This window comes from Nannobrachium achirus, assembly GCF_963921795.1.
Source record: "Nannobrachium achirus genome assembly, chromosome: 19".
NCBI lineage: Eukaryota > Metazoa > Chordata > Actinopteri > Myctophiformes > Myctophidae > Nannobrachium > Nannobrachium achirus.
Window position 1 is genome coordinate 24,385,241 of NC_137826.1, and position 72,089 is coordinate 24,457,329.

The 72,089-nt window shown below is 40.9% G+C and overlaps 2 protein-coding genes across 2 annotated transcripts; both read right to left on the reverse strand.

Moving 5' to 3' along the window:
* Positions 1-2,024: 2,024 nt before the first annotated feature.
* Positions 2,025-10,569, reverse strand: LOC308305122 (vacuolar protein sorting-associated protein 26B-like). The gene is made up of 6 exons (XM_080749809.1): positions 10,180-10,569; positions 8,517-8,673; positions 7,963-8,127; positions 7,580-7,755; positions 5,417-5,559; positions 2,025-5,184 (listed from the first exon to the last, which is right to left on the reverse strand). The coding sequence occupies exons 1-6, from the start codon at positions 10,400-10,402 to the stop codon at positions 5,050-5,052; spliced, it is 999 nt and encodes a 332-aa protein (XP_080605935.1). The 5' UTR covers positions 10,403-10,569; the 3' UTR covers positions 2,025-5,049.
* Positions 10,570-16,058: 5,489 nt separating this feature from the next.
* Positions 16,059-52,313, reverse strand: jam3b (junctional adhesion molecule 3b). Its single transcript, XM_080748419.1, has 9 exons — positions 52,234-52,313; positions 19,647-19,715; positions 19,377-19,490; positions 19,090-19,242; positions 18,144-18,346; positions 17,395-17,494; positions 16,746-16,875; positions 16,580-16,634; positions 16,059-16,414 (listed from the first exon to the last, which is right to left on the reverse strand). Exons 1-9 carry the CDS (start codon positions 52,280-52,282, stop codon positions 16,379-16,381), a joined length of 909 nt encoding a protein of 302 aa, XP_080604545.1. The 5' UTR covers positions 52,283-52,313; the 3' UTR covers positions 16,059-16,378.
* Between the last annotated feature and the right edge of the window lie 19,776 nt (positions 52,314-72,089).

Consider the following 72,089-nt stretch of genomic DNA (forward strand, 5'->3'; position numbering starts at 1 on the left):
CCTCCCATTACTAAGGCAACCTCACTCACTCAGTTGAGCATTGAACCAATGCTAGTTGCCATGGTTATAATTGTGAGAGAAGGGAATTAATTCACAGGAAAATCTTCAGTGTTAATTTATCCCTGTAACTCGAGGGTACAAATGGAACCAACTGGACCTGTATTAACCTGTAAGGGTTAAATCGGTTGCATTTGTACACTCTCAGAGTTAATAAGAACACTCAGAATTTTACTGTGCAGGGTAGAAGATGTTAATAATATTGAAGGTGCCTAGCTGGATTCACCTGGCTCAACCAGGGACGTGCTGGCCATTGGGAAAAGCGGGACAACTCCTGAACGGCCGGTTCATTCCCGGCCGGTCCAGGCCGGCCATTAGGAAGAAATTAAAAATAAAATGTCGGCCTTCGTTCCATTTTGGGGGCTGGGTGGCCAACAAAGTAAATCGTCACTGTCGGGCAGAAACCTCGTATCTCCAAGTTTCAAATGTGTAGATTTCTTCGCAAAGCAAAGCCCTGCTTCATCATACAAGGCCGTCGCACAAAAGTAGTGAAAACAGCCGATCTGGTGCGAGGCGTTGTGTGCTTGTAGATCGGCTGTTTTCACTACTTTAAATCATTTTTAAAATGATAAATACAAAACAAACGGTTTTGGACATACAAGTTTTCCACCCGACAACGCCGAAATATAACTCATGTAATTGGCCCACTGGCTTGTCACTTGTCATGATCTGAAATGGCAAATTTTTGAGTAGCAGCAGCGCTATGGAGAGAGATCTCTCTCTATGAGGGCCTCTCCAACTCTTTTTCCCGGGCTGAATCAGGGGCCCAGCACGTCCCTGGGTTCAACTCAAGGGAAAATAGATATTAACCAGTAGCCTCGGAAACCCAGACTTTTATTTTGGGATAGGAAGAAAAGTACCCCAGTAACCTGCACCAGATAGACTTTTTCCCTGCTGCAACTCTAGAAAACAGCCAGAAGATGGTGCTGCCAGGCAGCACTATTGTCTGTTGACACTGTTTTGTTTTGTATGAAGCAATGTACTGTTTGTGCACTTATTCATTTAATTACCCTTGCCATGAGAGACATAATTTAGCACAGTTGTTTTCAACCTGTTCTGAACCTTCTGTTGTTAAGTGGTCAAATGGGTGGGCATTCTCAGAGCTTAATATTCATTTTAATGATCAATTGAATCGATTGTGTTCTGATTCGGATCAATAGAACTAGCATAGTATACTTTAAAGCAGTGGTTCTCAACCTGTGGGTCCCCCAGAATTATTTTGGGGGGTCCCTAGATTATTAACTTAATGTACAACATTGTTTTCTCACTCAACAGTAAACAAACCAACATAACATTTAAGCGTATAGAGGGTAAATGTACATTTCTAAAGTCACAATTTAAGGACTTTTTAATACCTCTAAAATGGCAAATCAAACATTGGCCAAATTGTCAAATATTAGAGGCAACATTTATCAGGGTGGGGGGTCCCCAGTTAAAAAAATATTTGGGGGGTTGCGGCCTGAAAAGGTTGAGAACCACTGCTTTAAAGGACCACTTCACTCATCAACAACATGTTGACATGGCTATAGGCATATGCCGCATATGTTGACAGATGTATGATACATTTAACCATAGTTCATAGGTGAACTATTTCATTGAACAATCATACACATTTAAAATCCAACTGTTCATTATACTCCTTATAATCTGTAATTCCTTAATAATGATGATAATAATAATTATAATCCCTTTTTATTACATGAGCAGGTCGATTTTTTATCCAAACCTGCCCTCTACTGGCCATAGCTGCTTGACATATTTGGTATTAAAAAACATCAAGTCTCCTGGCAGTGAAACAATTGTTTGACATATTTGGTATTAAAAAAACATCAAGTCTCCTGGCAGTGAAACAATTGTTGCGTGTAAGGAAAATAAGTTGTACTTCAATCTATTTTATTTTATTGAATACAAAAGATGACAATATTATATGGAATACAAAAGATGACAATTTTCTCTCTTTAATTCAAAGTAAAATATGAATATAAAATATGATTACATTAAATGTTTGTGGACAGAAAGACAATACAATAAATGAAGCTCACAGCATTTACATTTTGCATTTGGGTTTTAGAATCATGAATTTAAAGCACATTTACTCTGAGAGGGTACAACATGTATCTGCAAGGGTCCTCTCAGAGTCTCAGACTATGGTTAATTGTACCCTCAAAAAGCTACAAATGGATAAATTACTGTGCATCTCATGTCATTAGATCATGGTTGTCTTTGTACCAAGATGTCAACCAAAAACAGGTTTTCTAAGAGTTTCTTGAGTGACCCACACGAGACATGGTGTACTACAGTATGTAAGCATTTATTCCTCTAACAGAGGTCTAGTTATTTGTAGAATCTATGCCTAGGTGCAAGGGATGTGGCTAGCGATTAGTCTCATGATAATAGTCTCATGATAATAGAAGTTTCCAATTAGTACAATGACGGCATATCAACAATCTAAACCTCATACCAAGCATGTATAGCAAGTATGAAACAAAAAAAATGTTAGGTTAAACCATATGAATGATACACAGTGATAGCCTACTACATCTTGCAAATCAGCACAAAACAATCTTGTCACACAAAAGGCAATGTAGGAATGATGGGGTGAGAGCTAGGATTAGGATTCAGTGTGTCATTACATTGTACTTAATATTGTGCCGTCCTTGAATTTGAAAAACAAAAACATATTTCACACATCAGACACATTAAACGGAACCAGTAGCATTGTCTGCAATTTTTTTTATCCGTTTTTGCTCCAATCTTTTTGACCAGAAGAGAAACAAAACAATTGTGATGGTTAGGAAAATATGCTGAGCTTAGAATTTCTAGTTTAGTAGGTTCACATTTTTCCACTTAACCAAAGAATGGAGTCACTTTGTTTCCATACATTCATTAATTTGCCATAAAAATCGTAAGCTACCATATTGGACCCATGTTAAGTTAGGCTACACTTCATAAAAACGAATTCAACAACAAATTAATTTGCACTAAGTGATTACAAATACGGTAATAAGATGCGACAGAATTTCTCTAGCATTGCACTGAAGCAGTTTGGCAGTAAACCCTTAGGCACAAAGCTAACAAACCAGAATTAAAACATAATTACACTTTGGTAGACGATATCGTAAATACTGTTCCATTGATTAGAAATTGATATTCCAAAATAGTCTCCCCATGGACTTAAATTGCAGGTAACTGGTCCGATATACATCACTGGCCAGATGGCCAAGACATGGCGCGACCTCACCGCTTGTCGCCCTGAGGCATCTTACCAGTACAGTATGCCAGTGTGCAATGTAAGTCAATAAGGAGACTATTTTCGATATACATTTCTAATCAGTGGAGCCATACTGATATCGCACCAATATTTTAAATTACATCATGGCAAGGTAAATTACCTTGAAGGTAACTACCCAAACCTCCAACATAGTGTAATTGTGCTTTAAGTAGTGGGAGACCTACAGTACAAGTAAGACCAACAACAGCTTCATCAAAACCTACAGCAAAGACATGAGTTTTACACTCCCTTTCTTAAAAAAACACAACAACAATGGCCTATAATACTGACCAGACTGCATTTAAGGCAATTCTCTGGGATAGTGCGATAGGCTCTGATTTGACGCTACCTCCGGCCTACGCTTATCATCTGTCCGAGTCAAAAGTGGAGCTGGTAGTAAAAAGAACAAAATTAGATCATAGTGCAAGTAGGAATACTGGGGTGAGGGTGGCACTTACTGGTGGCAATTCATCCTTAACATCAACCCCAATTACCACATTCGTCATACTGTAGCAGCAGTGGCCCCACTGACAAACAAAAAACTAACTATGATGCTCATGGTTTTATTATTCAACTGATGGACACGTCTAACATGTAAAAATGCTGGTAAAACATTTGAAATATATAAAAATGGAATTTGACAAAAAATAAATACTCTATAATCATAGCTACCACTAATGGGGGGAGGGGGGGAGCCATGGAATGTATGAAAATGTTTTAAGCATTGGTCTCAGACAAACATCTCGTCTTTCCGTCAAATTTTACAACTCAAGAGGGATTTTTAACAATTGCATTTTGCACTTGATCTTATACTTCTTGTGTAAGAAGTATCAGGTAATGGAAGAAAAAAGCAACAACAAAAGGAATAGTTTTTCAGCAAAAGGAAACCAAAAAAAGGCAACCTAACAATACATCCTAAATGTATGCCATATTCCTTCGTACTGAGATTTGGACATTTGAGATGCTTTTGTTTTTAAAGGTTCTGACTAGTTGCTGGACAGCGCTCTCTGCAAGCCAGGAGATTCGTTTGAAGGAAAGGGCGGTGTTAGAGCCAGGTACGCCCTAAATGAATGTGTCACATACATTCATGCATAAATAAGAATTCCACACCTGTGTCAGAGTATTTGTAAAACGTTCTTGGCATTCTGGGAGAACCAGACAGGTGAGGTATGCCACATAGGAGCATACTGTACAATGCCAGGAGCTTTTGTCAACTATATGCAAATTGTGAAAGACAATATATTATGCTTTCCCCTGACTTTGCTGACATTATCTGAGCTGTAAAGAGGCCGCAAACCCAGCCATTCTATCTAATAATTATCTGTGCAGGCCAAAGCATTTACCAATAATTATTTGCAACTATTTGACATAAGTATGATTCTTTGTTTCTCTGACAAACACATACTCTCAGTGCAAGTATATGCCTATCCTCTCGCGCGCGCGCGCTCTCTCACACACACACACACACACACACACACACACACACACACACACACACACACACACACACACACACTCTGTCAAAACTACAGTACATTCTATCTCAAAACAAACAGCGACATCATATCACAGACATTCAGACAGTGTTGGCAATGTATGCACTGAATTCCCTCTGCAGTGAGCAGATATGCTTGCACACATGCACGGACACATGCACGCACGCGCACACACACAATAAAAAACACTCTTGTAAATACATGTGCATGGATGTGTGCCAGACTTTAGCTGCTGTCCTCTGTGCTCGGGGCCTGGGGTTTCTCAGCATTGGAGGAGGGCTCGAACCGCTGAGCAGCCATGACTGCTTGGTGAGACATACTCTTCCTCACTATGTCCCCTTTCCTCCATAGCGTGATCTCCTGGAACAGAACAAGTTAGTTAGTTATAGCCTACATTAAGTGGCGTATTGGTGTGTGTAGTTACATGCTCTGATACAACACAATTAAAGTCAAATGCACAGTAACATTGCCAACAATTCTTTCCCCTTTGGACAAATTTAAACTTAACACAACACGTCTATCTCTTATGTGTACATACAGAACCTGACCCTGTGTGTGTGTGTGTGTGTGTGTGTGTGTGTATGTACAGTACCTGCTGTTTGAAATATCGTCTCTCTTCCTCATCTATGAGCACCAGGTTGAGGTAGTAGCGCACTGAGAACTTCTTATTGACGTCCCTCATGGTGGGTGTCATTTCATAGCCAGCCAGAAACAGCCTGATGGGGATGGACTCTCCTGGAGGACAACATTATGGTCCATCATCATAACATTATGTGAACTGGGCACTGCAGGAAAACACTGACAGAACCTCCCAATTAGGACTGTCACAATTATTACACAATCGTCTAATCGCAATTATTTGACATAATCGCGATTATTTTTCATAATCGTCATAATCGTTTCCATGTTGAAAATGTTTCATTATTCATATCAGAGGTCGCGCTAGGATTTTTAACAGCCGGTCACCGTGACCGGCATGATAAAAATTTACCGGACATCTGAAGAAAATACCGGACATAATCATTTTAATGCATAAATTACAAGCAGGTGTACAAACAGCCAATAGCAACAGTTAAAGTAGTCTATAAGGCCTACTCACTGCATAGTTGGGACTGAAAACGAATTGAATGAAAAAGTAGGCTAAAAAGAAAGAAAGAAAAAAAAACGCTTCAATCTCGCATAAGGGAATTAATTATTGGACTAATCGCGCAGGCTGTCTGCATGTGGCACACTGCTTTCACAACAAGGTCTTTCTGTCATCATCTTTCATGCCAACAGTAGGCCTACAATGCCATGTCTTGACTTAAGAATATTGAAAAATAGCATTTGCTTCATAAGGAAAGGTTGATAGATTCATCTGATCTGACCAGCAATGAATCCAATACTCACTGTCGAGTGGTGACACAGACAGACAGTGCGTCCGTGCGCATGTTATGCAACTTTAGGAGAGTTGAAAAGGCTCTTCCTACTGTCTCCACTCCATCTCCTCATAAAGAACTTCAAACAAGTGTATAATGTTTGTTCATATGGGTTGATTGCTGACCGTGCGTGCATTCCTTAATTCCCATGGCTTTACATGCAGTGCGTGTCGCAAACTGACACTGAAATGAGCGAGCGAGTGAGCGAGAGAGAGAGAGAGGGAGAGCGGACGGGCGAGCGAGCGAGAGAGAGAGAGAGAGAGAGGGAGGGCGGGCGAGCGAGAGGGGGGGAGAGAGAGAGAGAGAGATAGAGGCAGCCTGCGCATGAGGAGCAGACGGCGATAATGATAAATGACCATTGGTTTTTCAATCGGTCAGAATGTCCGGGAGGAATTTTATTTTCCGGTCTTGGCCATAAAAAAACGGTCAAAACCAGCAATTACCGGTCTAACGCGATCTGTGATTCATATATATTTTTTTTAATAAAAAGAATCGTGGAAATAGCAGATCTACAAACTCACAACGTGTCGCATCGCGACGCGTTGTGAGCTTGTAGATTGGCTATTTCCACTATCAATGTTCTTTTTTGTCAAATATGTCAGTAATTTCTTTGTATATTTAGGTTAAGTGTCATATCTACCATGTGCAACTTCAAATCCTAAAAGCCAAACAGAAATGTAATTGTCAACGACAAAAACACAATTAAATCGTTAATCGCAATTATTTGAGAGAAGATTAATTGTCATGTAAAACGTCATAATTGTGACAGCCCTACTCCCAATGGAAAAGAAAGGGCTGTTTCCATTTCCTACATAACCAATTCTAACTGGTCATATCTAGTGAGCTATGAACAAGTAACGTCTGTGAAATTTTTTGGACCACCTAGGTAAGCTGGGAACCAAAGACCTATGACTTTATTTAAGTATTTGCGCACGGTTGTCAATCACCGATAATAGCGACTTTAAGCAGATGACAACGGTAACCAGAAATGATCAGCGCTCGATATATTAACCTGCTGCCGTTGCAGCCGTCCCTACAACACCAGAAGCTCCCTTTCCACGTTGCGTCTACAACGTCTGCTGCGTAGACACGTCGCCATGGGAACCAAAGAGTTCAGTGAAAGGGGTGGGCCCCCGTCGCCGACGGCTGTTTGCTTAACGATCTTGACTGCTACGGCGATTACGTCATAGCAGCCGTAGTCCCGCCTCGCGTTGCGGTTGTAGAAACGGATTGCTTAAACTGCCTAATAGCTGATCTACAACTTGATCTACAACATGCCATGAGCTTGTAGACCTGTGTGCAACAACATATGAATCAGGCATAAGACTCTATTGTACCTCTGACTGGTGCACCGTCCATGATCTCGTACTTGGCTATGGTGTCATTCTCATGGTAGACGTTGGGCCCTGTACCCGTCGTCTCACGCTTTATAATGTCGATCTCCATGTGCTTGATCTTGATCCTCACCAACAGGAAGTAAATCTTTCCAACAATCACGTCTTTCAGGTGATACCTACAGAACATCGGCAGAGATAAATTAAGCTTGTCTGCAGCTGAAAATCGAGTCATTGTGTTATGTCGGCACGTCAAAAGCTGCATTTTTGATAGTCGTTTTTCATTTGCTTTTGCAATGTTGTTTCAGGATCAAATAAAGCATTCATAACATTAACTTTTGCTCAGTAGAATAGGTTAAGCCACATAACATGTGGAGATTTCATACTTTGACTTGTTGTACTCAAACTCTATATGTAGGCAGTCCTCGATCCCCACTTCCATCTTGATGGATGAGTTGAGTTCAGGGTAAGTGCTGAGTGTGTGCACCACAATGTCCAGCTCTTTGCTGACATCATTCAGCCTCCGGCTTATAGTCGCCCTCAGGAAGTAGCTGGGATCACAAGGAGATTCATCTCATGAACATACACAGCCAAAAATAAAGGCAATGAGGAAACTCTTGATGAACTTTGATGAGTTACATTCTCCTAATAGAACAACTGAGTAGACTTCAGGGGACCTACCTCCCTTCTGGCTTAATATATGTGTACCCACTACTCTATCTAGAGACGATTAACAAGTTGGAGATGACAATGTCATGTGCCTTCATCATCAGATTTAGCTATAAACGGAGCCAGTGATTCAATTGTCAGGGAAGTTAAAATCCATTAAATTATAACATATGGGTGTATTTATTCTTTGCGATTATAAAGTGCATATACAAGTAATATAATTAATGCGCAATTTTGCACACTGTGCACAAAATATGTTTTTATTACTCACCGTAACTTGACATTCTGACCAGTGTAAGACTCATACGGTTTCTCCACATGTGTGAACTCAAAATCAAAGGTCTGGGACTGTGTGAGCTCTCCTGGTCGAGCCAAGTCTTTCACTAGAGACACAAACTCGTGGTGGTTCCCTCTGTCGTAGTACAGCTCTGAGGGAAAGAAAGGGCGTCAATGAGGTCAGTAAAATACAGTAGTTTCTGTGTTCTGTACAAGGAGGGCTAACAATATCCATTAACATTACAGTTGGCTAGCTCTCTACATATTTTGCATCAATTACAGGATCTGAAATGTTTATGTGAAATGTTTGTGCTGTTCTTTTATAATTATTATTATTTTAAATAATTCCCTATACTGTGGTTAGTGAACAGCTACAGTCCTCGTTTTTTCTCTAAGAATAGGGGGTTTTGAGGGGGTAAACATTAAGAGAAGAACTTCATGTTGACAATGAGAGCATAATGATGATAAAAATACATTTGGATGGGATGGGGATGTTCATCCATACACACAGTACAGAGGACACTAATTGGCGTTAGCTCTTCATCAAATAGCTACAGTGGCACAACTCTATGGTCCTGCCTCCTGCACCCCCTCCCCCACGAAATGATACTTCCTGGTAAGAAATAAGGAAGTGTTTTTTCAGAAATATTTTTATGATACAGGCAGCTGCCACTCGAAACTGGTAACAATAAACCTAGCCTAACCTTACCCTCAACCTGGCCCTTCTATGTAAATACCCTTTATTTTGCATTGTTGTTTTTGTTTATAACTGTTTGTTCAGATGATATCTACTGGATAGTACTGTGTTCCATCTGTCTGTCATTCAATGTTATGATTTAAAGAGAAGAATATCCTTGGAAATAAGCTACAAGAATTAACTGAGTTTCCTTTTAGTTGACCAGTGTACTGTAGTACCGTCGTGAAACTGTACCTTTCCCTATGATATCTACATACATAGCCTACTTCAATCAATCAATCAATCAATCAGAACAACAATGAACTTTGTGGTTAAGGGGTCTGATGAGGACAGAGGTAAAAGAAAAACTCTTCACACCCCACTGCAAAGTAGTGTTTGGCCATAGTGCATAAGCACATAGCATGACTGTGTGTGTGCATTTCTAAAACACAACATGAAAATATTGCATCACAGCTGTTTCCAAATGTTACCTCTTATTTAATAACGTATAATAAGAGTTGAAATCAATCCTGGATTAAGAGCTTTACTTGTTAGCTGAACAGCTATAGCTATCCCACAACCAAGATTTGACTCAATCCTCCACACACTGTAAAAATGTCAATGTGTGTGTGGGCCATAGATGTCCATATGGTGGGAGCCAGTCAGATAACCCAACGACTGGTGGCTGTCTGCCAAACAGCCAGGCCAGCCACAGTTTAGTAGTAGGCTACTTGTCTTGATGAGTGATGACACCTCCAAGTCAACATGAATGATCCTGTGGTGACAGTCGTTGTTACATGTAACTACATTGTAGCTTCATTCAGTGATACATTATTTATTAACGATATAACAGACATACTGCACGTGTCAGCTCATAACAACCCCACACAGGTCAGGTCGGTGTTACTTTAGAGATAGTGTACTTTGGTGATTAACCAAGGCCTCCTGCGCACTTTTTTGTGACCCATTCACACTGACTCACCAATCTGGCCAATAAACTCGATCTTGATGCCGTTGTGCTCCAGCCTCTTGCCGGGGTTCTTCAGGGTAACGTTCACTTTCCCTGCCACCGTCTCCCCGTCGTAGAACAGAAAGTATTTGTCCTTCTTGCCATCCTCGCTCTTGTGCTCCGCTTTCCTTCTGGTCTCGGCATCGTTCAGAACTATGTCAATGTCTGCACTTTGACCGAAACCGAAGAAGCTCATGATCCCTGCAGCTTTGTTCAGCTACGTTAGCGCTTTATTATTATGATCGAATATCGATGGATCCTATGGAGAAAAGAGACGGTTATATGAATCTAACAAGCGATCTCTTTTGTAGTTGACGCGATAAGTGTGCTATCTGTCCAGTGCAAAACGAGTGTCAGGTTATTGAATATTTCGATGTGCACCAGTCGTCGGACTGCGCGTGCGTTGATAGTCATGTGCAACGCAAGTGATGTTTTTTTTTTTTTTTTTTCACGAGTTTTAAAAATATTTTTAATTATAATTTAATTATTGGATACCTTATATTCTAACGTAGTGTAAGTGCCTAAAAAATATATAGTAGTTTTAATAATGAGTCAAAATGTTTTACTTAGTAAATAGTTCTGCGCTTTTATTCGCGCAGCATCAACTAGCGCGAACAACCATCTTTTTTGGCAGGGACTAGAGATCCCATGGACCAGAGGGACACGCTGTGATTGGCTAAGTGTTGTCATGCCACCGCTGAGAAGCTATACCCCAATCTCTTGACGAAAAAAAATCACGCTTCCCAGAGGTCTTTTTGGAGCGTGTTGTTTAGAAGAGTATCAATTTAACTAAAAAAATAATCCACGTAATTAGTGTTTGATAATTAAGGTGCTAATGCCATCACAATGTTTGCCAGAAAACAAAACTATTCATATCAATAATTTTCTCAACCACTAGAGGGCATACTTTAATCATGTGATTTCTCAACCTGTGTCACATCTCTGTTTGAAAACTTGCTGGCTTACAGTCTGTGAGTGTGCTGTGGTGATGCACTGGTTATCAAAGTGGGGTCCGGGGACCCCAGGGTTCCTTGAGGGGGTTCCAGGCAGGGTCGCCAGGAAAGAGAGGAACAGTTAAAGGAATATTTCACTTTCAAAAAACTGTTGGTCGTTTTATTGTCTATGTATTGTTTATTGTGAACATCCTGGACAGTTTTTAATTTTCTTGATTCAATATTTAGATAATATTCATTTGTGTTTTTTGATAACTTTATCTATTTTTTATAATATTTTATTGTTTTTTTTTTTTTCATTTTCTCCAAAAGATATTTAAAATAAATGAAAAAAGTTATCCGAAAAACAGGACCAGTTCACGTATTAGGAGGGTAGTTGTCACCAGAAAAAAAGACAGGTGTTTTTGATTAATCTATCATGGTTAAAATGGAGTTTGAATTTACAATGGGTTTGTTTAGAAATGGGCCCTGGATGGAGAGTGTCTGATAAAATGAATATTAAATATCTAAATATTGAATCAAGCAAATTAAAATCTGTCCAGGGTGTTCACAAAAGCCTGAGCAGACGATAAAATGACCAAAAGTTATTTTTTTAAGTGGAATATCACTTTAAAACACTTAGACCTGGATAGCGTCTGCTAAAAGCCTAAATTGTAATTATAAATTGTAAGCCTATATTGAATTTTTTGGCTATTCGAATGTTGGCAAATCTGTTCTTATGGGGGGTCCCTGGCACAAAATATTTTCAAATGGGTGGCCAAATATAATTCAGGGGTCATATGAATATATTAATTGAGAACCATTGATAGGTAGTGGTTAAGACCTTTCTCTGTAGACCCTTGACTTGTGTGCTCCTGCTGACATAGCATTGAACCCTGCCAAAGGCTGCTCGTCTCTTCTCTTCCTCTCAGCTTCTTCTTCTTTTTTTTTTTTTTTAAAAGAAGAAAGTGAAGTGACCATACCAGTGAGATGATTGATGATTCGTCTCTCAGCACAATTCAGCCACATGAATTTTAAATGCGTACTTCCTGGCCCATGTCAACCAGATAACCAAAACCGCCTTCTCACACCGGCTCAGTAGCATTGGCTGCCTCCGACCCATATACTGTCACAGTCACTTACTCATCATGCATTAATAACATTCAGGCTTGAATACTGCAACAGCATCCTCTATTTGCAATGGTTCTAAAACAGTTGCCATGGCCCGGGAGTCAGAGAATGTTTGTCAACATCTTTTAAAATGGCAGATCTACAAGCTCACAACACAACAAACAAAAAGTATGCAGATTGACTATCTTCACCCCTGGAAGGGGGATAACCAGTGCACTATGACACCACTGACTGTTCTCAGTCAACTTCAATATGTACACAATTCCGTCACGCAACTGCTCCAGTATCTACTCCCGGGGGAGAAACCATGCTACTGACATGACCATGACACTGACATGATACTGACCATTATATTGACAATGATACTGTCATGATGCTGATGTCAGTATCCTGATCAGTATCATGTCACAGAACTGTGACATGGCCTGACATCCATGTGACAGGGCCTGTATTTAAGCAACACAATACACAATGAAAGTACAGCTTACATTTTAATTGGGGGTGGGGGGGTGGAGGGCAGTAAGGGGATAGGAGGCACTGGCCCAGAACAAGTTGTGAAACACTGGTCCAATGTTTAGACAGTATCATAATGAAGATGAATGATTCAGTCTCGTCTTGCAATATTTGAGCAAGCGGAGGCCTCATGCAACATTGTCCTTAAGTGGCCGACTGAAATTATTTATTGCAGGACAGCTGTGTTATTGTTTAAGTGGTCTACAGCATTGTGTCAAGTACTCCAACTCAATTTGACCAGGCCTCTGTTTGCTTTTCTCCTACCTGAGTTGTAGCTAACATACTCCTCATACTCCAGCTGCTGCAACCTAGCCACCATTGACTATTATTCATACATCAGTCATCAATTATTCTTCTGATGATCTCTCCCAAACTTAAAAACAGCACACACAAACTTATGCTGAAATATTAGAAGTGAGATTTATTAATCACAAAAAAAGAAAGAAAGAAAAAAAGAATGGTTCAAGATTTAACAAAAAACACCAGGCCCTAGAAGGACATTCTACTATACAGTACACAAGTTTGGTTCATAAAATCATGATCTCAAGATTCTGAACTTCTTACAGTACATGGTTACATGCCAATCCCGCTATCACAGAAAGCAGTTTATCAATTAGATCAATGAAACTGTACCCTCTCAGGTTTGGAGGACGTTGGTGAGTTTGGCAGTTATTATTTGGCTTAGCTTGCCCTTTAGCACAGGAAAATGTATCTCTCACTGCTTGAGATGTGAATCTAATCCTAGTCCCTTCTGCCTTGCTGCATCCAACAAGAGTAGACACCTTTTAGGCCTTTCATTGGGGTAAATCTAGGCCCTTGTACTGTACATACTGCTATTTCACTTTACTTTACTGTTGACAAACCTTGTGCGTAACACTTTACACAATATCTGCTTCATAAACAAGAACAAAGAACTTCATAATACAGCACATTCTGAATATTCATTTAATTCTGATGCCAGAGTCACATTTATGTAAACTTGATTGCCTTGTGAGCCAAGTAACACTGTTTTCGTATGTGTGAAAATGTCACTCTCCACTTCATAAGCCATTAGACAGACAAACCATTTACAAACCGGAAATCATGTAAAGTTTTAACACTTGGGGTATATTTCTCTTCTCTTCTAGTGCTATGTGTCTTTACCAAAAATAATTCCCGCTATGCTTAGGCACTAATATAGTTCTATCTCTACCTCAATGAAAAAAGAAATAAAGTTTAAGATTTCAAATAACTGAAATAAGCTATTTACATAATATTGGATATGTAGTGAGGGTAAATGTTATATGAATTTACAATTTGTGGTGTCATTCCTCTCAAACGCCATGCTTGTGTCATACATGTAAAATAAACTGTTGATACTTTGGTGTATTCTTCTCCAAAATATACATAGCAATGTACAAATGTGATATATCATTGTTTGTTGTGGTCAGGGGGCTCTATTGTAATGGCAGAAGGCACTTAAGAGGAATGAATTGTACAAATGACAGCCATCACCTGGTAGGCGGGAAAATGCATTTGCGTGTTTGTACCGTATACCTCTTCGTAATATATTAACTTGTGGAATAAACTGTGATAACAATTACACCTTGCATTATGGAGTGCCTCTCAGTGTTCCTAATTTCATGTCAGAAATGAAATATTTTGCTGGGAAAACAGTTTAACTTCCTATGTGTAAACACTGGGCATATCGTCTCCACCATGACCGCTCTTTGATAACTCTCGACATGGATTTTGGCTTGTAGCACATTCATAACATCTGTATAAGAGCTTTACAGCAGCAACATGGCACGTTCCTCCTCAACACGGCACTGATGTGATATACGGCTGGCTGAAATGGACAAAATAAAATATCACAATATTTTGGACCAAATAGCTTGATATCAATATTCTGATGATAATATTGTATTGTGAATTTGTATCTATCACTCTTTTGTTTTTATCAAACATTTTAAAAAATAGCAGAAAAGCTGCCTGTGGATCTGCAATATTTGTCTATTTTCAGTATTTTTGAAATGTGTCTATAAGGATAAAATAGGGCTTAAGTGATTAAAACCAGAAAAAGGATATTATATTACAACATCCAAAATCCCAGACAGTATCTAGTCTCATATCAATACGGTATATCAATATGGATGTACTGCCCAGCCCTATGCTGATTATGTCAGCCGTGACATACCGGTAGCTTTGGAATAGTGTGTTGTTTCATGAAAAAAGGTATGCTACTTAATTACCCTCTGAAAACTGATGAAACGATTTAGTTAGTATTCATGAATTTACAATTTAACGATTTGCACTTACTCAGGTGTTATGAATGTTTTATAAAAGGAAATCCACGTAGAATATTACAGTGATCTTTTGAGTGTTCGAAATGGAGTTTCATATTGCCGCAAATAGGAAGTTTTGCATTTCACCACTTTACACGTAAAAAAACTATATACAAATCAATACAATTGTTAACATCAAACCCTGTATTGTTATAGTGTAATATTGAACGTACTTTTGACAGCAAAACCCCCAACCTGGACAGTATATTCAATATATACAAGATAAACAGCAAGCACAGAAGGACACTTAAAATCAAGAAAACGCAGCACTGATCGTGTAGTGTTTCACAGCATTTGACTGGCACTCTTCAAAGCTTCTTCCGCCTGATTTATACTCAGTTGCGCGTCTGTGTCGCTCACCAAAAATAGCTGATCTACAAGGTCACGCCGTGTTGTGCTGTGACTCGTTGTGAGCTTATAGATAGGCTATTTTCGGTGCTAGACACCGGGGCACAACTCAGTATAAATCATCCGTTACTGTCTAAGACTATCTACAAACATTAACAAGGAACCCTCTTTCAATAATGACTGGGATATCCCATCAGAGAAATAAAATATGTAAGACCGCTGATCAAGAACCAGATCTTGATATGCTCATACTGTATATGTAATAATCTGTCAAGCTCCGTCTTTCATATTTGCAGAGGTGTAAATGCTTACGGGTTGATGTTAAATGGTTAACATGTTAAATATCTTTATCCACAACCAAATAAAAAACACATGTTAGTATTTTACAAATATTTAAAAAAGTAAACCTTTATCTATAGGCATTTTAAAATATATTCCATCAAAAATAGTCTTGACAAATTTCAACAGTAGAAAAGAAATGTTATATAAATGACAAAAGGTTTGAAGCAAAATGTTTACAGTAGGATATTGTCATAACCATTGACTTCAGAACAGAATGTCTTCTCCTTTTTTTTCCTGACAGAACGCTCTTTTTTCCCCTCGGTTGGTGTTAAACCTTTAAAAACATGCATTAATAACTGTAAATAAAGAACCCCATAATTTAGCAAAATGTGTCATTTTGTGGTAATACGGCCATCAAATGATTTCCAGTACCAATCTGTATCGGACTGTGGGTAATAGTTTTTACATACTGTTCTCCTGTGAAAACTTGTCACCTTTGGCAAACTTGAATTGTTTCATTTCAGTCAAGCCAAGAACTCAAGGCACAAACTGGGCAGCTCACTGGTTAAACAGCTTCACGAGTGCAGTCCAACATATGCCGTTGACTCCTAAGCAAATCCAGCCTCATCTTCCTCGTCCTTTTTAGATGACAAATGAGGATTTGTGTCGGAAGTCACCCTGCGAAAGACATAAATTCACATTAGCCACTCGTTTGTTTTGTTTGGAACTCTTGTTTCAAATGTATTAAATAGTTTATACCGTTTTATTACTATTATTTTCATGTAATAATAATAATAACCAATCACAACAGTTGATGATGAATCTTTTGTTTGTGTTACTTACCTCATCCTCTGTCCTGACATAATCCACTCCATCTCCTTTAGCCGGGACTTTGTAACTGATAAGACACCAAGTAAATAATTTTTATAATAATTGTTTTCTGATACAATATGTCATGAATACAATAAAAGTAAAATGTAGCCTGTGACGACATTTAAGATAATCTTACTTGTTTCCTGTCTGTTTTTGGCTGGCGAAGTAGCCTCGCTTGTATGCGCAGCAAATACCCACTGTTATACATAGCAGCACGACTACCACCACCAGCACTCCTAGGATAATCCCTGCGATGTTAATGTCATCTGTGGAATGACAAGCAGAACAAATTATAATTGAGAAGGCTTTGCTGGAATTCCAGGAATTTATAAAAGGCAAGCTAAATAGATAGATAGAGAATGAAAATCTACCGAACGTGAACACATGGACAACATAAAATTCAGCATATCCTTTTACCATGCTATTACAATCAAACAAAAGAGACATAAACTGAACATTATCTTCTGTGTGTGTGTGTGCGTGCGTGCGTGCGTGCGTGCTATTGTTTTTTTTTGATTGATATTCATATGCATTTGTTGTATTGTTGTTGATGTACTGACATATTAGCTTGCTTATTATATTGATGTATTACCTGCTTATTGTAAGTCGCATTGGATTAAAAGCGTCTGCTAAATGCCTAAACTCTGTGTGTGTGTGTGTGTGTGTGTGTGTGTGTGTGTGTGTGTGCGTGCGTGTGTGTGTGTGTGTGTGCGCGTGTGTGTGTGTGTGTGTGTGTGTGTGTGTGTGTGTGTGTGTGCGTGTGCGTGTGTGTCTGACACACTTACAGACTTCCATCATTTGGGGTCCACACTCTGCATGTCCAGCATCATTCTTGGCTCTGCAGTAGTACTGTGCACCGTCCTCTTTTCTCACAGCACTGAACCTCTGTCAGATAAAACACAATACATTTGAGATAATGTCATTATGTGATGAAGTCAATGGAATGTTCCGCCTGCTGTTTTAATGCACCTAACAAATGTGTTTGATGTTAGAAAGATGGGATGACAACAAACAATGACATTTCAACCCTACACAGTTTATTTTAGCTCTTTAGGGCGAGGTCACTTTTCGCCCTTAGGCGTCTTACTGGTTAGTTATATTGATTATTGGTACTGAACATTGTCAGTCAATTCTTTGAATATTTCAGTAATAGGTTCTGGTTTTAAGTTGCAGTATTTGTCATATCTGCCCAGTGCAATTCTTTGTTTACAAAGGCTAAAATAAAAAAAATAAAAAAAACAATAACATTATTAATCAACACAATTATTTGTATGACTATCAACTACAATCTCATGATCGCGACAGCCATAGCCACAGACCAGATCTGGCCATGCCCGGGTAGTGAGAGAGAATTGAGGAATGTGCAAGCGAGGACAGCAGATTCCCCTCATGGCTCAAGCTCTGTCGCACCATCAACTGTCTCCCCAAAATATCTGCCCCTATCCCTGAGTGCCAGGCCCTCTATCTCCACTGCCCCGCCCTTTGCCTCTCAAAGCATGCCCTTGCCCAAACAAATGCACACGCATATACTAACCAAAGTTCCTGTTTCTGAGTTGAGTGTGTACGTTGAGTTGAAGAACTTTGGGCTGGTCTTTGGATCATCTGGAATCTCCTCCTTGTTTCGGAACCATTGGTACTGGGACTTGGGGAAGCCCTCTTCCTCCACACAGCGCAGCTCTGCCGACTTCCCAAAGGGCACTGACTTTGGGACACTGCATTTTGGCATCACCGGCTTTACTGTGAGGACATAAAGCATATAGTCACTGTGTGGAACCTTCTGGGGGAGTACTGATAAATGTTGAGGAGACCTTGACGGGTCCATGTTTTCCGGCCCATGCCAAGCAGTGCAACAAAAACACGTAGCGCTTGCTTTCTTTAGCACTGCAATTCAGAGCAGATGCAGTTTCAGAGGCTTCCCATTATAGCCCAGAGCACGCCTTTGCAGTTGGGCAGGTCCGGTCACAACGCATCCTCCTATGTAAGCCAACGAGTTGCTATGACCTACAACACGGTTTCAGCTTACAGCATCCAAAGCATGATACACCAAGCTTATTTTTTTTTAGCTTTCTTTCTTCATAAAGTAACAATGACAACTTATTTTTTGACTAGGTAAATACAATTCAAGTATTGGAAGCTTAGGAAGAGCACCCCTACATGAAACACAAGCTTAAAATTGCTTTGAGTATAGTCAATAACTCTACCAGTCAGAGTCCAGATGAAACTGTGTTTTCACTGTCTAACTTCCATATTGTGAAATATAGTGTTGGGAGTGTTGCTGATCATATATGATTGAATCAGGATTATTTTACTGCATTGCGTATTTGTTTTGTGTTCAAAATGCGACTTTAGGGTACTGTAAAATGGGGTCTTTATGAATGTTAGCTCTGTGTCACTCAGGTATCGCTAAACATGGAAGACATTGGTAGTAATTGTTTGGTGGATGTTGAAAAGGTTTGTTTGTTTGTTGTTTGAAAGAATACCTCTTACAACCAGGCTGATCAGAATCTCATCAAAGGACTTGATATCATTGGGAGCTGTGACCTCACAACGATAGTCTGCAGTATCTGATCTTGTGGCATTAGTTATCACTAATGTTGCAGGCTCTCTGATCTTTGCTCTATTCTCCAAATCACCTGCAGGAGTAAAACATATATAATAATTAAAAGAAATAACAATACAACACATTTACAGTTAATAGTTAATTTCCATGGTACAATAGGTTTTCATTTCACTCTAAAATGTGTGCATTGATGTTGTTATACATTACCTGAAACCTTCTTGTCAAAGTACACATAACTGGGTTCCCCATTCTGTATCTTCTTCCATTCAATTCTGGGACTGTTTGTGGTAATGGACTCAATCATACAGGATAATTCGATTGCTGCAAGAGAAGGAGGAAGTGAGATCATGGCAAGAAATTCAGTCAGGATACATCTGAGAGGAGACAGACTTAAGCATCATGTCAAAACCAATGACAAAACAGTCTGTAATTCTCAAATTAGTATGAAATGCAGGAAATGTACACATTAGCTCTTACATTCAAACTCGTTGGTCCATGGTGCCTGGTCTAATGACTTGAGTATCACTGCAAACACATTGACGTAGCCTGCAAGACATGGTAGAGGGAAAAGAAACATTAATCTATCTGGTGCATGGGTTTTGATGTCATCGTATTACATAAATGACCTTGTGTTATATTGGAAATAACTGACATTGTTGGTTGGGCTGTGTATGCCGTGCAGTATCATCACCCTCAGGAAATGTTTCGGACTTTACTGAATTTTCACAGACTAAATGAAAAGGAATGCCAGTGACGATACTGTATGTTTAAAATAACTATGGGTGTTTGATTATAATAGAACGCTTGTTTGAGTCTATTTCCTTTTACAGTCAAATTACATTTATTTCAAGGCAATTTTTGAACAGGACACATCTGTTTCCCTTGAAATCCACCCTGGGTACTGCAAGAGATTTCAGAGGTGGCCTTGTAAATGTAATGGCTGGAGCTGCTCCAGTGTTGTCGCCAGAACTTTTATGAGTCTCCTGCCTATAGCATCGGGTGAGATTCATCCCTTGATAGAAGTCAAGGCTATTTGTCTGACATTCTAAGAAGATCCTATGTGAATTCCGTAAAGTTTCGTTTTCACATAACAAACACCTCCCAGTCTCCCCCTCTGTCATCAACACGTTAATTGTGTTTCATCCCAGCATATTGTGGCCTTGTTACCTTCCATTTTTAGTCTTGTTGGGCAAACTAATGTTTATGTGTTGTAGGATGGGGGTGCTGTTTCTGTGCACAGTGGAGAATTGTGCAGGGAGGCATGTGCCCTTCAGGGCAAGCTCACCATGCCAGTGGCTCAGCTGCCTGTCTGCCTGGCCCTTTCCTCTCTCTCTCTCTCTCTCTCTCTCTCTCTCTCTCTCTCTCTCTCTCTCTCTCTCTCTCTCTCTCTCTCTCTCTCTCTCTCTCTCTCTCTCTCACACGCACACACACTCATACCCACACACAAACTCTGTCTGTCTGTCTGTCTGTCTGTCTGTATTTCTCTCTCTATCTCTGTTTCTCTGGCTGTTTGATGCAGCTGCCCATGTGGGACTAATGGTGCAAGAGCACCGTGGAACGCACTGTGTGGTTCTGTGACAGAGGGAAGGGATAGGGCCTTGGGAAGGGGCACTGCTGAATCATCATGACAGCCCATGGTCCACATACAAATCCCCTAAAAGTCACACAGCAAACCAGAAGCACAAGAACAGCTCCAGAGACGAAGGCAATGGAGAGAGTCTCACATACATACACTGACACTGCTGAGTGGGTTCCACTTAGGGATGCGACGATATGAACATTTTATATCACGATGATTGTGAAAAAGAAATCACGATTTACGATATTATCGCGATAATCAATGAGTCGCAACGCAACGCGTTGTGAGCTTGTAGATTGGGTATTTTTGGCAAAGACATTTAATAGAGAGTGAAAAAAAGACTATCAAGTAAGTATATTCTAAGTACCTATTACCAATTATATAGGGTTTAAGTGGTACCGGATATGCTGCTCGGCAAATAAAAGGTGAATTGATCCAAGTGCATGACGGAGGACGATATCACGATAAATTAAATCTCCACGATATGATTATCGTGAGTGTTTTTTATCACGATAAACGATAATATCGCTTATCGTCCCATCCCTAGTTCCACTGCCAAGTCCTATAGCTGAAGTGATCCTCATCCTTTCTGGTGGATGGTTTCCAATACTGACCAACCATGCACTTAAACAATTGGCAGCTAGATTCTTCCTGCAGTGAATGTCTGGCTTCCAACAAATGAGCTACTCGGGACATACTTTTTTGTAATTGTTTAGCTCATGGGACTTAAGGGATACACCTTAACCTCCTTTTGCATTCATCATAGCTCTGACAATGTATCTACGACTACTACAGTACTACTAATGAAATGCTCCATTCTGAAACGAGGGCACCACAAATATGTAAAACTAATATCACTCAGTTATGCTATTATGAGGTTACTGACCACAGCGTTCTGACCACTCTGGTGCGCTATCCACACACACACACACACACACACACACACACACACACACACACACACACACACACACACACACACACACACACACACACACACACACACACACACATTTTTTTTTCTTCAATATGTCTCAATGTGACAGTCATTTTGGCTATCCAGCCTTCATCAGTATCACTATCTGTGAGCTTGTAAATGGCCTGAGACACAATGCGCAAGTCAGACAAATCAGGCTTTAGTCATCCACGGCCCCAATCAACCATCATCACCTTTACACGCAAACAGTGTCTGTCTAGGCTCATCACCTAATGCAGACAGGGTAAGCTGATTAGCAAGAGGTTAAGATCAGACCCACAGATTGTTCTTACATTCTGTTGGCGGTAGTAGTAATACCACATGTACAGTAGGCCATAACTAGGTCATACCTTAGTTAGCTGTACCGTTAATAATTTATGCAAAGATGTCACTGTGGGCATTTGAATGAACCTTTTAAACCTCATCTTCACCTGAATCTGCCTGTGTGTATTTTAGCAGTTTGGTTCACATACAATGGTCGGTTTTAGATGCAGGTAGAAATTAGGTTTTCTGTTCTCAAATCCATCACTTTTAGTGTCAAAGACGTGTTGCTGGTTTTATTAATGCTGACTTTGCCTTGACAAAATATGTGCATGAAATGCAAAGCGTCAGATGCTTTCAATTTATTTATTGTTGATTGTTCATTTTTAGATTTCATAATATATTTGTGCTTAGCCTGTTCACAGCGTTTTGGCATAAGCGAAGATGACAAGTTAGAGCCCCAAGAGCAATCACTCCATCTCCACTCCACATCCAACCTTTAAATATATCCTGACAACTTTTATAAAAGCAGTTTTAAAAGTCACTGGAGGGTCACTGGAGAGAGCGGTACGTGTATAGATCTGTAGGGCATCTTTATCGACACGGATCAGTACTGTACTTCTGTTCAGAAATGTGACATTCAAAACACTGTCTACAGATAGATAGATACAGTAGATAGATACAATAGTTAAATAGTAGGGATGGGCGATAAATCGGTCATCATATAGATATCGGCTGATATTGGCCTTAAAATCCAATATCGGTATTGAACCGATATCAAAATAATATATCGGTTTTAGCCGAATATTTTATTTTATAATAATTAGGTTGAAAATGTTAAAACAAAAAGCCTGCAAAGGCTTTTTTGATGATGAAAGCTGCAGATTCTATCAGTGTTTTCTAGGGGAAGCTTTCAAAGGGGTCTACAAGTTGAATTCTTTTAAATAAAAATACTGCATTCAAGCTGTTTTTCAAATTCAGTGTTAAAATATACAGACAGAATTAGTTGATATCGACATCGGTTTATATCGGTTATCGGCCATAACAGCAATTAATTATATCGGATATCAATATCGTCCAGAAATCTCATATCGCCCATCCCTAACAAATAGACAGACAGACAACATTCTCAGTAATCAAGAACTACAGTATGTCTACCCCATTAACATGAGTGTTTAACTGAATCTTTTGTTTTAAAAATGACTAATGCAACGATTTATTCCCTGTCCCCCTCCTTTCCCCCTACAGGGACAGTATTAGAGTAGATTAAGGTGCCTAAGTGAGCTAGACCTGGAGATAAACAGATTGAGAGGTCTGCCCTGGACACAGCTGTCCAGGAAAGAACATAAAAACCCCCCTCAAAAAGAATTAATGCTAAAGCTTTAAGCCACATCCACATTATCACAATACCTAAACCCTGTAAAACAAGAAAGATAAAATACTGATAGAGAGTAGATTTGAATGTCCACTTTTTACCTTCAAAAGCAGTGTCGGTTACTAGCACCATTTTATCCGTAAAATAGTTTTCTTCAGTTTGAAATTCCAGGTTATTTTCTTAATTCCTACAAGTGTCTTAAATTAATATGAATAGTATTCATGTTGAAGACATAAATACTACTCATGGTTTGCTATGCATGTTCACACGTGACAGTTGACTGGCATATGAGGCTGGGCTTTGGCTTTGAGGCTGGGTTTTGGGCTTCTTTTTCTGTGAAGTCGTTTGTAAATATTGGTAGTTTCTAGGGATGGTCCGATCAGGTTTTTTGGAACCGATCACCGAGCACCGATCACTAAAGTTTGATCACCCGATACCGATCAATCACCGATCCGATCAAGTTATTATTTATATATTATTTATATTTTCTAAATGTTAATGTTTTAACTTTAATTAATTAATTCACTCATGAATTCATTTATATATTTGCCTTATAGTTATTTACCAGCATTACTATGTATTTATTATCAAAGCAGTAACTAATTATTCCTTCAGCACTGTGGAAATCAATACCCCAAAATGGCCTCAAGTGGGTATACTGAACGGCTGGTTGATCGGATGTACCGATCGGATTGGATCGGTGAATTTACCTTTTGATCTAAACTACCGATTATCGCCGATCACGCCTTGATCGGCCCGATCCGATCCATTGCCGATCGATCGTTAACATCTCTAGTAGTTTCCCCATCTGAAAATGTTTAGTGCCAGGGAGCACTATACCAGATTTGTGTTGTTGGAATATTTCAAAGATCTTCCCAAATATTCCACATTTTATTTCAAGATATTTTTTTCAAATAGCAGAATAGCAGAAGTTGTGAGCTTGTAGATGTATACAGTACTGTACAGTAGGTGTGCAATGCTCATGTATCCTATAGTCGCTTCTTTTGGGCTTGTTTTCCTAGACCTGCAGGTTGCTTGTTTCTCTCAAAAAATATTATAGCAATGTTTTCACACCTGCACTGCTACATGGAAATCAGGGGATGGGTATTATTTTCCCCCAAAAGCCAGGTGGAAATATCTCATATACAGTAAATCATTTTTACAGTATTTTACAGTTTGTGGACATCCATTATCGTTTAGTGAACGATAAAATACATGCTTTCCCTTAAGTCTAAAGTAGCAGCTGTTAACCACTTTCAACCGGTGTCCCTATTTTGGGAATGTCAAATTGCTAGGTGAAATTATTCAAGAAATGCCCCCTAAAAATCCAAAGAATTCTAAAATGTCAAAGATACAAACATAGCAGAACTACGAGCTGACAGCTTGTGTCGATTCACAATTATATAGGGCAAGGGTATTATAGGTGGTTAACATTACACTATAAATAAGGCAACAGAGCTCATAGAGTCCAAGCCTGAGACAAGTCATTCAATATGACTTATAGGAACTGCACCGCCTTCAGCACATCCAAAAAAACAACACCACATTTTGAGTTATGTCTTTGCTGAGACATTGGAAGCAGATTGTGTTTATCATACAGGTTGATGTGGATGAAAGCCATGTCTGAACATTCGCATCTAACCCTGTGTTTACTGTAACAAGACACTATTTGAAAGTGCTGCATGAGATATTTCATAGAAACGTTTTGTTTTGTATTCTACCTCGACTGACCTTCTTCATCGGTATTGCTTACAAAAGCTAGCCTCTGCATCGCAGTATTCAAACAAACAAAACACCCATACTGTACAAACTGCTTTTTGAGCAGAAAGGTCTGCCCAGGTCAGAATGGATTACAGTAGATCTGCTGTAATCTACAACAACACACAATATCCCTGCATCCCCCCTGAGCCATTCTCACAAAGCAGCATTCCTGACCAGGCCATTACGTACAGTATATCAGAGAACTGGAATGGCCACCAACATTTTCAGTTTGGATCTCTTTATGAAGGTCACTTGCAGGTAACACCCGATTTATACTTGGTTGTGCATCATGTCGCATATCAGAAATAGCAGACCTACAAGCTCACAGAAGTTGTTGTTTTGTAGATCTGCTATCGGCACACAACTAAGTGTGAAATTCAGCCTTTTAGGAAGTGCTGATGGTGTGCTGTGAGACTGGTGATTCCCACTCTTTCCGGTCTTTCCTGTCATCTACTCTGTACACTCATCCTGTCCATGTCCTCTTGTCTCTTTAGAAAGCATCAGCCTGGGCGCCCAAATCAGATTTTTGGCCTATCTCGATTAGAATCAGATTGGTTTTGATCATGTCTGAACAGCAAAGCAAACACATGGAAATAGATTTTTGCTAATCAGATCTGAGCCACATTCCTAATTTAAATGCGATACAAATCTGATTTCCAAAGATGTGTCTCAGTCTGGACACTCTGATACAGCTGCCTGAATTATACTTCGTTGTTTGACGCTGTCGCTCGGCAAAAAAGCCGATCTCCGACCTTAAATGTTGTGAGTTTGTAGATCAGATATTTTCGGTCAGTGACACACGTCGTACAACAGAGTATATGTTTGCTCACTTATATGTCGTTGCCTAATTACTACAGCATACAATGCACATATGTCGACGATGTCTGAGTGAATACCAAATCCGATCTGATCTCTTGCAAATAACCGTGTGGACACTGGACAGTCAGTCCTACTCCTAAAGATGGTTTCATTGCTTATAATAAGCCATTTCTGCTTATTATAAGTCTCACTACGCGTCACGCTGTGACACGTTGTGAACTTGTAGATCGGCTATTTTATAGGTTCAAAGTGCTCATGTGGCATAGTCGCTCCTTTTGGGCTTGTTTTCAAAGACCCTGGTTGCTTATTTCTCTCACATAATCCGGCAACTGTGAACAGGTGTTTCAACAGTTTGCAGCACCTAGGCAGTAGGCAGAGTACTCTATCTGTGCATTTCTCAGGCAGTTTTGCAGGCTCAAATACACTGCAGCCTTCACACAGAGTGCAGGTCCACATGGGAGGTGTGTGTGTGTGATGTAGGTTTATTGGCTCTCCAACCAGGTGTTCATTGACCTACATATCCATGTATTTCTTTTCTCTGTTCCTGTCTCTTGTTTTGAATTCTTGGCAGGACACAGCTGTGTAAGAGCTGGCAATCTGCATCAAAGATTTCTTTTTTCTTTTTTTGTAATCTTCAGGCTTTCTCTCTAATCTTCGTGTAATGCCCTGCTTAAACCCCAGGTTGTACATTGTGGAGTAGTACCATGATACACGGACGAGCACAAGAATAGGATAAGATCTTGAATCCTGCTCTATAGTCTAGCTCCTCAAGGGAAATGCAGCTAAATTTCCCATAAGGGTGTTCTGAAGATCCACCGAGTTGAAGCTGATGTCATAAATAGAACGCTTCAATTAGCCAACCTGGTGATATTCCCTGTGGAACATCTCTATACCTACTGTAGCGCCTACGCACGATATTCCCACGCCCCTTTGGAAGCTGCAGAGATCAAAGTGTGAGCACCTGGTTTCAAAAAACATCAACCAGTTGCTATCCTGCAACCCCTTTTCACGTGTTAGGCTGTTTGAGCCACACACATTCATTTCACCCATAAAAAAAGAAAACGGGAAAGCATCTGTGTAAGCACTTTAACTAATTATTTTATACTTTAAAAGAAATAGCACACTCATAGCGTTCATCACTCATCACTTTGTGCCACTTGTAGATCTGCTATTTTTGAAACCTCTTTGAAAACGTGCAAATCTTTGCTAAAATGTTAAACTCAAATCTTGCTTCTAGGGGTCCCTGACTCCCTGGCACAAAATATTTTGAGATGGGGGGGTCCGCGGCCATATTCATATAATTTTGGGGATCCTTGACATGAAAACCTTTCGGCTTCAGGTCAGTAGCATGCTCAGTACTCCTTTAGATTCAAACTTTGGTGTACACTCGAGGGAAATAGCAGATCTTCAAGCTCACCGGCTATTTTTGGCATGCAATACCGTATAAATCAGGCTTATGGCTTTGCGTCAGTGAGGGTGAAAAATTGCTGCCAACAGATCAGATAATATCCTCCATTATTATTAAAGAGCTGCATTGATTCAATTCCCAAAGCAGAAATTGCTTCTATTCACTGACCAAACGGTGCCAAAGGACCAATTAATTCTCCTCCCCAGTTCAACAGCTGTGATTGGATGGCATGGAAGGCATGTCCTCGGTTGCTCCCTCCCCAATACTGACCATGTTAAACTGGGCTTGGCCCCACTCTCCCACTAAAAACACTCGCTGTGTCTGACTAACCTGCCATATTCACCAATGATAACACAAAGGTCACACCTCCTGTGTTTACTTCTGACTGATATGTTTTTAATGGCCCATAAAAATGTCAAGGAGATAATGATATATGATGTCAGCTGTTCTATCCTATATCATACACATACTAGCAGTAGATACTAGACCTTTGCAAAGGCGAAGCACGAAACAATGCCTGTGCAAGGGCACAGACAGAGGACTTATAATATAAGTATACTGGCAGTGAATATGTATGTAACATATTATGATACATACATATTCAGTGCCTGGCTGTAAGTTAACGTTGCATTAATAATTCGGCCTAGAAGCCTGTAGCATTTATTCAGCCAAGCCTATTCCAGCTTTAAACATAAAGTGACATTAACCAAACAAGGTAAGAAGTAAGAAGGTTCATTTGAAGTATAAATTAACTGTCGTTTTTACAGCACAAAGATTATCTAGCACACAGCGTGTCAAAATGCGTAGGCAGACTATAGGCACACACAACTTATATTTCACCACAAACTAAGCTGCCAGTCCAAATTGGAGGTCAAAGTTTCTAACAGGGATTCTGATTCTGAAATGAGTTCACCGGCACATCGTTCGCTAATTAGCCTTCAAGTGCAAATGCATGACGCTGTGGTTCTTTCTCTCCTGCCATTTCAGCTGGTGTTACCCTGACCTTACCACTCAAGTGTGAGGCAGTCAGAATTCCATCATACAACCCTAAAGAGGCCATACACACTCAGTGCCATGGTTCTCAACCCCCAGGGGGGTCCCCAAATTATTTTGTGGGGGTCCCCAGATGATTAACCTAATGTGCAACATTGTTTTCTCACTCAACTGTAAACAAACCGACATAAAGTTTAAGTGTATAGAGTGTATATGCACATTTCTAAAGTGACAATACTGGTATAAGGACCTTTTAATACCTCTAAAATGACATGACAAATATTGGCCAAATTGTTAAATATTAGAGACAGAAATCGTGAAAATAGACGATCTACATGCTCACAACGCCTCGCAAAGAACCGCTTTATACAAAATGTAATGCCTCAACTCTTAGTGCTTGTCAGGGTGGGGGGTCTCCAGTTAAAATGTGATTATTTTGGGGGTCGCGGCCTGAAAAGGTTGAGACAAACTGCCATAGAGGCCCTGCCAAAGCCAGCATTCAACTCTTCTCAGTTAAGTGTGATTAAAATTAAATCAAATGTGCTAATATAACTACAGAAATCAATAGTATATTGGTTGTATGTGCTAATAACTGTAGAGCCGTGCCTGCCGGCTGCCGATATGGCTTTTGGGTAACTTGGATAACTTAATTCTACAGGAAATAGGCCGATTCAAATTCACTTCTTCTTCCTTTCTTTTTCTTTTTTTAAGTGCATTTCCTGGCCAGAAATCCTCTCCATTTTCATTTGTATCCTCAAATGACTAGACGACATAAATATTTCAGGAAACCTAGATACTTCCCTGCCCACTAGAAGGGGAAGCATAATATCTGCCAGTTGCCCTTTGCAACTCATGCTGTGTTAAGAGGCTGCCAACTCTACTGCTGCGTGTATTTTATTATATATAGGCCTATCTTCTTAATAGCGTCAAGAAATTACTGACGGAATTTATCCGTGTAAATATTTATCTTCTCAAGTAAACTAGGTTACAGTTTTTGGCACTGCATACTTTATCATGCAGGTCTGGTTTTGGTCACAATGCTCAAAGTTCAGTGGGAGCCCCGAGCAGAATGTGACAAATCACAGACAACATGTAACACATTCAGCATGTTTATTTCCACAAACTGAACATATTAAAAGTATGCTGTTAGCATATTCGTTTTCTTGCATTTACACCAATTATGTGAAAACCCAAGCCAGAAACTTTTAAACAATTATATCAGTATGACTTGAAATGCCCCCATAGATATTTCCACAGTGCAGTGGGCTACTGTAAGTGGAAGGCAAGCAAAAATAAATAAAAAAATAAAAAAAATAGACAGGAAGCCGAACATCATATTTTTCAGTAAAAATGCTCTGATGTCTTGCACGTTTTACCCTCAAGAGGAGCTAATTTCCATTTGATAGAACTGTACGTCAGATGGGATACAAAGCCTGACAAATTAATTCATAAGAGCATTCCATATTACCATAAGCTTCTTTTCTGAGAGACGATTACAGGCAGATCCTCTAGACAATGCATTCTCTGGTGCTCCAGTTCCCATAGCGATACTCATGATATTTGCATGGTAACGGCATGCCCTTCCCCCCACCGCTGACCAGAGCGCCAGAGGATTCCACCTGTTTGACCGCTGGTGGTGGGAGCGTCACATGGGGGGGAAGTGGGACTGAGTTACCAGGGCCCAAGGTGGAGGGGCCTTCATTACTTTATATTTTAGCTATTGAAAAATAGCAGATATACAAGCTCACAGCGCGGCACCGAGTGCCGCGCTGCGAGCTTGTAGATCTGCTATTTTTGAAAAGTCATGAAAATGTGTGCTAATCTCTGAATATGTGTATATTTTAAGCAAACATTTAACTCAAATTTTGCTTCTGGTGGGTCCCTGGAACTAAATATTTTGAGATGGGGGTCCATGGGCAAATACATATCATTTTGGGGGTCCTTCACATGAAAAGGTTTGAGCACCACTGACATAGAAACACACAAACAAAGAATTTTCAAGATTTTTCAAAAATATCAGATCTAGAAGCTCGCTGAGCTTGTATATCTGCTATTTTTCAATAGTTAAAGCACAAAATAACGCAGTGAATCCTTGTATCCAGGGCCCAAAATTTGGTGCGACACCCCTGGGTGGGAGAAAGTGGATAAACTGACCTCATCACTTTTCCTTGGTAACGGAAGACAACCCTCCCCCCCACAACACAAAGACCCCCCACACCCACCCCCACCTCCACCACCACCACCAACAACAACAAAGTCCCACCGGCCCCCCACAACACAAAGACAAGGGAGTGGCGAGGGAGTGTTTTCAGGGAAGAAAGAGTGACCTCGTGTCGTACCGTCACAGCTGTGCTCATCCAACAAGTGTGTGTGCACAGTACAATCACAAGTGTTAATTTAACCACATGAACCCTAGCATCTGTATTCATGTTAGCAGAAAAATAGCTGACTCACAAGCTCACAACACATCGCTTTGCTGATATATATATGTGGCGGAGAGAGTCGCAGCCCCAGCCTGAAGCCTCAAAAGTCTAGTATCTGCTCTCGTTCCATAGGGATATCCCTTTGGAGTGATGGTTAAGATATTGGACTTTCACGCGGGAGACCCGGGTTCGAAGCCGGGTGGGGAGGTTTGGATCACCTCTGTTACATATAACTATATCAAGTTTTCTTTTCCTCTTTTAGATGAGATTAATGTCTCTTCGCTTTCACTGGGGAACGTCACCTCCCATTAGCTTGCATGGGAAAATACATTTTGGAACTGTGCCTGTTCCACCTATATAATCTGCCATCCTTGTAGTGCAGCTATATATAGAGCCCTTGACGCAAAGATAACGCAACCTCAAGAAAACAAATACCTTAGACACCTCCAGCTGCTAAGCAAGTGTCAGCGCATCGGATCTGAGAGAAAAGACAGAGCCCAAGTAGCTTGTGACAGCATGACAGCAGCAACCTTGAAGTGTGTACGTAAAACATTGTACAGTACTATAGGCAGTTACTGTACAATATACAGTATTAAACCAACATACAGTAAATCCTGCAGATGTGAGGGCAGATGAAAAGTCTGTATAACAGGAGTGAAATGTTTAGAGGTGATGCCAGGAAATAGAGACTGTGTTAATTTTCCCACTTTAAATGTGAGCTCAAACAAACCAGTTATCAATTTCCCCCCCTTTTTATAGAACATAGTTGATGACAAACTTAAGTTTGGGAACGGAAGCTCATGCTATAAATTCGATTATTTGAAAAAAGTATGCCTATAAATTACCTATAGTATGCCAGGATTCCCCCCACACAGTCCCCCCTAGAGGAGTCCATGTCACAGTTTGCTATTTCAAGCGCTGCGCGGTAATAATATATGAGAGTATAGTATGTGACCGAGTAGCATATAGAAAGAATATAATTTTCAATGGCGTAACAGTAAATTCAAATGTGAAATCTCACTTCACCTCGCATGACACTGTTGTCAGTTTATGAGGACACCACACAGCTAAGGGGTAATTCAGCTTTGGCTACCGATATGGGTATTGTTGCACAGTGATGTTTATCATCTCATGATAGGACTTGTGAAGTGTCAGGTCCAAATGTGAGCAAAATATGTATGATCGCTGCCGTGTAGAAACCTTGTATCTCCATATTTGCAAATGTCATTCATGTCTTTCATACATTTACAGTATGTCACACATACTGTAGAGGAAAAAAGCCAATATACAAGCTTGAGCTTGTAGATCTGCAATTTCTTTGAAAGTGGTTATGTGTATCTGTGAGTTTTATAAATATTTAACCAATGAAAAGCATTAACAAGAGCTTTTGACTAAATAAATAACAGCTACAATGGAACACAGGTTATTTTGTTCCAATTTCCTGAAAAAGTAACGGTTTTGGACATAGAAGGTTTCCACCCCACAGCAACAACGATATATATATATATATTTTTTTTTTTCACATTCCTTTCGCATTTTTGGATACCAAGTGGTCAGACACTTACAGTAGCACCTGATGTGCACCAAAGGGATTTCATAAACAACAACAAAAAAGCTATATATATATATATTTCTTTAGATGAACAATGGCGTGTGAGGAGTAACTCAAACCACTAATACCAAAAGTAATCTGGTTCGTTCAAACTGATGTCCTGAGCGTAGAGCTGTAGCCTATACAAGGTTATTTATTAATTCATTTATTTATTGTGCTGTTCCATCCCTTGTCTACACTATATCTAATACTGCCTGGCTAGTAGTTGCGGCCTCACTATCCGGGAGAAAGCTCATTTGCATTTCATCTTTTTCAGGTGCACTCAAACAAAGTTCAACGCTGCCCGTGAGGACTCGTTGTCCATTCATTTATTCCACATTTCCATACGAGGCTGCCGCAGGCCGTAAGCTCAGAGGACATTTGCAGCCGTGTGCGTTACCTCTGCTGAGCCCTCTGATGTAGGCAGGGTCAAAGAGCTGGGCCTGGACTGAGCCAATGGTAGACTGGAGGGGGTAGAGGAGCCAAGCCCATGGTGTCACCAAATGCCTGGGAACCTGTCACTTTGTGTCAGTGTTCGTGTCTGCATCTGGCCCGCTCTCACTTTATCCTTGAGCGAAGTACAACTGACTCTTAACACAGGACTGGTCCCGAGCAGTAGGGAATGGATCTGTGGCTCTTCTACCTTGTACACTGTGCCTTCAGCCTGCCCCAGTGCAATGGACTGTCACTTCAGATTTGGGGCCTCGTGTAGCTGACGCGATTCTACTCAGAATAGTTTGCTATGTGCACAAGTGACAGAACGTGCTTAGATCAAAAATATTCTGATCAAATCTAATTAGTGTCTCTTACTATTACCTCCTACAATGTAGCAATTAATATGATTGTCATTAATGGCATTAATGTATGATAAGCATACAGCATTAACCATAAATAAACCTACTGTATGTTTGTAGGTATGCAAATTTATTCAGTGAAAGTGTGTTTGACTTCAGATCCAGACAAAACTCGTAACACCTGATGTTCTAATATCTGGATAATACATTAAAAAATAAATGTACCTTCCCCCACCTTCCGCTAGCCGTTGGTGGGGGATATTTCAAAAGAATACTGCCCCTACTCATATTGGTGACCCAGTGCCCCTTCCTCTAGCATCACCATTAAGCAAAATGCCATTTGCACACGAGATCTCTCTCAAAATCTAATTTCGGATTGATTTTCAATCCATTTTCTGAGCACGTTCAAGCTCCCCAGAGGATGAACAGTACCCTAACCCCTGAAGTTCCAAAGAGCTAAAGCAGTACCAAATGGCGATGAAAAGGTTGCTTAATTGATTGGTTAGAGAATCCACACATATGGCAGATGCACATCCAATGACAGACTCCATAGATTTGCATTTTTTTTTGTTCTTCTCTTTGTGATGATGTCTCCCGTGTGTAATTGCTGGTGTGTTCGAAATCTGTGAGATTAGATTGCATTGTGTTTGTATGTGTTTGCTGTAAAAGGATTAGCTCTGAGTGTGTAACCATATGTAGCCTACCCTTTATTAGCATTAGCCTTCTGCTGCTCTCTTTACCTTATAGTGTATATAATCCATCGCACTTGTAAATATAGCACAGAGCAGTATGGCCAATTGGCCATGGTTCGCCCTGACATTAAGCTTAGCTATTCTTGTAAATATAAATATAACTGTGTGTCTGTGTAGCAATAAATGGGACATTTTCTTGCATTTATTTAGTTCTCAGTCTCTTGTTGGGTTGTAACCCACTCTTAGACCAAAGAAAAGGCCATTCAAAATGTAATAAATGATATCACTAGATGTTATAAATGAAAACTGAATAACTTTCCAGACCTATTTCTTGCCTTAATGTTACTAGAAACCGTTTTTTGTTGTACTCTCAATCTTCCAAAATTAGACTGTAATTGTACTTCTGCTCCACTGCTATTTCCTGCATTTGTTAACATTACAATGAACTCTGGATTGGCCAAAATTGCCCCTGACAATCAAACTATTAAAGGGTACTGTTGTTCTGTGAATAGCCTTTGAACAAAATATTGTTGGGTTCATTAAAGTCATGTGAACATCTTGGCATTGGGTTGATCAGATACTTGTGCCTGGAAAAAATAGTACTCTGTTTGTTGTTGCCACACACTGCCCTGTTCACATGGGCTTAACCCTCACGGAGGCCAACGAGGACCTTTGTTTTGTGACACAGTTTCAGGCTGTAGGAGGAGTGAATGAATGCTTAATTGATCAGAACAAAGGTTGATGGCTATTGTGTCTAAAGAATAAAGGCATTCCACATATGGAGTGGGAAAAGAGACCTAAACATAACCTAAAATGACACAGGAAAACTTTGTGAAAAACAGGATACTTTTGAACCTGTTTGCAATGTGGCACCTGCTGAATCATTTTCATCCATGCATTTCCATTACTACCAGTGCTTTTGTTATGGGAAGCATATACGCCTACAGTATTTCATAGAATGAAATTTGTTGTTTTGAGTTAACCATTTGAACCCTAGCGTCCCTACTTCTGGTCATATAATAGGCAAACATTTGGCGAAAATAGCCAATCTACAAGCTCACAACACATTGAAACATGATGCATTTTGAGCTTGATTGGCTACTTTCAGCGAAGAGATTTGGTGTACTGTAGAGAGAGGAAAGGTGGGGGAAAGTATAGACCTCTGGGGGGCCCCTGGTCAACGAAGCATATAGGGTTTAAGTGGTTATAGTGTCCGCCTGTCCGGGCAGACTCGCCTTTGAGCACCCGCCTTTGAACCGCTCCAGACACCCGGGACGACAACTCAGTGCATGCGTAGCCCAGCTTGGGACGTACAGTTAGTACTTGGAACTGATGGTAGTTCTTATGCTCCATCTCCCAGGGGTCTAGGACAGTGCTTCCAAAACAATGGGTAGGGAGTCGGAAACCATGTTTGGGTCACACGAATAAATATCCCTTTTTTTGTTTCCTACTATTAAAACAAATGTATATGTTTCACAAGATTTTCCCAAATAAATCAAATTGTTTCATGAATTAAAAATTATTTTATCAATTTTTCAAAATATTCCATAAAACAAATTAAAACTACTTTTAACGAACAGTGATAATGTCAGATCTACAAACTTGTGTCGCAATGCAAGCAATCAACTTAGTATCAACCGCATTTCCAGCTGGTTTCACTGCAGGCTAGTTATGATATACACAGTATTAGTGGACAGTCATGAGTCCATATCTATGAGTTATTCCTCACTAGGGTGAGAACAGGTTAGCATCCAGAAAGTCCAAGCACTATTTATAGTGGCTGTCAGCACCACGTTGAACCACCACGGCCAGCTAATTAGTTGCCCTCTCAGGTAAGGACCGAAGTGCATCTGCCTGGCTGCCACACAGAGGAGGAAGCCTTGACCGAAACTTCCGAGCACAATTATAATGCTAGCCAATTCTCTCTCAGCCATGCAGGTCAGAACCCACGAGGGCTCCCACGAGGATGCTGAGAAGGCCTTGTCAAAACACATTGAGGTATGAAGCCAAGAGCAGGGCTTCTCCATGGCACAGCGTCTCTGACACACCAGCAACCTGACATGGCACACATGCTGGCCGTCAGATGAATTGGGAAGTTTCATGGCGTCGGCTTAAAGATGTAAAGGGAAGTTTGTCTGTGTGTGTGTGTGTGTGTGTGTGTGTGTGGGTGGGTGGGTGTGTGGGTGTGTGGGTGTGTATGAGGGGGGGGATTATTTCAGCTGAATGCAACAGTTTCCGTGGGGCTTCAGACAGAGTCAGAGCCCATGCTTGACAAGGGTCTGCCACCATGAAAATTCTGTGTTAAATCGCACGGCGCTCAGTGCCAGAATTAGCCGCTCACCACACTCCGCACAGATGGCATCAGCCGTGCTCGCTGCAAATGCCTCACATTCTAGTCCAGGCAGACTGACCCCTTCCTTAATCCTAATTAGGAATGCAATTTTCACCCTAGCCCTTTCCAAGTGTGATGAAAATAAATCTCTGTGGTTTATGCGTAGCTAAGGCACTGGCTTCTGTGAAATAGCCCAACATAGGCAGCTACTGAGACATCCTGCTGATTGTGAATAAGTAGATCCTTGATTACTAGTGCAGTGTTTCATCAATGACTACTACTACCAATGTCTACTACTAGACTATGTGCCCCTTCAGGTGAATAATGAACTGGTAATCATACCATGTTGGTGAATCCCCCGGATAACAACATTCCACAGGCTGTCCCTGGGTCCCTGCATTCTAAAGCTCATAACCCATCACCCCCCAGTGTGCCCATGTGCTATATTTAGAAAATATTTGAAAGATTCAACTTTTTGACAATGTTGAAAATCTTCTCCTAGAATAGACCAGGCAAGCCAAGATAGTGTCTAAAAAGGATAAATCCTATAAATTACAACATGGTACGAGAACAACGATCAGGCATACTACAGGTCAATTTGGTCACTTTTATACACTCTCATTGAGTCAAATAAACACATTAACAAAAAGAAGATTGTTTTGTGTATACCAGCCAGTATACTTCCTTTACCTACCAATAATAATAATGTATTTGGCCAGCACACTGACAGAGTCGGGGGTGGGGTGCTGAGCCACGCTGGCCGCAGAGATAAGCGGCCATTGTTGAGTGTGTGGCCGGTGAGTGTCGCTGACCAGCGATGGGCTAAGGCTCGTCTGACAGCTGAACAATAACGCAACACTGCAGAGAAGAGACATGTTGACTTAGCAGCACCAAAAGGTTTAATCTGCCTCACTTCCTGCATGGTCCAAGGATGCCCACGCAGAAGGTTTCAAAAGTGCTGCGCTGAAAGGGAGTCTATTTGTGGCGCTGCGTTTACGGACAAAAACACTATGTGACCGCTTAGGCCACTTCTCTTTGCCTTGTTGAGCTTGGTCGCAAGTTTGCAACCCACTGCCACCGTTGGGCGAAATGTTAAAATCAAAATATTTTTTATAGCGGAGTCTATAAGCTTGTCACATCGTGATGCGTTGTGAGCTCAGTGTTGCAAGACTTTTTTTTAGCAATTTTTGTGCATTCAGATGCTCTGGACGACTTAAAAAGAGCAAAAATGAACCATAGTCAACAAACAACAGGGTTAATAGTCACGTAAGTAGAATGCAGACAGAAAATAATCAATAGTGTCAGCCCTATTTGTATTGTCACCGTAATCGATTCACACTAACCAACAGAGTGTGTGACACCCTGATGACCAGATGTGAGGCCTGCAGCCCGTACAGCCAGAGTGGAGCCAGAGACGGTCATGTGTTGAACACAATAGTAACACTTGGGATGTACAATGTGTGAGAAGGCAGCAGGAAGCTCATAAACTCTTCATAATGGGGCCTCCCGGCGGCATTCAGCCCCATCATCGAGATGCTATCGGCCCAGAAACAGCGGGAACAGCACAAATCACAGTGTTTCTAAAGTCTACTCTTCCAACAGTAGCTGGTTCCCGTTAGTCCATCTCATTAATTGGCCCTTTTGTTTGCACTCCTGAACAAAAGCCATCTTGTGTAACGGGGCAGCAACGCAGTAATCCATGACAGCCAGGCCAGTTGAATGCACACATTCCCTTCCTGTTTGAAATCTATTATGTGACCCCAATGGTCGTGCTCCAGTTTTTGCGATGTATGCCTTTCTTAATGTAATTGTCATGGTGTGTATGCCTAATGACAGACAGAAGAAACAATGTTCACCCGCTGTTTTACACCTGTAAACCTGTTTGTGGATGGGACAATAAAGTTGATTCCGATTTTGATACAGGTTTAAGAAAGATTTCCCTTTCTCGTGTCTATCATCAAAACAATACCATGGCCAGAACTGACAGTATGTGGTTTTCATTATCAGAGCTGGCAATAGCTGAACCTGTTTATTTCTTAAGAACTCATCCACATGCTATTCCATTTACTTTTCTTTGTTGCATGCAGGCGTGCAGACCTCAGGCTCTTAAGCAATGAGCAACAATTCAAATCCACCAGCGCTTTCAATGTTGTTCTGGAGCATTGATGTATGGCTATAGAGAACGGCATATAAAAGAAGGCTGCCAATCCCCATCACTCCTTGAAAAGACACTAGAAAATGATTATTAGTTACTGTATACACCTTGATTCCCAACGTGAAAGGCTTTTGAGAGAAGCGTTCTGCTTCTCTCAAAAGCAGAATTACCTTGATGCTTACTTTTACTGTCAAACCTACAGCAATATAGAGAGAGGAGTGCTGATGGTTAGTGCATAGCAAACCCCCAATCAATACCGTTAAGTAGGGAGTCAAGGGTCAAACAAGTTACTGCTGCTCAAGATTTACACTTGAGCAGCTAGAAACGGAAAAAGATTTCCGTTAAACCAGACCTCCAGGCTTGCAAACTCCCAGCATTTTGTATAATGCTGTGGGAAGCAATCCAGGCCATTTCATTGCTCCTTAGTAAGCACTAGTGTGGTATATACATGCACAGCAGAGTAGAATGTGAGGTCACCAACAGTGTGTGACTGGTGTGGGGACAAGTGGTCACAGGTGAGACAAGCTTTGACAGGCATGGGTCACATTCTTACCACAAGACTCGATCAAGAACGTAATTTTCCCCCAAGGCCAAATTAGCCATACCTTGTTCCCCTGTATTTGTTAGTTGGGCACTCCAGGGTCCAGAGTAAAATTTACTTTGGTGACAGAAAACCTTTGCTGTAAATATTTTGCATATATTTGAGTTGTAAAGAAATCAATTGTACGTATATGAGTATTGATTTAAATCATATTTCCATACAGATAGATAATACTACTGTGCATTTTAATAGTTGTTTACTCCACATTGACAAAATAGCTTCTCACTAAAAGGGTGGAGTTGCTGCTCGCTCATGAAAATCCACATACTAAACTTCTGAGACATCACATTCCATTCTGAGAGATTCAGAGATGACTGTAAATCATTATGATTATTTGTTATTTGTCCAAAACGTGCCTACTTTCCCAAAAAGAAAGAAAGAGGTTGACACCAAAGTGAGCAATTTCCGGCTAACCACTTCAGCCATATTTTATACTTTGGTGTGCATCGTGTGATGTTGCTAGATCGAAAATAGCCTATCTACACGCTCACACCCCGATGCAACATGCTTGTAGATCTGCAATTTCTGCTAATTGTGAAACCTCTGGAAACCTTTTAGAAAATGTATGACGTAAGGAACGACAAATACATACAAATGAAAAATGGAGACATCAAAGTGAGAGTTTTCCTGTTACGGATGCCTCAGTTCACAGTCTTCACAGACAACAAATGTGCACAAAGGCATACTCTAGCCTCAAATAGTTTGCATAGGCCGCCAGAGTTGTTGCACAGGGAATGTTGCTGTACGGCAGCTGGTGGAGGGATGGGGGAAGCATCTGAGCCCCATGCCTGCCACTGACCTCCCTTCTCCAGCTTCCATCACCTGCTCAGGGGAAGAATCCCTCTGTGGGTTTCCGTGGGAAATGCCAGACGCATGCAATAGACAGGCAAGCTATAACGACGCGCTCAATGCCGCTGCAGTTCTATTTACAGGCTACATAACGTGAGCTATGCCATCATGCGCTTACAGTCACACAGGAAACAATAAAGGTGTCTGGTACAGAGCTACGGAGCAGCCTGTTGACGCTTGGAACCCTTTACTTTGTTGTACAACAATGTCGCTCAATGATAAGAACTGATTTAACCGTTGTCAAGCCGGCGTGCTTATTTTGGGCATGTCATTACGGACAATTATGCAAGACACGTTTTCTCTTTGAATAGCAAAAATAGCAGATCTAAAAGATCACAACGCATTGCATCGTGAAGTGTTGTGAGCTTGTAGATTGGCTGTTTTCGGCTCAAGTCGTTAACTAAAAGATCTATGCAGACAGCAAAGCATTCTTAGTCAAAGATTGTTTATTTACCTTTTCTGTTGAAAATCTGTTATTTTAGCAAAGCACGTTTGACAAATTTAGACTTAGCTCCAAAGTTCTGTCGTGTTAAGAATAGGGTCCAGCTGGCGACCTTAGTCACCTGCTGTCTTCGCTTGTATCCAAACACAAAGTTTTCTGTGGCACTTGTGGTATGGCTGAGTAAGGAAAACCCACATCATAAGTGATCCTCGTTTCAATATTATGGCCTCTTTATGATTTACCTCGGGGTGGCAATAGAAATCAAGGTCAAATACATACACAATATACTGCATGAAAATGCTTTGAAAAAGGTTGTTTTCCAACATAATCTTTGTCTTTCTGCAAAGCTAAGAACCACTGAGCTGTTTTGTAAGCAGATTATGCCTTTGTCTGGTGTTTACGTGCCAGCAGAAAGCAGCCTGCCTCTAGACCTTGATCCAGAGGAAATACAAACCCGTGGATTTCCGTTTACCTCATCATTTGTGGCAAGTTCAGTTTCATCTGACAAGATACAGTCTATGCCACATTATATGCAATATGTAACCCTGGAAGGACTCAGTCATGTGTAGGAAAAAATAACCTGTTAATAGGCACTGATTGCAGCTGAACATTCGTAGCAGTGAGTCGAATATTCCATCACTTAGAGAGAGAAGAGCCGCTATAGTTGCCTGTTGCTCCTAGCGTGGAATATCTATGGAATCTCTGGAGCAGCACATAGCTGGCCCACCCCTGATAAACGATGACTAACACAGATTGGCCATCTGCCAGGCCTGATCAGCTTAAATGCATTCTACTCCTCACTGATGGGACAACAGTACAACGGAGCAGGCAGACATAAATGATAGCAAATACTGTACAGCATGCACACAATCGTATCAGAGACCTTACACGTGACCACTATAGGCCCCCAAAGCCCTGACTATCCTAGCCTTCTCCTTGAAGAGAAGTGCCCTGAGTACCACACCAACAAGAAGCCTGGCCGCAGGACGCCGCCCTCGGCCATGTGCGGGGATGATCTTGATGGTTGGTGATCAGAGATAAACTGCATGGTTGGTCAGTTCCGCATGAGTGGCCACGCTGGAGGGGGGGATGTTCATTACACCAAGCATCAGTTGGACGGAGGTCATTTTGAGCCAGTCATCAGCCTAGATACATGTATAGACTTCATCTGAATGTGTGGTGCAAAGCGCACAAAGCCATAAGATAATTGTTCTCGCTCACACCGGATTGAGCTGGAAATGGTGGGCTCCTGACGAAACTCTGGGTTCAACTTAGGGGTGGAGTAGAGTTGGGTGTGTGTGTGTGCGTGTGTGTGGGGAGGGGGAGGCCTCAGTGTGTTTTTCTCTCGTTTTCTACACAACAGGCGCACACATCTCCTTGGGGCTCCCATGTGAGCGCCGTAAACTTTACCCCTGCCGACTAAAGGCTTTGTTCTTGTGCGTTCTACTGTTTGTCTTTTTATTTTCTCAATAAATTATTAGTGAGCTCTTTGCTTTTGTATGCGTTGAATATTTCAGGATCTGCACATCTGTGTTCCATGTACAGCTTCTTTAGTTCTAGACAAGAATGATGTGATGTGGCTTGGTATAATGTAAGGTCTCTGGCACTGATCAGGGATACCTTACAAAACTCGACAGCTACGGTTATCCGCTTTCTTCTTTCTTTATGGAACACACTGTGTACCTAATTGAACCTTATCTAGTGCGTCAGAGAGTTACAAAGGGATACATTACTGTCGGGGATAGGTTTGTCCCCTTACAGTAATAGTCCCTCATTATTCTGGCAGGCAGACAAATCTCCATGTTCTTGGTGGGTCTTCCTTCTAAGGTTATCTTGTAAGCTCTGATAAAGACCATTGTATATATGTTACGCTGGTTTTGGAAGTGGAGCTGCCTTGTGAAAGGAAATGGCATAAGATAAAACATTGTCATTTTGTGGTGTTTCTGCTGTATTACATAGCTGGAATGTGAAGAGAAGCTTAATGATCAACTTAACTGCAAGTCAGGAAATCCCTCGGCTCACATAGGATGTGGAACATTAGTCTCTTTTTCACTTCTTTCTACATCTTTTTAGCTTTTCACCTTTTATCTGGAAAGTTAACATAATGCTCTTCAAAGATACTTCTTCTTTGAATAAATTATTTTAAACACATTTATAATTGTTTTTATTATTACAATTTAATTGTTTTTTATTATTACAATGTAATTGTTTTTTATTATTATTATTACCTTGTAATGTGAAGTATTCACTTAAGGGAAGCACCATGCAGCCAGAATTAGAACCACTTTGAGGCATTGGCCCATGCCTTCAAAGTGATCATTTACAAAGATGAAAAGTTTCAGTAATATTACTATATTATTATATTGTTTATCATGAGACACAACTAGGAAAACATGTCGAGGCAATGCTCCCTTTAACAGCGCTAAGGCATGGGCCACCATGTTACAAACTTGCCACCTATGTCTGGCATCCTGGCAAATATCTGAAGCACGTACTTACCCAAAGTATGTGCTCACACACATGTGACAACTGGACTGTGTACATGCGGTCTCTGGGCTTCTACCATGTTCTATAGCCCTACTCAGTACAGAGAAACACACAAAGACAAGACAGACTCTCAGACCAGTACCCACACACAATGATCTTTTCTGACAGGATCAGGAAATTCCATTAATGTCCCTAGATATCAGCTATTTCAACGTTCTTTAAATATTTATTCACCTTCCATCTGACAACATTTTAGGATCTTTTTCTTTTTCACCCAGCTGCTGACGTTTTTATGTGGGTATAGACCAAAGACAGTCTGGTGAATGTTTTCATGGCCATCTCATAGTACTATTCCCAGTTATTTCTTTTGCATTTAGATGCTTAATTGTCTATGATAGTATAAGAGTGTAGAATGACAGAAAACCAAGGGTAGAGAGAGCTCAGTTTGAGGTATAGACCCCATGGGAGACACCGGTTTAAGTGGTTAAAGCTAGTCTTTGTTTTAATACAATAATACCAAACATCAAAACTTCCCCTCATAAAACATGTCAAGTTGTAAAGCGAAATACTGTAACAGCGCTATCTATTCCAGTTAATTCCTAACATCTTTACCACTAAGTAGCCCAGAAGGGATAGCATCTAACACCATATGGACAGATGGTGTGGTTACAGTCTGTCAACACTATCTGGCCAGTCAGCTGAAAGCATCACTGACTGCAATGATGCAACTGGTGGGGTTTCCACAACAGAGAAGCTATTGATTGGAGGTCTCTTTATGTTCCATTTACATGAAGAAACATATGTGTGAGCTTCTATCAACCTGCTGCAAGATGTTTGTGATGACTTCATTTGTTTAGGATGCCAACATTGATTATTATCAACCCTGTTGTTGTTGACCTTCGACCCCCACAAGTCTATACTGTTATTCCAATCCAAATCTCTGCACATGTTGAAAATATTCATATTTTACATTATTAAAATCATGATGGAATTACAGGTAGCATTAGAGCCATAGGTGTGCTATTCTTGCCAAATGTTCACCCCCAGAATAGTAAAGCGAGGGTTGAATGTGGTTAACCCATTTCTTTTAAACCATTTTTAAGCAATTTTCTTTTACTAAAATCTACGCTTCTGGGGGTCCCTGGAAAAACATATTTTCAGGTGGGGTCAGTGGCCGAATACATATCATTTTGGGGGTCCTTGACACGAAAACGTTTGAGCAACACTGATATAGCAACAAACCGTACGTTTTTCAGAGAACTGGTAGGATTTAGAAGACATTTTTAGAATCGGCCTCAGTTCTTAACGGGTTAACCTGAAAAGACATCTGAAAGGCAATCTAAATGAACTGGGTGACAGCGGGCTATATTTTCTAAGCTTGAGATGATTTTAAGGAGGATTGAGGATTTCATGGATACTGAGCTTTTTAGCCTCATTGTGAACCATTAGTGATGCATGTGTCACTGAACCGATGAAGAGTCAGTCGTGCATCGTGAGTACTTTGAAACGGCTTGCTAAGAAATATTTAACTGGAAACTCACTGTGAAATTCAAAACATCACCCCTGTAACTCTCACACATACAGGGTGCACATGTACTCTCTCACCCCCGAACGCACAAACGTGCGCGCGCGCGCGCACACACACACACACACACACACACACACGCTCTGTTACTCATTGGTATGTATAACTCCCTTTGGATGGCCACCAAGATTTCTGTCATGTCCTACCACAAGCACTCTGAGTCTGAAATCCCCCTCTGGAGAGTCTGTGCTGTCAAGTATAACACTATTGAGTCCTTTTCACAAAGTATTATCTGATGACTATACTGTCTTTTTATACACGGATTTAATCTCCCAACTTTTGATGATACGCTATACATTTAGAAGCTCAATATGAGATGTTTCAAAACGCCAGGTGACCAGGCTGGAGATTCATCAGCCTGCAATGAGTAGGCCCCTAATTGCTCAATTTAATAAAAGGTTAAAATACATGAGTATTGAGCACATAAAGTTCCAGGCCACCAGATGACCAGGTCCCTAATTATTGTGTCTAAGAACTCTGCTGTGCTGAACGGTATTAAACCCATTTCACACTTGGTGCTTAGGGATGTCAGTATGACATCATCTGCCTGTCATCTAGCTATCCTTAATAAATTCCTCAATATGGTCACTTCTGTCCGAAGCTATATTTGCTTCTGTTTGATGATTATCACCGTCAAAGACTTGTGTCGCAGTCTTGCAGATAAAGCATTTAGTACGTGCCTAAGAGTTGATCTTATTGAATGTCCGTGCAACAAGATAAATATGACTTTGAGTACTCTTCTTAAGCGGAGCTGTCAATCACTGTCTCTCCACTAGAACATCACAAAATTCATCCGATGTATTACTGGAAGATAGATGTCTGTCCGAGGACATGGGTGTGGAACAGCTCCATCAGTACTTACGACCTCCGAATTTAGGAGACAGAGGGTAATGGGAACATTATGCAGCAGGAGATGACACAGGCCCAAAGAATGCTAAACAAATGTCTTCCCTTTAGACTCTCACTTTCATATCAGATAAAAGTCATCTCCCCACTCCCTTTTTCCTGCTGTTGTGCCGAGAGCTCCTACTCATCAGCATAACATTGTGATTGACATCTCATTGGTGAGGACGCTTGAGGTGCTGTACTGAAGCTTGTTTCTGAAGTAATGCATAATAGAAAGTTACTGTCAGTGTTACTTCAACTTTACCATAGATTGTAGCCTGTCACGCTCCCACCCGTTCTGCGTTCCCACTGGGGGCATACTGTACGTCACCAACTTCACCCAGAATTCCATTTCATGGGGTCTTTAAATATAATCCACAGAATGAGATTTAGAGAAGAGGAAAAAAAAGGTGATTATTTTTTTCTTCTTCTTTTAAATCCAGATCATGGTTCTGATGAACCGGTCAAAAGGATTGTTCAGTCATGCTTTCTCCAGCTATGAAATAGGCTATCTCAAAACGAGGGCCTTTTTTCTTCCTTATTCTTTTCATTTTTTTTATCCCATGGTGACCTAGAGAATGTCATCTATGCTATTATTTCTTCTCGGTTAGATTACTGTAACTCCTGGCAAACTCCCCAGTATCTCCCCTGGCTACAACTCATCCAAAAATGCTCCACTGAGGCTTTAAACAAAACAACAGCGAGGATGAACTGTAACACCATACTGTGTTTATTTTAGTCTCCCTGAACTATTTTTGAGATTTCTTATTGATTTGAATATTTCTTTCTTTCTTCTTACTTGAATAAGAACACGTACCCCACGAGCTGGCACACAACACCCTTGAGCTGTGTGCCCTTCTTCTAAACAGCTTGAATTCTGCAACATCAAAACATCAAAATAATTTAAATACATATAGTTAATCTGCATATGAATATTCCATCCAGAATCATATATTTACGTATGCGTGCCTGACTATGGGCGCAACGCTGTGGAACGAACTGTGATCAAAACACCTGAGGTTGTCATATGGTACTGCCTTTTGGCTATTTTTAGTTTGGTAATTGCCTTTTGTTACATGCCGGTAAACAGAGGATGAATCTGGAGCGATTATCTGGTTATGACTCCCAGGCGCAGAGCACCGCCTCAAGCCCACTTCTTTCATAGAGACAGTAGCTCAACCACGCGTGGCTCATCGGCAGCATCATGTCATTAATGAAGCCCCTGATTATTTCACTAAGCTGACAACGCCCCGATGTTTGATCGATGGCAGTCTGACTTATTGATATGTTCCATCAGAGTCCAGTGAGCACAAGAGCAGGGAAACACCGCTCTAGTGCTTCCTGCCTTTAGGGACCACAGATAAAGATCTTTAAACAGGAAGCCTAGCTAACGTTGCCCTAACTCAGACGGATTGGAGCTGGGCATCTCAAAAGATTATCCTGTTCATCTCGAGTTGTCTAAACATCGCATAATAACATCCTGGCAAAACAAACAAACCATTTCTGCCAGCTATCAGGAAAGATTTATTAAACCATGCAAGATAATTATTTGTAATTTCTCTGATATCTTTTCTAAGATTGCTTTTTATGAGAAATTCTATAATAGGCCTGATTATAATTTGTGAGGGTCCGCATACAGTGGATTTATATGTTTTTGCATACTACAATTTGGTGCCTGCAGACGAACACATATTCATTAGCAACATGAGCTGCACTACAAGGCACAACCTAATGACCTTCCAGACAACTGAAGGACTTGCCATTGTGAGAAGAGGCCTAAAGTCTTTTTAATTCAGGTTTGTATTTTGTTCATCAAACCTGCCAACAAACATAATTTCAAGTCCTTTTTTATTACATGCTCATATAATACAGCGACAAATCTTCTCTCTCAAGAGTGTGTATGTATTTTTCTTGTCCTGCGCATGTGCAGTCAGCATACTTGTTGTGCATAAAGTATGTGTGTCACAAAGTCTGGGTGACACGTGGTAGTCCGCGTGTATATGAGTCGGTGACAAATTTACATCAAGTGGCTGTGGGATGTGCAGATGTGGAAAGTATCCTTTGGCCTTTAGCCTACACTGTATATTTAGATGTTCCTATGAGGTAAGCAATGGTGTTTGTAATGCCATGAGGAGGTTTTGGCCAATTATGCTCTATATAAGAAATGGCTCCCAGTGTTTCTTTTTTTAATCATGTTAGTGTTATTGACATAATCACATGGTGTCCATTTTGCTCTTACATCATATTCAGGGATGGGGTTCCTACTTCCTACCCCTCGACTATGATGTAAGAGCAAAATGGCCGCCATGTGAATATCGTTCAATGGAGGCACGCTGTGCATACAGTAACTGCCATTTCTGGAATGCAAGCGTGATGGTGTTTAGCTTTTAACCTCAGCATCTGCTACAGCTTAGTGAGACAGAGAAAATGTTAAAAGTGGGATACAGGGCTGGATTCTTCCCTGTGAGGACTTGAATTTGTGTAGATTTCTGTCTCTGGAGAGGCCCATCTTCAAATACAACGTGTTTTTCCACACACCTTCAGTTGTGCTTTCCTTACAAAGTCCTCATATTATTTTTTTCCTCTGTTCTTGGGCCCCGGAGTCCCGCTCATCAACATGGTTCCCTTTTATCTCGCAGAAAAACAGGTGGGTATGATTGTTATTCCCTGCACACATGATATGAAGATTTTCCCCCATATGTTTTCTATTCGGAATGCTGCATTTGCTGCTCACACACACACGTACACGCAAACGCAAGCACACACACTCACACTCACACTCACACACAAACACACACAGGTTTGGGAGGGACGCCACAGATATTTCTGTTCGCGTCCCTGACTGCCTCAAACAAACACCTCCACCCACTCCTACTCAGCTGTTTGGGTCCATTCCACAGCAAGGATCATGTGATTCAACGCTTTGCCTGTATCCCAAAGAAAAACTGTTTTCCTACTGATATCCATGTGGGTGATCCAAGGGGTGTTCTAATTATCTTCTGATCAGATTTGAAGACCAAAATTTGTTATGAACATATTACCATCGATCGGCATCCATGACTTAAAGTACCAACTCAGGCCAAACGCTTTTCTTCTGGTACTCCTTTGAGCACAGACCACTATGGGCATTTCTTTATAGCCAAACATTTGGTGATAACTGTAGATCTACAAGCTCACCACCCAACCCAACACATTGTCAGCTTGTAGATCTGCCATTTTCGGTGAAGAGATTTGGAGGGGAAGAAGGTGGGGACAAAGTATAGACAGCCCGGTCAACTACAGTAAGTATATACTGTAGGGGCTCGAGTGGTTAAATGTGCCATGTTTTTGTTGGTATGTGCCTCACTCAGGCTTTCTAGAGAAGATACATCCAGAACAGTGATAAAACAAGTACTTTGGAAGGAAGTGACGGCTTTCTGCGCATTCATTCTCCCTGTGTTGCACTGCCATTTACTGTCTCTCCAGTAAAATGTCAGACTGTATGTGACTTGCCCACAGGGGCCCAGCATGCCATTCAGAGAGTGCTCCAAACATTTGCTCACAAGCTTTGGGTGGGTAGGGAAACATCTGACAACATGCACCTCCTGTGGGAGGAACTATCAGCACTTATCCTGGGGGAGCACCAACCAACTCCCACTCCCACCATGCCAACCAGCTATACCACACATGCCAAAGCATGACCCAGGGACGTGCTGGCCATTGGGAAAAGCGGGACAACTCCCGAACGGCCGGTTCATTCTCGGCCGGTCCAGGCCGGGCCATTGGGAAAAAATTAAACTGTTTGCACAAAAGTAAAAATTAAACTGTTTGCACAAAAGTAGTGAAAACAGCAGATCTACAAGCACACAACGCCTCGCACCGCGAGGCGTTGTGTGCTTGTAGATTGGCTGTTTTCACTAGTTTAAATCATTTTTTAAATGATAATTACAAAACAAACGGTTTTGGACATACAAGGTTTCCACCCGACAACAACGAAATATAGGCCTTATTCATGTAATTGGCCCACTGGCTTGTCACTTGTCATGATCTGAAATGGCAAATCTTTGAGTAGCAGCAGCGCTATTGAGAGAGATCTCTCTATAGCGCGCAATGAGGGCCTCTCCAACTCTTTTTCCCGGGCTGAATCAGGGGCCCAGCACGTCCCTGGCATGACCACTTGGCTCTGAATGAACTAAACCCCCCATGTACACATCAAACAGCGGAAATTGCCGATCTACAAGCTCACAGGTCTTTTTTGTAGGTCTGCTATTTTTGCCCAATGTTCACCTGTTTTCACCAAATGTTTCATGGCTGTTGTGCATGCCCAGAATAGGGACGCTGGTGTTCATGTGGTTAAACAAATGTGTCCAAAGCTTTCCTGTTATCAGGAGTGAGAAAGGGGGAGTCAACACAACACCAGACGACAGCTTTATCCACGATCTTATCTGTTCACATAAAGATACTCTATCTTGTCCCAAAGGGCTCAAATTGGTTTATTCTCAGCTGCAATTAAGTGAAAATCTATGTTGAGTCACAAACGAGTCAGTTGGTCAATCTTCATAATTCAAATAGAAGTCAGTTTTGTAATGTTATAGGCCTACATGTCAGAACCTGATTTGTATTTGTTCGTTTGTGTGCTAAAATAATTACTTTGACGCCTGTTTCAACGTGCAAGGTCAATGAAGAGACTATTTTGGCATAAACATTTCCAATTAACAGAACAATCATTGGTGATATCTCGCCAATATTTACATCATGGCAAGGTAACTACACAATATAAACTTTTTTACTAAAGTGCAATTTTGCTTAAAGTAATACACAGTATTAGGCAGTAGGCTAATACTGCATATGGGTTATAAAGAAAGGTGTTTACACATTTCTTTAATTATGTTATTTATTTAAATTGATCCAAAGACATACATTATAAAGGCAACAAATCATGGAGCATATGGTCGGATGAGCACAAGTGCTTCGTAAAAGAATCCAAGTGATGATCTTAAAGTTTATATTAGCTCAGGACTAATCCACTTTGAGCAGCATCCAAGCTCCTACATATCTTGGCACTGCTCTTGGCAGCAGCTTCCTGGCAGATGAACCAGTGCATGCTGCTTTCTTTGGCATATTAAAGTAAAACAGTTCAGGTAAAGGCAACAATGGAAAATGTTCTGCTTAGATCTGACTGAAAGGTCTGTTGTAAACACACAAATCACACACACTTAAACATAAAAGCCATACCACTATTTTGCTGCTTTGACATCGAAATGAAGCATGTTTACAGGACTGGTCAGCAGGAGCTGGCTCTATCCATGAATATAACAATAGCATCTCTCAAACACACACAGAAGCCGCATTTTACCTGACCACTAGAGAAAAATAAAAATGAACACATTGATGATTTTTTTCTAATCACACAGTGCGATGACTCCCAGATTAATACAACCATATAAAACACATCATAGCTAATTCTATGAGTACCCATTCTTAATCAATGCCATCAGCAGCAATTCTACATTTAAAGTATGGCTTGTGGCCATCATTGCCCAGGTCAGATTGTGTTAGTTCAGCTGTGGTATGACCAGATTTGGCCTGCTTCTAAAGACAGTGGAGGTGCTGACTGCAAGCCAGCTGACGGCATGGCTAAACCCTGTCCAGACAAGACAAAATATCTTAAACCTTAGAAGAGTAAATCCCCTCTGAAAATGTATTGTTTTCCCCCTGCATGTCAGAATGACCCCTCACTGATTGACTTATGCAACAGATCATCACTGACTCTGAAAAGCATCACAGTCTGAAGACAGTCCTAACACACCAGCAACAGATTTTATAAAAGTGGCGTGCCATTGCTATCCGCAACTAAATCACAAAGAATCTAAGACAATCTGCACACTTAGAAGATCACTGAAGCTGTAGGCACTGTCATGCGATTCACTATTCAAGAATAAGTGAGTGACACTGACTGACCACATCGTTATGGTGTGGTGTGGCCACCTGACCTCACATTGCATATTGATGTGTAGGATTTGTCGCTACTTTCAATAAAATACAAAGTAGGCTAAGTCTGTTTTAAAAAATGAAATTACAAAAAGGTTCGTGTTCTGGCCTCATTCAAAACAAACAAAAGGATAGCCTAATACAAAAATGCACCGTCCTAAATGCAAGATGATGCAACAGTTGACATTCTAATTTGTTCCCGAGAGTCCAAACATGGAAGCAATCACCTCGCTTAAAATAAACACAATTTACAGAACCAATATAGGCCTACACAGTATAAAATACGGTCTGTAGGCCCTACCATTTAAAATGGTTTAAACAAGTTATAATGGGGGGACGCACGCACGTAGCCCGTCTGTTCACAACTTCACATTGGCTCCTCCCGCAGAGCGTACGCTCTTTATTCTCTCATAGGAAAAACCGTTAACTCGCATCACCAGTTTCAGCGCGACTCACTCACATTACCAAGAAAGAAAGGTACTTATAACACGATGTTAACATTAACTAAGAATTAATGTAGGCCTAACCATAAACTCACTCCTCGAAGTTCAGCGAGTAAAACTTTTTAAAGTGGAGACAGATCGAGGAACTTATCCACACTCGAAATGTGCCCTGAAACTATAACTCAAGAGCTCCAAGTTAATAGGCTATACTAAGAGATGTGATTCTATACAACATTATCATTGTATGAATAGTTAACCGTAGCCAGGCTACGTTACAGGAGCGATCCGCTGTCCGGCATGCGATGGATTTGCGAAACAATAGAGCTCGCGGTCGGATTAGGGCTCTATGCGCGCCTTTGTCAATCGGCAAAACCAGAATAACGGCATTTAATGGGAACCGTTGTATTCTGAAATAAACGTTAAAATTATAAATGACACTTTTTTTTTTTTTACTTCCATTCCAGATGACAGTGGTCAGTGGGTATGCTGATGACTGTCTGGCTGGAGTTTTAGTTGGGTCAAAGAAGAAGATCACTTCTGTAAACCGAATCTATTTCACTGGCTAAAGCTCAAGATGTAAAGGACACAGTTGAAGAAGGGAATAAGGGGGAATAAAGTACGATCCACAGGCAGTTTTACTTACAGTGAGTTGAGAGCAGAATCAGAAGGCAAGCTAGACGTGTTATCGCCATCTTAGAGTCGATGCAATGTTCTCTGTTTGGCTGTACATGCGCAAAGTAATCTAAAACGCTTTGGAGTGGATGGAGGAGAGGAGAGAGGGCTGGACAGAGAGAGCGAGAGAGAGAGAGCGAGAGAGAGAGCGAGAGAGAGAGAGAGAGAGAGAGAGAGAGAGAGAGAGAGAGAGAGAGAGAGAGAGAGAGAGAGAGAGAGAGGCACGCTGGGAAAGGGGAGGGGGTTCTATTATATTGGGTTTCCATAGCTACTGGAAGCATCATTCACACAGACAATAATTTATACTTGACAAGATGTAGGAGGCTTTACAACTGTGGCATTATAGTTAGAGCATTAGCTGCTGGCTCAGATTGAAATCCAGACCAGAACCCACCAGTGTTCAGGTTTAGTAGCCTATATGTGCGAATTCAGAGATGCAAATTCTAATTTAATTAGCCCAATTAATCACAACAATTATTAGGCTACCCTATATCCCTATTTTCTTGACTTACTCACTCTTTATGTTTGGCATTATTTGATATAGAAAAATCTTTGCTGAGTGGAAATATGTAGTTTTGTGTCATCAAAAATAGACCGGGAAACAGGAAAAGGCTTTTATGGTTTCCCAGCCATAAATCACACTCGAAGCAAGTAGCAGCCTTTCTCACCTTATGCCAAGTCCTCAATAATAAGGCAATTCAATCAATCACATGAGCCCTGCCCCTATTGTATACTTTGTCGTATGGTGGTGTCACGCCATCACGTCGATCTACAAGCCCACAACACATTGCCTACAGCAGGGGTCTTCAACAGGGGGTCCGGGACCCCCAGGGGGTCCTCCAAATCTCTGTGTGATAAAAACTTTTTTCCTCCTTTTTTATATTAACCACTTGAACCCTAGTGTCCTTATTCGGAGAACTTTAGCCAAAAATAGCCGATCTACAAGCTCACAACGCCTCGCAGTGAGCTTGTAGATCGATGATGATTGTGCTGTCAAACAATGCAACTATATGGAATCTATGAACAGGTTGTGGGGGTCCCTGCTTCATCTCTCTCTCAACTAAGGGGTCCTTGGCCTGAAAACGTTGAAGACCCCTGGCCTACAGTATATGACATGCCCAAAATAGGGATGCCAGGTTGAAAGTGGTTCATTAACATTTTTCCATTTAGATTTAACTCCCTCCCACTCCACCTCTCTCTCATCTCTCTTTTATTGCCTATGCACTACGAGGCTGTATTTCCTCTGCTCTGTCCTGACAGAAGCTGATATGACCAACTTTATAGAGGATAGTGGACTGAATACCCATGCCATGCTATTAACATCAATCAAAAACTTTCACCTCAAGTAAACCAGGATAAAGGGATTTCTTGCATAATAAAACATGAAATAAAATGTTAATAAAAGGTTAACATTTCAGCTGTGTAGCACAGAAAGAACCAGTATGCACACAGGAAAGTTCTCAGTGTTCATTTATCCACAAGTAACTCAGAGAATGTACAAATGTAACCATTGTCCTGAGTAGATTAATACTGTACTCAGGATTCTTACAGTGTAGGTAATATAGTGTACACATGGATCAATACAGGAGCTAATGCTGCACTTATAAACAAGGTGGATCAAATGACCAGTTGTCATGGCTGTGATTAATAAGAACAAGATCCTTAACAACAATGAGTATACTTTATGTATAGACTTGAGATTGGCTAAATCTCATCTAGGCCTATGCCCAGCACACTCATCAGCATTGTAATGGCTTTTCAGACTACTGAAGTAAGTATACGTATACCTATATATAAGTACCGGTAAGTACAGATACATTTATAACAATGTATGTGATGTTATGGCAAACAAGAACCAAATTATGATTTTAATCACCTATATACCGTAACTCGTTGACCGAAGATGACCTGGGGCCTATAGTATGTTCCTTCCTTTTTTCCCTCAACACCATCTCTTCTCCGAAAATAGGTGACCTAAAAGCTCAAAATTCATCGCATTGATAGGCGTTGTGAGCTTGTATATGGCATATTTTTGCCATGACATGCCCAGACTTACCGCAGTGAAGTTGGTTTCAGGTTCCGACCAGGAACGCTAGGGTCGGGTTCATGTGGTTACACACACACACACACACACACACACACACACACACACACACACACACACACACACACACACACACACACACACACGCAAGCAGTCAGAAAGCAGGAAACAAGCAAGCAGTCAGAAATCAAGAAAGCAAGAAAAATATATAATAATAAAAAAGGCTACAGTAATACACAGCTACAATGATTAACCAAGTATAAGCCAATCGCTTAAAAACCTCTTGAATGTCAGTCTGACTTGGAGCTCCAGATGTGAAAATCTGAATTTTTCATAGAACTGGCCCCCTTGACACCTTTCTCACTTACATGAACATAAAATGATGTGCTGCTATTACATTATTCATAACTTTTTGGTCAGAATTTTAAGATTTTAGTTACGAATAATGTGAGACAAAAATATGTATGTTATGATTATGACTAATTGTGATCAAAACGAAAAACAATTAATCATTCCGTAGAATGGAAAAATCATATTGATCGTGAACAGACCAAATCAAGTAGTCAGATATTTGTCATGGAGAATATAGATTACTCAATATTGGCATTCCAGATGCATTATGGATTAAATAAAAAAAGAGCTACAGTAGAAGATTTATTTTTCTTTTCTGAAGCCTGCATGCAGGAAATGTGTATTGGGTTGCAGGAATTGTTTATCAGGACATTAATAATGAGAAGGACCTGGTAAAGAGACAGAAGACAATGAGCCGCTGAACAACGCCGCACTGTACACAACAACGTACAGCTAAATACACACAAAAAGTGACAAACTTTAAACCTATAATGGCAGAATTGTAAAAAAAAAAAAAAACCTACAACAGCACAGTGTATAAACATGGCAGGCTGTAGGAGGCTGACCTCATGATGCGTGATATAGCTAAGCAACACAGCTGCATGTGCTAGATTTAGGTGTATCAATAGTGATACTGTCTATGCTTACACATTGGCAGGCAGACCCATGGCTCTGGGTGTGTGCAGTGTTGCTTAATAGACTGTCATGTTTTATTCTGCAGTTGCTTTGAACCTGAACTGAAAAACAAGCTATGTAAAGTAGACTGCCTTGTGCAAGGAGTGGATAACATGACTATTAGTGCCGTCAGAAAAACACAACCAATTGTCTTCTGTACATAATAACTTACTGCATATGCCACACTATTCACTAAGGGTGTGCAAAATTACCTTCTACAGGTATGCTTAATTTATGCTCAGAAAATAGCCAATCTACAAGATCACAACACGTTGCAGGCATGCCACACTGTGAACTTGTATATCAGCTATTTTCAGTGTGAGATGCCATCGTACGTGAAAGTATAAACCAGGCTTTAGTCTAGCACAAATAAGATGGCAGAAGACAGACAGACGTGCAGCTATTGAGGACGGTTGCTATCGTTGCTGCCACAGCCAGACACAGGCATTGTGTCCATGAAGTCGGGCAATTAAGAGAGAGGGTATTCCAACGAGAACGTCTCACTTCCAGCAAATTAGTGTTTATGGATAGAATAGGAAGTAATGACCTCTGATACAGTAGCTCTGGTTTCATACAATACATGCCTATAGAGCTAAGAAAACAATGTGGCAAAATAATTAAAACATGAAACAAACCTCTTGTACATTAATTAGCTGACGGCTAATGCCTTTTTTTGAATACAAGAAATCCGGCGACCTCTGAACGGATGCCTCCAGCTATTCCTAAACGTAACCTCAGTAAAACTATAGCTGAACCTAACCTTATTCCTAATCTTAACCTCAGTAAAACTATGTCTAACCCTAACCTTATTCCTAACCTTAACCTCAGTAAAACAAATATAAGCAAACAGGGAAAAAAGGGGGCGAGTGTTTTGTGGTGAGTGTGTTTTTATTGGATGCAATTGTGAACAATAGCCCAAAAAGTCAGAAAATATAGATATCCAGTTGGCCAATCATAATGGTTCACTGCAGCCCATCGGTCAATTAGAGGTCTCAGTCTAGTCAGATTTCAATGTCTTGGACCTGGGTTAGACCTTGTGTTTCCTGTAGCCCTACACAGTAGCTGAGTGGCTAGAGCGGCCATCTGGGAATCGGAAGGTAGCCAGTTTGATCTCTTGCTCGCACAGTCAGTTTGACCTCTTTCTCGCACCGTATACGATGTCAACGTGTCCCTGAGCAAGACACTTAACCCCTAACCAGACCCTGATTAACACACAGGCTCATAGGGGGCAGCAGCCCAGGGCCCGAGGCTCCAAGGGCCCGTACGGTGGCCCACAAGCGTCAATAAATCATACTCTTCCGATTTATTTAATGCTAACTGCAACAGTCTTTTCCATCCTGTACCGGTATGTGTATAAGTGTGCAGGGATATGTCAACCAAGGGAGGTAGGCTGATGAACTGAATAGTGTCTGATGTTCAATAAAATACATCCGTAAAGGAAAGATTTCCTTTTCTGTGAATGTGTTAACAATATAGAACATATCAAGCAGGAAAGAGTTTTGGAGTTCTTAACATCCAATCCCTCCCAGAAAATGAAATTCTTTCTTCAGCAATCGGCCTACAAATGAAGTAGACTATGAGACTTGCGAGATGGCTTTGCAGAGGGAATGCTCCATTTCAAAGAATTCATTAACTTTGAAAACAATCTGCCTGACTGCAATGGAACATTTACAGATGATAAGGAAAAGGAACGCAGGAAGGCCTGAGTGCCGAAACGTGTCGGTTCGTCTGCATACTGCGGATCTTCAAATTAAATTATTAAAAAAAGACTCCTAAGACTTCTACGAAGAGTGCAGATTGTTTCTTCCTTCTATGTTCAGGAATCTGCACCCAATTTATTCACCTTCTCAAGTCATCGAGTTGAGCGTGCCTTTCCCTTGAAGGAAAAGGAACGTTACAATGTTTTTTTTACGTTGACTTACAGATTGATCAAACTTTTTTTTTCTTATTTTTTTTTAAATTAAAAAGCAACTTTGATGGGGTCTAACCTTTCGTCACACAGGGGAAAGCCTGATCTTCATTCAGAACAAACTAACGTGATTGGGTCTAGGCCATGCCTATTCTAGAATTTGCTTACTTACCTTATCGCAATGTTATTTTCCCCACACATGCATGAATGCAGAATAGAGTAGCCAATAGTTAGAATAAAGCATGGACATACCAAATAAAGACAAGTACACTGAGATGTATTTGAATAAACGTGCAGATTCGACACATTTCACATGGCATGCTCTGGTTTCAAATACTCACTGTCCCTTTCCTTCAGGTTGAACCAAACATGCCCTGCAACTTAACACATCAGCAGCACACACTTAACAATGTTGCCAGGTCTGCTTATTATAAGCGACTTTGGGCTTGTTTTTCTGTTAAGTCGTTTGTACATATTGGTAGTTGTGGGTTGCAGACATTTTCATATCAAGGACCCCAAAATGAATGTGTATTTGTCCACGATCACCCGACGATCACAAAATTATAATTTGTACCAGGCAGGGACCCCCGTACCAGATTTGCTGTTGTTAAAATGTGGGGAAAATATTCCATATTTTGCACTTTCTTTCTCCTCAAGATTGTTTGGAAAATAGCAGATCTACAAGCTCACAACGCATTGCATGAGCTTTTAGGTCCGCTATTTTCGAATAGCCGACGTGTAGGTTTGAAGTACTCATGTGGTCTAGTTGCTTCTTTTGGGATTGTTTTCATAGACCTGGTTGCTTATTTCTCTCGTAAAATGTACACTTACAGTTCTGCCAGTTCCATAAAACAGTGATGTCATGTCTCTCAGAGTGTAGAGAGATAAAACACAGTTAAATTATGCACCAGGCTTTCCAGTTTAATGTAAGAAAAGAATAGCACATCCATGCACATTCCTGTGCATGTACATATACACACTGCATTGTCTATTTTGTTTTCCATTGTTTCTTTTTCTTTTGAATAATAGAAGTGGTGAGAAACATTCTGAATGCTCAAACTACTCCCAGCACTTAAACCTGATTTATACTTCGTCGTACGACAATGTCTCACGTCAATAATAGCTGATCTACAAGTTATCATATCCAGTAAGATGCCTAAGGGCGACAAGGGAGAGGTTGCGCCATCTCTTGGCCATCTGGCCAGTGATGTATATCGGACCAGTTACCCATAATATATAGGGAGACCCCTGGTACCCATATATGGAAATCCATGTACTGTATGGAGATATGCTGTGAGACCCCAAACATGCTTAGGCTACTCAGTTATTCGTTATGTGAAAGTCCTATGACGTCTTTGACATCTGACATCATACATTAATCCACACAGATATGGGCTGTCTTGGCCATATATGGATTCTGTTAGTGTGGTATGTGCCATGTGGCTAATGTGGCCTCCAATATTGGCATACCCAAATGAGTATGGGCTTAATATTGATGACATCAGGGATCTCCATATATGGGCATAAAAGGGATTATGTTAGTGTTGTTCCCCTGACATCACAGTGATGTCAGAGTGTGATGTCAGAGAGTCAAACCTATAGACTGTAAAAAAAAGAACTGACACAGACAGAGACAATATGTGTTTCTTATACTAAACTGTGACCTATGGTTGCAATGAGAGCAAGTAATGTCTCGTGTCAATAATAGCTGATCTACAAGTTATCATAATGAAAGCAAGTAATGCTAAAATATAAATGATAGATAATGCACACAATATCAACTGATATATCAGCTCATCAGTATGAACTGAAGGTTTGACATTGAAATCTGATGTAGCCTTGCCTCTGATGTAGAGGTCATGTGGCCCTATTGCAAGTGTCAATTCCAAACCAACAAATCTATTTTAATTTTAGCTTACAGCAGTGACAACTGAACTAAGGGTGTAAAGCATTACTGCACATTAGGCCTACCTACCAACAGAAATCAATAGGTGCTAGGTCACCACATCCACATGCTCAATCAAACACTCACCAGGAAGTGTCCTTTCAACACGTACTTGCAACTCAGCATTGGTTCCCCGCTGTCATTGTCACCGCACTCTGCGGTAGATGTGTCAAATAAAAATCTAATTAAAGAACCCCTGATCAATCAAGTTTATTGAGGTGCTGTTGATGAAAACTTGTGATTTTATTTTGTTCAGTCCACTATCTGTGACCTTGAGATGCATCATCCGCAGTAAGCACTATAAACTGGTGGCCTCTTTATGGCGAGCCCCAGATATCTGTACAAGCAGACTGTTCATAAGCAAGCCTTCTGCTACTCTGGCCCTTAGGCAAACCATTTGTTTCTCTTAACACCATAGCCTACATTATCTGTTTAACTGTTGCCATGTTAACCAAACAGAGCGCAGTATTTGATTGAATAATGGGAGCTTTTGAACTTTTGAATCACTGTAGTTATCTTGTTTTATAAGATAAATGCATAGTGGTCTTTTAGGCTTAAGTCAGAGTCAGCATAATCCAGAAATTCCTGAAGTTGTTCTAAATTAATAAGCAATTTGAAATGTCCACAGAACATATCCGCCATTCTGTAGTGTAGATGTTGACTATTTGGTCCTACTAGTTTATTAACCACTTATCCGTATTGTGGGGAAAGCTTTCGCAAATTATAAGTATTTTCAAAACACACTAGTATAGAGCCCAAAGGGACTCCGGTCAACAATATGGGGTTATGTGGATAATGCATACAGTAGATATTGACTTGTTTTACTGCTTGCTTCTTGCTTGTCAAAACAGTGTCCAGCTAGCTAGAGCAGAGTACTATGAACCTGACAATGAACGTTTCTTATCCAGCACTGAATCCTTCCATTTTTCATTCCTAACTTCTTCAGTCTTCAGTCAAACAAATTAACTCAAATGTATTTGATGAACTAGAAGAGGTTGTTTTACATTTTCACTTTCAATTTCAAACTGCTCGAAAGTTTAAATACTTACTATAATACTTTGAAAAGTTATGTCAGAGGTATGGAAGGCCATATTTCCACGTTATACTGGTAGACTGACAGATGATAAATGAATACCCGAATCTAAATAATATTAATACTTGGAATGCTGCCGAGTCGGTCTTTCAGATTCATCTAAATCTCCGTTAGCATGTTGTATGTACTGTAATAATATTTGTGGAAGGTTCATACTTATTGTTTTTATTGTCCTTTGCTGGAAAAAATTGCAGTGTATAGAAAATCTGATACTTTTTCATTATCACAAGTCAGAAAAAAGTAATATCCCACAGTTTCCCATAAGCCATGGCTAAGTGTAAATGTACTCCCTCCAAGGCTATGTTATAGATAAATTGGGTTTGAGGGTTTTGGGGTATATTTTGCCTTCCATGCAGATCAAGATGGCTAGCCAATGGAAACAACTAAAGCCTTGTGTAAACGTGGTTAGAATGCCAGTCAATGTAAGGAGGGAATACTGCAAACTAGCCCATGAAAAGTTAAAACTACACAAGCTGAAGAAAATACATCTTAGAAATACATTTTCAATAATGCTTAGTTTAAACTCATATAATAGGGCTGGGATATAAGCCCTTTCAGGCCACAGAGGTGTGTTAGTGTATACATTGTATACCATACAACCTCAAAACAGTATAAAGTAGAAATCAGTTACTTGTTCATGCCAGTGTGAGAATAACAATACTAATGTATAGTTGGTAATAATTCCCAAACTCTTTGTGCGGATTGAAGTATCCACATCATACTGTAGTTTAATGTTGTATTCACATCTGACCCAAGCCTCCGATTGGAGTCATAATTGACACAGTAAAGCTAGAAGTGTGTGTTAGAAGGTTATGCTTCTCATAAAAGCTGTAATTCATTTTAATTGATCAAATAAATCTGGACCATGCCAACTGCACTGTCATTTTACACTGGCTTGTTCTGTCAGAATAATGCCTAACAGGGCCGGAGTGGGACCCAAAATCTGAGAGGGAATCATATACACCCACCCAGGCCACATTTGCTCACCAGGCCACATTTGCTCGAGGGCGTGACGGTGTGCGCGAGCTATATTCCATATAGACTGACAGTCACACGACGGCACTCTTAAACTGAGTCACACAATAACACTATTAAAATGACAGTCACACAACAACACTATTAAAATGACAGTCACACAACAACACTATTAAAATGACAGTCACACAACAACACTCTATTAAACAACCACCATGCCCCACACAGTCCTACATTCCAGTACTTTTCTGTTCTCTAATCTTTCTCTATCCTCACCATAGTTTGTCCTTCTGTCCTATATTCTGTCCTAACAATGTCCATGAATGAATTGAATACCAATACCTCCGACATAAACACGACTGTAAAAGGACTTATTTGGGGTGTTTTTAGAATGATAACATCCAGACTATCATACCTGAGCTAGCACTGGGCTGTCCTGCTGAAGCCCCAGCACTGGTGGTAATGTCTACAGGCTGGCTGGCTGGCTGGCAGAGTAGGCCTAGCCTAGCAGCATCTAGCCTATTAACCATCATGTAACAATTGTCATTAAAGTAGCAGCAGCACATGACATGATATATTTTATCTAGGCCTATTAACTAGCTGTTATGATTGTTTGGACTGAGTGGTAGGGCCGGAGTGGGACCCAAAATCTGAGAGGGAATCATATACACCCACCCAGGCCACATTTGCTCACCAGGCCAGGGGGATTCGTCCCCCCGTTCCCTACTGTCAATCCGGGCCTGATGCCTAACTTACTCCATCGTATGACGGTGCCACGTTCGGCGTGCCACAAACAGCCGATCTACAGTGCGTCATACGACATACTATAAATCAGGCTTAAGTCGACTAATACAAAGGAAGATGGAGAAGAAGAATCTAATCACATTAAAACCCCTATCTGTCTCATCAGTGGTGTCCTCCTCAGCAAACAAAGTTTCTGCAAAGTCATTACATTACGCTGGTCCACCAACTTGGGAATGGTCCAGGCTTTTGCTATTTGGAGGCCCCGCCGCCCCGGCCTTATCAGAGTCAAGGAGGGCAAAGCACTCAAAGCACTCAAACTGATCTGCCGTCTCCATAGGGGGCTGGGGGAAGCGTGTGCGTGTGTGTGGGGGTGGGATGGACGATCCAAAGGCCCATGTGAGAGACGACTGGTGAAGGATGGAGACCAGGGTATCAAAGCAGTGTATTTATATCCCTCATGTCTCACGTCTTAGAGAATGATAGACAGGCAAACTGAAAGCTTTTGTCACACAAAATTCTCCATGGCAGTGATCATCATCCATGCTTCACACAACACATAGACACATGCATTATCACACACACACACACACACACACACACACACACACACACACACACACACACACACACACACACACACACACACACACACACACACACACACACACACACACACACACACACAGATGGTTACATCCAGAGGGGATAGTTCTAGACGAGACCAGAGGGTATTCTTGGGTGGAACACATGGGTTACTAATATTTTCTCACAATTCTTATCCAGACCGCCACGAGGCTTAAGGGTACGCAAGGCTTTACAACAGTGAAATAAATAGAAAGGAAAGCATAATTCAATTATGATAAAAGTGACTTATTTTCCCCCCCTCAAGGGGCCACGATGTGTCTCAAGTAATCAACTCTTCTGGGCAAATCTGTCATGGGCACATGAAGGATAATGTCCCCATGCGGTTATCATTGCAGTTTAACTCACTGGCTCATGCATGGTGGTGTGTTTATAACACTATTAATACTGTTATTCCCCCATAGCAAAACCACCATCCTCAGGGAAAACAACACAAGTCAGGGATAAAATTAGACGAACAGCAAACCAAAGACTACCTTAACATGCAACCAAGATTACTGTTATGAATGCTTGAGCTTTTATTTTACAACTGAGTGTACAGTATATATGTAACCAATGGACTCCTATCGGTCCATTTGGTTATACTCTCCAATTAAGTCACAAATGGAAAATTAAGGATAGGATTTTACTGTACAGGTCAGAAGGTATTGACAGCACATTACAGTTATTGCATGAGAAATGTAATCTAAAATAATCATACCGGTAATCTAATATTTGAAGAAATAATTACTTTCAATACAAACATACGCAGCTGGATCAATTTAACTATGAGGGTGTAAAAATGTAAATAAATGGACCACTTTTAGGTGCCATGCCATTTGTTTGATGGTTCATTGTTTGAGTACCATTGGTCCAACAGCCCCCATCATAACTAGCCAAACCCTAACCCTTGCCTCACACTGACTAACATTATTGTTGGACCTTTGGGACTAATGGGCATCCGCACCATTTTCATACTCAGAGTTAAATGGACATTGTCTGAGACTTTTGGGTGTGCATTAACATTAAATAACTTTAGTTCAACAACTATAAGCCTGAACACTGTGTTAACTTGAGTCTGAGTGCGTCCATTTGGACACTCCCAGAGTTAAGTTAATGCTCAACATTTTACTGTGAATAAAAAGGTGTGATCAATGAATCATGTAGAGTTTTGATACTTTTCCATACTAAGGTTAGCTGCTCACAGTCAGAGTCATGCACTCATGCACAATAATAGACAAGCATGCAGATAGACAGTACACCTCTATGATCTGAAGTGGCGCCAGATGGCATTGTGGGAGTTGGAGATGTGAGCTTCCGTGAGTGCATCCATGCAGACATGCCTCTTGCATACGAGAAGCTCGGCACAGCAGACAGACAATACTGTCTGTTAAACAGACAGCAGCATTCCACTAAACAGCAAACTATACTATGCTTATGCTTATTGCGACCGATATATGGAGTTCCCTGATGTCATCAATATTAATGATGCCCTGTTAGAGAGATCCCTGTGATGCCAGGGGGAACAAATCCCTTTTATACCCATATATGGAGATATGGAGATCCCTGTGATGCCAGGGGAACAATCCCTTTTATGCCCACTAGCCCTTACCCGTTCAAAGATATGAGCTCCAAAATGATGTGCAGTGTGTGGGTTATGGGATGTGCACTGTGCACACAGTATATGAGGGATGGAAAGTAACTTTAACTGGTGCTTGCATGATGTAGGAGCATCAATGTAAGAAACCCGTTTCGTTTAATGGCTACAGACCTGCCTGGCCCCCCCCCCCCCCCCCCCGTGTGTGTGTGTGTGTGTGTGTGTGTGTGTGTGTGTGTGTGTGTGTGGGTTTGTGTGTGATTGTGCATGGCCTGAACAACAGCGCCCCTCCCTTAACATGTGTGGTCACAAAAGGTACTGTAGGCTAAATAGATATAGATACACCATAAAAATGCTAAGATACAGCATACGATTTGTGAAAGTGACAAACGGGCTTCACAGTTATGTCAGGTGTGTTCATATGCTGATGGTGATGCGATTTCAGATCAATTGCTCCAGCCACTGAGGAGAAACGCTGTTTCAGACAGACAGACAGACAGACAGATAGACAGACACTCACTCACTCACTCAGACAGACAGACAGACAGACACTCACTCACTCACTCAGACATTCGCAAAATTATAGTATAGATATATGGAGATCCCTGATGTCCGCATCCCTGATGTCCATGGATAATGGATCTGAGGATCCCTTTATAAGGCAGAGATATCGGCCAGATATCCACTCCTACAGAAGACAATGGGGTCTCTCCTCGAGAGCTGCTTGCATCTGACTAGATAATGCCAGTCTTATATAATGCTCATTTGTGTACTGTGTGATGTCATACTGATGTCAGCAGTGTGTCATACTGATGTGACCGTCCGTTTTATGCCCATATATAGATATGGAGATCCCTGTGATGCCAGGGGAACAAATCCCTTTTATGCCCATATACGGAGATCCCTGATGTTCACAACCCTGGTGTCCACATAACTGATGTCCACATCACTGTGGCGCGACCTTGTCGCCCTGAGGCGTCTTACTAGTATATACTTAGATTTATATTAGGATACATTTGCATTGCACGACTGTAAAGCCTAAACAGAAGTGGAAAGGAGAAGGGGCTTCCGCTTTCCCCCTTACTTATTATCAGAGCTTTCGTGCTCTATAGACTCGGAAGCATTTAAAATTTGTGGGAGGCAACAGTCTGGCCACGCGACACTAAGCTAGGTGAGACATGTAGGGAGGTTCAGGAAATGCTTAGGTATTCTTATTAAATCCACTTAAAGCTACAATTATTGTCTGCCAGCAACAGAGGGATTTGCAATTGTGTATATGTGTATGTGTATGCACTCATCCTGAACACACAGGCACCTATACGCTTATCATTTTATGTTATGCAGTTTAACTGGTTATTATGCACATAAACCAAAGGTTTAATTAAACTCAAAGTTGTGTGTGCACTGTTTGAGTGTGGTTAACCACACATTAATCCCATAAATGAAGGGTATGGCTGTCTTTTGGATTTGGAGTGTTTTGTGATCTGCTCTAATAATGCTGAATGTTGCCGAGGCCCCCTCCCAGGAAAAACTAGATTTTATGTCAAAATCTAGCTGTGTTTTAATTAATATTTGATTTCGATGTAATCAATATTACATCAACTTACAACCTCACCTTAGGCTACTTTGATGTTTGACTACTGTAGCTTCCCCTGTGATATAATTATAGTATTCCTGAATTTGACATAATTATACTCACACTAATCACATGCTATCGCTGTCTGTAATGCCTTTAACAGCCCATATTATCCATATTATATATACTTTAACAGTGGTGTGAGAGAGATTTAGGCCTACACACTAACATCATCATCGTTATTCTATCCATGATTTCATTTTAAACCACGATAATGTAGATTTATATAGTTACATATGTCAAATTTCTGTTGTTTTGTTTTTGTATTGTTGCTGTCCCCCGTGAAAACTAGAAAAAGTTCTCCTCGGAGCACAGGTCTCCGCCAGGTCAGGTAGATTATTGTGGGCCAGCAATTGATGGAATATGAATCGGACAGATCCATCTTGATCACATGACTATAGCGATAATGTGTACCGATTTGTGTGATGTTAGCAATATCAAAACATATGTTTTGTTTTGCAAAAATCTGCCTTCTTGTGGTGCTATAAAACGTTGAAAATGTGAAAAAAGCAAGGCAAAGGTTTTTCCTTGGCCTCATGCACATACAAAGTTTTACACAGATCGGTGCAGTTATATCCTGGGTAAAAATTTTAATTGGTCTGTTATAGCACCACCACCATTTGAAAAATCTATTGGCATTTTCTCCTCGCCTAGTGGGAATGTGCGTGCAAAAATCACATGCTGTGCCATTATTTGAGGCATTTTGTTCAAACGGAGCACTCCTGCAAACTTTGGTAGCCAATCTTAGCCTATATGGAATGTGAAAAATCTGAAAGACCCGTTTGTTAAAGGACTAAAGAGATCTGTATGAGTGATATTAAAAAAGTGTTTTTCTAAAAATCAACCTCCTGGTGGCTATAACAAGCCAATCTAAACAATTTGGGGCACAGGATCTGCTCTGGCATCCAGGGAGTGAGTGTGCACCCTTTCGCAACGATCTACATAACGGTGACAGAGATTAGCTGGTCACAGACGGACGGACACACACACACACGCGCGCGCGCACGCACGCACGCACACGCACACGCACACACACACACAGTGTCATCAAAAACTCAGAGAGTGTACAAATGTAAACAAATGGACACATAAATATTTAAATGAAGGCGTTTATTGTGTAGGATCACTGGATCAGCCATGGACGGAGGGTTGTTGTCTAATACGTACAACAGCCCAAAACACATTCTGCAAAATCAGCTGAGTGATGAAACTTTAATGATGTTCTACAGGAATTATGCTATTGTATATTGACCACATGAACCCTAGCGTCCCTAATCTGGGCATGTCATAATAGGCAAACATTCTGTGAAAATAAGCGAACAAACAAAACATTCAGCTAAAATAGCAGATCTACAGGCTCACAAAATGTTGAAACGTGACGCGTTGTGAGCTTATTGTCAGCCGGATTCTCTATGTGACGTACAACATAGGTTTTAAGTAGTTAATGAGACAGTATTTAGCTAATTGGTTAATTAATGCACTCTGACACTGGCAACATCATGTATAAAAGTGAGTCATCTCATCTCTGCTGAGACTTCCAGTGTACCCCATGTGTATTCAGCTTGGGCTTCATCCGGATATATTTAATTGTTCCGCCAAGGATCTGTTTTGTTGTAACTTGCATCCTGAGGCCCACAGGAGGATTTGCATTATAGGGAGGAAGCTTCCTGAGCCAAAGAATAAGCTACTATTATGAAAGGATGACTTCCAAGACAAGATAACATTATGTCAGCTCAGACACATTTGGTTGTCTCCGAGGTCAAATCTAAAACTAGAATCAAATGTTTTTTGATAGAAAGTTTTGGGTGCTTGTTGTTTTCTTAAAGTGTTAAGCCGCAGGGGGGTCCGGGGGGGGGGGGGGGTAATCTGCATAATACCTTGTTAAAGTGTCCATTTTGTTAAACTTTGCATTTGTAGTTATTTTACTGTAATTTACCAACATAGTAACCAGCACAGATAGACAAAGAGACATTCATGGATTCATATTTATTCAGAACTAACTTTTATCTTCCCCCCTGGACCCAGGGTATGGCAGCTGCATACCCCTGCCATACCCAATTGACGCCCCTGAGTCAAAACATGCATTGCGTTCTACCTTTTCTTTGCTGACATCAACCCGTTACACACAGTGCTGCAAAGTGCATGATGATACTCGTCAATTCTGCGCTTCTTTATTAACTAATTTACCTTGCTCCATTGTTGGCTAAATGACGTTTCGTTTCGGCGTCTTTTGGGCAAATCTGCAAGTACTCTCGCCGTGGTTTCATCCACAAGCGTGGGAGGACGGAGGAGTGACGGCGGAGCGTTCAGTGTGAGCGATCTGCTCTATAAATGAAATGCACACACGTGTGTGTCTGTGAGCTTGTGTATCTGCTATTTTTCTATACCAATGAAACGGGAGATTTGCAGAGATATGTAAATGTAACCATTAAAGCAATAACACCACTCTGAATGGAGAGAAAAACAGATCTCCGATCTCATTTCATGCTTGTGTAACTCGACAGATCTCCATCTCAGCCAGTGCTTGTGTAATTTGCGGGGAATATATTAATCTGACTCTGATTACAAACCACTTGAACTCCGACTTCTATATCCTATCATGCCAGGGGGAACAAACCCAATTGCGAGCTTGTTGATTTGTGGCACTGCATAGATTGGCAAAAATAGATTTGGTGTAGTGTAGACTGAATATGTGGTCAAAGTAAAGAGCAAAATTGGGTCCCGTTTTATTCCAGAGGTTTTGAGGCAGGAGTAGGCTTAGATGAGGCGAGGTAGGCTACTGAAGCTCCGTATACTGCGTATATCACAGCGGTGCTTAATAATAAGTGAACTTTCCGACGGCGAAGTCCTTCTGATGGATTTTTCTTGGCTGTCAATGTCTCTATAGTCCAAAAAATCGCTCTGAACGTGAGTAAAACGATAGTGTACTGTGTACGCTGTATCGACTTGTCATCTAAAGCATTGCCAAATGGGAAATGTTAACTTGAGCATGTTTAAACCACTCACCGTTTTTTCCTCCTCTGCTGCAATGAATCGCTCGCCTCTGCTCGCACGAGCCGAGCACAAACGAGGAAGGGCGAAACTTGCCGAGGCACAAATGAGGGAAGGCTGGTGGGCTGTGGCGCTCGATTCCACATCTAACGAGGAGAAAGCCTCGTTAAAATACGTGCAGACAGCCTGGCTCCGCCCGGCCAAATACCTTCCGACACGTATATCGCCCTTCCCAAACCAAAGAAGGGGGGCGAAAAAGCAACTAGCAAAGCCCACGGATAGAGGAGCAGTTGATTCCACATGATCTGCACGCTGAGCGGGGGCGGCGCCCACTGACTTCAATAGAATACGTGGAGCCAGCCGAGAGAACCGCCCGCGTTTATCATCAAGTGACATTTATCCACTTCCCATGCCCACGTCACTTCCAAAGTGACTTCCAAACCCTAGGTAAGAAGTTTTGGTCATAGATTCCCAAAACTAATAATGTACAATATGGGATATTGCGAGTCCAACTCAAGGTTCAAGGTTGTACTTTATTGTTACGTCTTTTGTACAGGTACATAAGAGTAAAATTAGTTTTTGTTTGGCATCCTTCAGACAATGCAGTCGTATATCAAAAAACAATATAATAACAGCAAACCACATCTAAAATTAATAATAATTGTAATAATAATAATAATCTAAAAAGGTGTAAATAATAAGACGTAAAAAAAGATGAAAAAATAAAGGAGTGCAAAAGGCAAAAGAGCAACAGGAAAAGAAAAGAGCATCCTCAGATGTACATGTGCAAAAAGTTTGGCATATTCTATACGCCAACAGCATATTTGTCCAGTAGTTGCTACTGTACTGTACTTAACTTTTGTAAACATCTTCACAGTGTGTTCTATGTGCAACAGATTTATATATTCAAATTCACAGTATGCATTTATGTACAGTAGGTGCAATGTACTGTACTTTATGTACCTGTAGTACCGTACTTTATATCATCAATGCAGATTGATTACAAATAAATCAAAAAGAAAATATATCAGCATTGTTTCAAATTGTGAAAGCCTTTACCAAAACTGACCTGCTTTAGTTGAGGCTGAGCGTTTTCTGATCTGAGGAGGATTACTCATCAATTCTCAGAAATAAAAGGATTCGGTTACACTTTATCTGCTGTCCTTGTGTTCCCTTGGCAGTGCATTGTCAGGACTAAAGACCTTTCACTATTCAAAGCCAGACAGTAAATCTCACTAAAGACAACCGTATTGGGTTTGTCCACTGTGACAATATTTTAGACTCTTGGCGTTAAGACAAATGGTTGACATCTCGAACAATCAAAGTCACTGTCTTTCCAGAGAATGTAATTCCCTTTATCTCTACCCGTGCAGATAGGCTAAACTGTCCTGCTCAGGAGACTCAATGTGTTAATGAAGATAAATGGAAAGAGAAGGATCAGTCCTACGACCTTCTCTCCTCTTTCAAAGGCAGACAGCATTTTAAACACCAAGTGAATTTAGACAATCTACCACTTTTCTTTTTACTGTTAATTAATCTTTTTCACATGATATGCCAACATTTGCATTTTGTTGAGAAACTTGGGAAATAACGACGGCAACCAGGACACTGAATGTGTCAGACAAGCTAAAGATTGAAAAGAAGAAGTAATTATTATTCCCTCCAATTAATGTCCTTTCTTTCTTGTCAGTGCTCTGGTTTCCTTACAAAGGCTGTCCTCAAACATTATGAAATTTGGGTCATTTGCCTGTAGTTTTTTCTGTCTAGTTGATGTATGAGATATAATCCATTTCCTGCAACACCCTACTTACATTTCCTGTCAGAGAAGGAGATGTCATTCTCAGTGGCAATAGTAAATCACTATCAGAAGGCCTAATCAAACGTTCTCATATCTGGTGACACTGCACAATAGACCTTTTTCACCGCAGAAATAATAATAATCATAATAATAATAAGGGCTGCAATCCTTTGCTGCATCTGATCTGTCACTGTATATTTGCATGTCCAGTGAAATGATGGCACTCTCATTTAACCCATCTTAAGTATCACGTGCAGTGGGTGCTACGGGGGCAGCACCTCTGGGAGCATTTAGGGGTTAAGTGTCTAGCCCACTAAGCCCAGGGACACTTCCACACGTAGACCAGGGCCAGCCCAGGACACAAACCAATGAAACCAATGAATTTAGGGTAGCCTTTCCAGTGAGCCAACATACAGCTCTGTAGTCTGTACTGTACATATCTGTAGTCCCAAGTTTTCAGATGTTATTGTCTCCACCAGCCGAAGGCTGAGGGAGAGTATGTTTTCCCCTCCGTCCGTCCGTCCGTCCGTGCGTCCGTGCGTCCGTCCGTGCGTCCGTGCGTCCGTGCGTCCTCGCAGTTTGTGAACAGCTAATCTCAGTCACCGTTGGCCCGATCGCTGCCAAACTGAGCACACACACTCCCTGGATGCCAATCTAGAACCTCTGCCCCACATTTTTCAAATCAGCCTCATGGTGGCGCTATAACAGGCCGATTTGTGTGGCCTGGTGGAGACCTGTGCTCGGAAGAGCACTGCTTCTAGTATAAATACTGTTTTTGCCAGACCCATGAAATGGGTAGGCCTACATAAGCAAATGTCTGTCCGGGTTTTCTATATAAAGGGTATATATGATGATGACATGATGATGACTTGCCTACAAAAGGCATGATGTCATAAATGATGATGACAGACAGGGGGTCTGGCACAACCAGGTTGACCTGGTCTAGTTTAGTTATATAATACAATTAGTGTTCTGTAGATGGACAAATATATGGCTTTATTGTCTCCACCAGCCGAAGGCTGAGGGAGAGTATGTTTTCCCCTCCGTCCGTCCGTCCGTCCGTGCGTCCGTGCGTCCGTCCGTGCGTGCGTCCGTGCGTCCACGCAGTTTGTGAACAGCTAATCTCAGTCACCGTTGGCCCGATCGCTGCCAAACTGAGCACACACACTCCCTGGATGCCAATCTAGAACCTCTGCCCCACATTTTTCAAATCAGCCTCATGGTGGCGCTATAACAGGCCGATTTGTGTGGCCTGGTTGTTACCAGCTAATCTCCGGCGCCGTTGGCCCGATCGCTGCCAAACTGAGCACACACACTCCCTGGATGCTAATTCAGAACCTCTGCCCCACATTTTTTAAATCAGCCTCATGGTGGCGCTATAACAGGCCGATTTGTGTGGCCTGGTGGAGACCTGTGCTCGGAAGAGCACTGCTTCTAGTTGTCTCCAC

Bases quoted from the DNA above. Each gene is read 5' to 3' on its own strand.
- LOC308305122 (XM_080749809.1), bottom strand. From the start codon at position 10,402: ATGAGCTTCTTCGGTTTCGGTCAAAGTGCAGACATTGACATAGTTCTG. The intron at 7,756-7,962 runs GTATGAAATCTC...GATGTTCTGTAG, and splicing joins TTTGAGTACAACAAGTCAAA to GTATCACCTGAAAGACGTGA. The intron at 5,185-5,416 runs GTACTGTACATA...GTTCTGTTCCAG, and splicing joins GACGATATTTCAAACAGCAG to GAGATCACGCTATGGAGGAA.
- jam3b (XM_080748419.1), bottom strand. From the start codon at position 52,282: ATGGCGATAACACGTCTAGCTTGCCTTCTGATTCTGCTCTCAACTCAC. The intron at 19,491-19,646 runs GTAAGAGCTAAT...CTTCTCTTGCAG, and splicing joins ATGGACCAACGAGTTTGAAT to CAATCGAATTATCCTGTATG. The intron at 19,243-19,376 runs GTAATGTATAAC...TTACTCCTGCAG, and splicing joins CTTTGACAAGAAGGTTTCAG to GTGATTTGGAGAATAGAGCA.